The sequence below is a fragment of the Mixophyes fleayi genome, chromosome 4 (assembly GCF_038048845.1).
Source record: "Mixophyes fleayi isolate aMixFle1 chromosome 4, aMixFle1.hap1, whole genome shotgun sequence".
NCBI classification, from domain to species: Eukaryota; Metazoa; Chordata; class Amphibia; order Anura; family Limnodynastidae; genus Mixophyes; species Mixophyes fleayi.
Window position 1 is genome coordinate 136,437,414 of NC_134405.1, and position 72,089 is coordinate 136,509,502.

Consider the following 72,089-nt stretch of genomic DNA (forward strand, 5'->3'; position numbering starts at 1 on the left):
GGCCATCAGTATTTTTGCCAGAAACATGAAAAGTCATGTCTGGCGACTTAACATATAAAGAATATGCTGATTCCTATATTGTATTCCTACTTAAACTAAAACATAAAACTAAACACATAAAATTATATATAAATATGTACATATATATGTACACGTATAAAAATATGCGTAAACGCATACCTATACAATCATATATTGAAAAAGCCCCGAATCATACTGCAAAATAACAACACTTATAATACAAAATTCTTTTAAAATATATATATAGAGATGTGGTACACAAATTCACAGATCAGAATTCAAGAGGACATATAATTTTCAGTTAAGGCAGTTATGATCTAAGGCTTCGTTCAGGCCAGTAGGTGTCAGGGTAGAAAGTTTAAAAATCCACTCCGACTCACACAGGCACAATTTCATAAACCTGTCTCCTCTTCTCTCTGTCCTTCTCACAAGTTCCACCCCTATTAGAGTTAGACACTTCGGATCACCAGCATGGTGTTCTGCGAAGTGTCTAGACACACTGTGGTTTTGTACTTTGTTTAAGATATTCCTTCTATGTTCCCTAAATCTCGTCTTCAGGGATCTTGTAGTTCTCCCCACATATTGGAGTTTGCATTCACACTCCAGTACATAAACAACATAAATGCTTTCACAATTGATGAATCCCCTGATTGGAAAATCCATACCTGAATAATTAGATGTGATATTCTTTGTTCTATTTCTAATATGATCACAAGTTAAACAAACATTTTTACCACATCTAAAACAACCCTCTGGCTTACTTAATCAATTGTCATTTGGTGTTTCTTGTATGTTCCTAAGAGAGCTGGGTGCCAAAATTCTTTTGAGATCTAGATTTTTCCTAAAGATAACGACAGGCTTTTTTTCCATAGTATCACACAGGATGTTATCCATCTTTAATAAATTAAAGTTAGTCCTAATAATCTTAGAAATTTGCTTGGATTTTAAGTTGTACTTCGAAACAAATGTAGGGGTTTTGAAAAAGCCTGTGGTATTCTTTATTTCATTGTTATCCTTCCTGATCTTTGATCTAGTGGAATTTTGAAGGACAGAATTCCTGTCTAGAGATAAGGCATATTTTTTTAGTAGTTTCCAATAGAATTTCAGGATAATCTCTAGATCTAAAGGAATCTAGCATTCTATCTAGTTGGTTTCTAAATTCAAAGTCCTCAGAGCAATTCCTCCGTAAGCGTCCCACCTGACTTTTAGGAATATTGTTTACCCAAGGTCTATAGTGACCACTGTTATAATGTAGGAAGCTACAGACGTCTACTGGCTTATTATAATTAGATGTCACTATTTTTTCTCCATCAGTTGCCAAGGTTATATCCAGAAAGTTGATTTGGGTTCTGTTAAAGGTATGGGTAAATGTCAGATTATATGTGTTGTTATTTAAAAATTTCACAAAATCATCAGCCAAATTTTGACCACCCTTCCAGATGATTAGAAGGTCGTCTATGTAACGGCCGTATAGGTCCAGGTTCGCGGCGAAAGGGCCCTGCCATATATATATTGGTCCTCAAAGGTACCCATATACAAATTCGCAAAGCTCGGCGCAAACCTGTTCCCCATTGCAGTCCCCGTAACCTGTATATAAAAATGTTTTTCAAACAGAAAATAGTTATGCGATAGGATAAACGCTATCGCTTCCACAATAAACTTCTTTTTATCACGAGGTATTGAGCCATCGTTATCTAGATAAGTTTTTGTTGCCTCAATTCCATTTTGATGTGGGATGTTGGTATAGAGGGCTTGTACATCCAATGTTAAAAAGCCATATGTCTCATCCCATCTAATTGGTTCCACTAATTTCAGCATATGTATCGTATCTTTAATATGTGATTTTTGATTTGACACGTAACCCTGAAGGAAGTGGTCAACATACATGGATAAATTTGAGGTCAGGGACCCTACTCCCGATATAATGGGTCTCCCTGGTAAAGTTGGAGACTTATGAACTTTTGGTAAATGGTAAAATACCGGCACCACTGGATGTTCAAGATATAGAAACAGGTATTCATCCTTTGTTAATGTGCCCTGCCTAAGTTTTTCTTCTAACAGATTTTTTAATTCTACTTGAAAACTTAAAGTTGGATCTTTATCTAGTTTATGGTAGAACAGCATGTCAGAGAGTTGTCTCATAGCTTCACTAACATAGTGTTCCCTGTCCAACACCACCACACCGCCTCCTTTATCCACCTGTTTAATGACTATAGACGTGTCTTTTTGAAGTTCTTTTAAAGCTTGTTTTTCTGGTTCTGATAGGTTACCTAGTTCTGGATATCCTGTAAATTTCCTCTTATTTTTAATGTATTTCTGTTCCTTATTCCTAAATTTATATGAAGGACGACAAAGGGATCTGAAATCATTCAAGGTTTTATTGTAAAAGAGTGTAATTGCAGCACTTTTGTGTTGTATGGGAAAAAAACTAGATTTATTTTTAAATGATTGTCTAGGTGCCACATCTTGTTTTACTTCAGAATTATTAATATCGAATATCTGACTGTAATTATCCTCCAATACATGATTTTAATTAAAGAGATTCAAGGTCAGACAAACATTCTGTATCATTATCATCTAGAACAATAGGCAAAATTTCATCATCTATATTTTTTAATTTTTAACAAGCAAAAAATCTCGTTCTGCACAAATTCTGTGTATATTTATTGAGATCTACAAAAAGATCAAATAATTCAGGTTCTCGGCTCGGTGCAAAATTGAGCCCTTTGGAGAGTAATTTAAGTTGATCCTTATTAAGTTGTTTACTAGAAAGATTATATATACCACCTATATTTATGCTAATCTCTTTCTCCTCAGGTTTCCTTCTTCTTCCTCTCTTTCCTCTCTGTCTCTTTGTCTCTTTGGTGTCCTTGTTTGTAGACTCTCGTATCTGTTTTGATGTCGGAATGTTTGCAGATCGGGGCTTCTTAACAAAAAATGATCATCAGATCTATACTTATTACGTTCTTTTGATTTTGGACGGGCACCTAATTCCGCATAATCTTTATCCATCTGTAAGGGGGCTTGTGATTGTTTCTCATTATTGGTACCTGAGTGACCTTTCCAATCTCTTCTATAGGGAGATATATCTCTCCTCTGGCGGTAATTCCTTGTTTTTCTAAACAGGGTATTTTCTGGGAATTTATTGTTTCTAAAAAGCCTTTCTTTATGTACTGGTCTATCCATCTGGTAGTTTCTTAGACCCATAGGTTGTTTTTGTTTATTATAAGTTCTCACTCTATATGATTTATAATCAATGGTATCTCTATCGAATTTAGCTGATTTTTTTAAAATTAGTTTGTGTTCAAATTTTTCCACCATATTGTTCACTAGCGAATCCAGCTCTTTAAATCCACTTTGTGAAGTTGAGGGTTTGAATTCTTCCTTTATAATTTCAATCTCTTTCACTGTCTCCTTCACTTTTGAGTCTCTATAATCTATTAGTAATTTCATTAACGAGATAGAACACTCGTCCAGGGTCTTATTCCATTTCAAAAGTAATTCTGGATTATCATTAATAGAAAGAGTTTTAAACAGTCTCAGGCCTCTGGGTATTTTATTAGTATCTATATATCTCTGGAGGGACACACTGTCCCACCAGTTCCTCATCTCGTCTTTGAGAAGATCCTCCAGTTTATAAAACAATGTTCTCATATCTCTATTATCATCCAAATGTATGGAATGATGATCTTGTTTAAGAGATTTTAGATAATTATCCCTTCTGTTTAGTCTCTCGTTATAGCTAATAAACTCTGTCATTTTATGTTATTCTTACACTCCTTCCTTAGGCAGCCAATTAAAGGTGCAATAAACCGAAGTTTATAGAAAACTGAAATAATCCCGTAAAGGGTTAATGGCACACACTATGTAGGCGGAGGAATACCACAGATTAAGTGTTTATGAAATCTCTTTAGAGGTAGATTCTTATCTATAGAAATATATGTACAGAAAAGGGATAATACCAATCTCCGCTGCTGCACTGTTGTGGTTTATTGCACAACAACCACAAAAATACATGAATGTATATTAACCAGAACAGACAAGACAGATTGCGCTGCGGAGAATATATGTTGGTATAGCTCAATAATTCAACCTTGAGGATCGTCCCAAAGCAATAAGGAATATATTGATTGATATCACACAGGTATATGTTTAATCACAAACAATATAATATAATAAATAAGTCATAAGTAATACATGACACAATTTTAAAACCTATATAGCTGGCCAGCATATATTAAGGGATACCCTAAAGAATTAGTAAATTAAACACCTAAGTGAAAGTCCAATGTAGTGACCGTACTTCTCACAGATGATAAATATAGATCAAAAGCTCTTAGAGAAGGAGCTTGTGTATATTTGAAGTGAAAGAGAATCTCGTGATTATCATCAATTTACTTGTGACATTGAATATACACAAGCTCCTTCTCTAAGAGCTTTTGATCTATATTTATCATCTGTGAGAAGTACGGTCACTACATTGGACTTTCACTTAGGTGTTTTATTTACTAATTCTTTAGGGTATCCCTTAATATATGCTGGCCAGCTATATAGGTTTTAAAATTGTGTCATGTATTACTTATGGCTAGGGATGTGCACCGGCGACTTTTGAGGTCTCGTGTTTTGTGTTTTGGATCCGGATTTTCGTTATTTTTGGGGTTCGGATTTGTCTCGCAAAACACTTGACGAAAGGTCTCGGTTCGGATTTAAGGTTTTGGATTCGGATTTTTTTTGAAAAAAACATAAAAAGTTTAAAAATCAAGTTTTTGGGCTTATTTTCACTCCTAGGCTATTATTAACCTCAATAACATTCAATAACAAGCATTTCCACTAATTTACAGTGTATTCTGAACACCTCACAATATAGTTATTAGTCCAAAACGTTGCAACAAGGTATCTTTCTGGACTGCGTAGAGGAGTGGGTCACCACAATATATATTAAAAACCCTGAACTTTTATGATTCGCACCAATAAATGTACCTGGACTGCGTAGAGGAGTGGGTCACCACAATATATATTAAAAACCCTGAACTTTTATGATTCGCACCAATAAATGTACCTGGACTGCCTAGAGGAGTGGGTCACCACAATATATATAATAAGAAAACCATCAACTTGTATGATTCGCACCAATAAATGTACCTGGACTGCGTAGAGGAGTGGGTCACCACAATATATATTAAAAAGTAAAAACCTTGAACTTTTATGATTCGCACCAATAAATGTACCTGGACTGCCTAGAGGAGTGGGTCACCACAATATATATTAAAAAGTAAAAACCCTGAACTTTTATGAATCGCACCAATAAATGTACCTGGACTGCGTAGAGGAGTGGGTCACCACAATATATTAAAAACCCTGAACTTTTATGAATCGCACCAATAAATGTACCTGGACTGCGTAGAGGAGTGGGTCACCACAATATATATAATAAGAAAACCATCAACTTGTTTGATTCGCACCAATAAATGTACCTGGACTGCGTAGAGGAGTGGGTCACCACAATATATTAAAAACCCTGAACTTTTATGAATCGCACCAATAAATGTACCTGGACTGCGTAGAGGAGTGGGTCACCACAATATATTAAAAACCCTGAACTTTTATGAATCGCACCAATAAATGTACCTGGACTGCGTAGAGGAGTGGGTCACCACAATATATTAAAAACCCTGAACTTTTATGATTCGCACCAATAAATGTACCTGGACTGCGTAGAGGAGTGGGTCACCACAATATATTAAAAACCCTGAACTTTTATGAATCGCACCAATAAATGTACCTGGACTGCGTAGAGGAGTGGGTCACCACAATATATTAAAAACCCTGAACTTTTATGAATCGCACCAATAAATGTACCTGGACTGCGTAGAGGAGTGGGTCACCACAATATATATAATAAGAAAACCATCAACTTGTTTGATTCGCACCAATAAATGTACCTGGACTGCGTAGAGGAGTGGGTCACCACAATATATTAAAAACCCTGAACTTTTATGAATCGCACCAATAAATGTACCTGGACTGCCTAGAGGAGTGGGCACTGGGCACCACAATAAAATATATAAAAAACCTTCAACAGGTCTGCATTACACTACACATACGGCTGCTCCTCCATCCTCTCCATCATATACATGTTGGAGTTTTAGCGTGTGACAACCTCTTGTTTTTGATGTCAGTGCATTTTGAATATTTTTCAATTTGCCCCACACCACTGAATGTACTTTATCTATGATACGCATCTATCTATCTTGACTGCGTAGTGTGGTGGCCCCGGTACACAATTTGGTACCGAGGCCACAATATAATTAAAAAATTGGGCATCAACTGTCACCGTTGTTTAATATCTGATACACCTAAATATGGACTGCACAGTGGAGTGGCCCCGGTAGTAAATTTGGTGCCGGGGTCACAATAAAATAAATACACCCTCAACTGGTCTGAATTCCACCAAACAAGTATCTGGACTGCGTAGTGGGGTGGCCCCGGTACCCAATTTGATACCGGGGCCACAATACCTCCATCAACCCTCTAAATCCCACTCCACTGATGGCGGACACCGGGCGCACGTCTAACACCAACATTGCAGTTACAGCCGCAGTTATACGCTTTGCAATAGGGTGACTACTATCGTATTTTGTGGTCATGGCAAACGACTGTTGGACGGTTAATTGTTTTGTGAAAGACTTAGCGGTCTTACGACTTCCCCTCTGGGAAGATGACCGACTAACAGCAGCAACAGCAGCAGTGGCAGTAGTAGGCGTACCGCTGCAGGATTCCTCGGATGAATCCCGTATTGAGGAGGACTCAGTCTGGCTGCTGACTTGGGCTGCAGGACTGAATCTGATGGAGATTGTGGAGGAAGTTGACAAGGAGGGTGTTGCTGGTGTGTATCCAACTGGACCACGGGATTTAGGTGTCCCTGTACCGATGAGGGTCCTAGCCCCAGTTCCTGAACTAACCACTGAACTATGAAGGTTATTCAGGTGACGTATAAGGGAGGATGTTCCTAGGTGGGCAAGATCCTTACCCCTGCTTATTTGAGCTTTACATAAGCTACATATGGCCATACATTGGTTGTCTGGATTTGGATAAAAATAACTCCAGACCGAAGAGGTGCATTTTTTGGTCTTCTGACCAGGCATGACGATGGGCTTTTTCATCCCATGGACATCAGCTGTTTCCCCCCCTGGTGCCTCATTTACAATAACCACATCACCATCCTCATCATCAAGTTCCTCCACAGCGCCAGCTACATCATCAATAGCCTCCTCCCGAGCCACCTCTTCCCGTACAGTGATGGGAAGGTCAGACTTGACAACCACCAACATCCTTGGACTCGCCTTGTGGATTTGTGATAATTTCTCTTTAGAAGGCAGAGTTGTTTGCTGTTTTGTTGCTGACAGCATAACTCTCTTCAATTTTTTGTAGGGGGGGGGAGGAGGAGGAGGGCTAAGATCCGTGGGTGAAGCTGAACCACTAGTCATGAACACGGGCCAGGGCCTAAGCCGTTCCTTGCCACTCCGTGTCGTAAATGGCATATTGGCAACTTTACGTTTCTCCTCAGATGATTTTAAGTTTCTCTTTTTGCTACTTTTTCTTAACTTGGGCTTTTTGGATTTTACATGCCCGGTACTACGAGATTGGGCATCGGGCTTGGAAGACGACGTTGATGGCATTTCATCGTCTATGTCATGACTAGTGGCAGCAGCTTCAGCATTAGGAGGAAGTGGGTCTTGATCTTTCCCTACTTTATCCTCCAAATTTTTGGTCTCCATTATATGTAGCACAAGATACTGCAGAATGTGTGAACTTGGTAATATTGCAGTACCAATGGACTTATACTGCTGGATTGGTTTTGCAAATTTGGTTATAATTATTATATATATTTTTTTTTTTTTTAATTTTTTATTTTTTTTTACTTTTTTTTTATTTTTTAAAAACTTGGGAATAATGGGGAAATAACTATGCCCTTAGAAGCACAGAGCACAGGACACAGCACCACTGGACTGAACAGGACACGGCACAGGACCCAGCAGCACTACGGAACTCAGCAGGACAGAGCACAGGACACAGCACCACTGGACTGATACTGCAGAATGTGTAAACTTTGTAATATTGCAGTACCACTGGACTTTTACTGCTGAATGTGTGAACTTTGTAATATTGCAGTACCAATGGGCTTATACTGCAGGATTGGTTGTGCAAATTTTGTGGTAATTAAAAAAAATTAAAGTAGTTTTTGGTATTTTTTTAAAAAACTTTTTTTTATTTTTTTAAACACAGGGGAATATTGGGGAAATAACTATGCCCTTAGAAGCACAGAGCACAGGACACAGCACCACTGGACTGAACAGGACACAGCACAGGACCCAGCAGCACCACTGACCTCAGAAGGACAGAGCACAGCACACAGCACCACTGGACTGATACTGCAGAACACAGCACAGCACAGCACAGCACAGCACAGCACAGAACTAAACAGCACAGCACAGAACTAAACAGCACAGCACGAGATCTACCAGGACAGAGGACCAGATAACACACCCTCCCTCTACCCTGATCAATGCCCGAGTGAAGATGGCGGCGACTAGCGGGGAATTTATAGGATCCGAGTATCGCGAGATCCGACAACGGGATTATGAGTCAGAGCCTCAGTTTCAGATTTGAATTTGGCGCCAATACCTGGATCTGTCTCGGATCCGACTCGGATCCGCAACGTTCGGGTGGGCTCGGATTTCATAAATCTGAGTGCGCTCATCCCTACTTATGACTTATTTATTATATTATATTGTTTGTGATTAAACATATACCTGTGTGATATCAATCAATATATTCCTTATTGCTTTGGGACGATCCTCAAGGTTGAATTATTGAGCTATACCAACATATATTCTCCGCAGCGCAATCTGTCTTGTCTGTTCTGTTGTTCTCGCTGTTATCTTTTCTTACATTGATACACAAAAGCGGAACATTATCTCCAAAAATGCGCCTAGTCAATGTTACATGTTCCCCTGCTAAATTTATACACTAAAAATATGTTTCCACTACTACACCAATGCTAAGTTATGGTCTAAAGATAGTAATTTTATCATATTCTCATGGATGAAGTCAGTCTGTGAACATTTCAAAAGGAGGAACAAAAATCACAGAGATCCATAGTTCTGAAGATATATGCTTAGATCATATCATAATAAATATATATGTTGCAGCATATCCATTGTTGCAAAAAGAAGTTTCTTTATTGAATAAAGTCAGTGAATACAAATGTCAGTCAACAAAATAGAATGTGCTAAGAATATAACAGTATGATTAGCCAGAGCTTTTCAACAAGCATAAAAGACAAGAAAAGTTTACTCTTTTCTATAACACATCAACATTTTCGATAGTTTACTGCTTAAGGCTTTTACACCCTACAGTGTTTTCAGCCGAGCATCGGGCCAATCACCCGATAAACCACCGTTCAGCCTGGTATTGCATTTGTGTGTACATTTAGACAATGAACGATAGTCGTTCCAAAGCACCAATCATTGATTTGATTGCTCAGCAGAACTATAAATCTTGTTCAGTTATGGAACGACGTCCTTCCAATCCTGCAGTGTGTATGTACTCATGATCAGGATCTCAATAGAGTTTACAGTCATAATCTTTTCAGTTGACGGTTATTACAGTTGAAGAGCGTAGATCTTAAATCTTTTAAAACCTCTATAGTGTGTACGCATGCAGCTAGGGACTTTTTTTTTTTTTTTTTTTTGTCGTTGGTAAAATCATTATAGATAACACATTGTTTGGAAAATTACATAAGGTGTACCAAACTATAGTGCTTAAAATGCTGATATTTAAAGACTCATTAAAGGACCCCACCATGGCAGCCGGTGGTATGTACAGTATGGTTATCACAATGATTAAACAGGAAATGTGCCAGGGATTTCAATTTAATTAAATGATGGAAAAATGGTAAACTCACTGTTAGACTGTTTATATTATACACCTAAAATTTGTAATCATTCTTGAGTAACCTAAAAGGCAGTGGACAAACACACTGCAATAATTAGCAAACAAACACATCTAACACAGCCATACACTTTTTTTTTTTTTTTTACAGATGAGTCAAAATTAGATAACAGAATTAAATTCCAGCAACAAAAACATGGTGGAGATTTATCAAGCTGCAGGTTTGAAATAAGTGGAGATGTTGCCTTAAGCAACTAATCAGACTCTAGTCATCATTTATTTAGGGAATTCTACAAAATGACAGTTAGAATCTGATTGGTTGCTATAGGCAACATCTCCACTTTTTCAAACCCGCAGCTTGATAAATTTACCTCCAGGTGTGATTTTGGAGTCCATGCTGTTGGTGATCTAAAAAAATGTCATCTTAAAGAAGATGTTTTTTAATTTGAATCCTTCACTGTCAGCATTAAGACAGTGATACGTCTAGAAAAGCTGCACATTACTGCAAGATAAATAAGCCGTCCTCAAAAGAAATGTTCAACAGTTAATTCCTTTCTTGGTCCAGGTTGTACTTCCTACTGCACCTACACAGTAGTAATACCCACAAAGGCTGATAAATTGGAAGAATTGTTTATCTATGTTGGTGATATCTTGTGACCTTATGATGTCACCTCATATGATGCACACCTCAATTTAAGATCCTTAAAAGAAACACCAAACCTAAAATACAGGTTACCTTTAATAAAAAGAACTACCTATAACATAAGATGTATATTATTATTCTTTCCTTCCAATTTGTCTCTATTTTGGTTTTGATATATATTACTGTTCAAATAATTGATTCTATTACATATCCATAAATTTATAATGGCACCACTCTGATGATTATTATGTATTTAGTGCTTTGTGGAGTTTGTAGCTGTGTGTATGCTAAAAGTGTAGATGTCTTTTAAGATTCAGCCCTGGAAATTTTTGTCCCTGGAAACATCCCCATTTTTCATTATTTACCAATTGCACATTACCATACCTCCCAAAATGTCATTTTGTCCTATGGAGACAGGCAGTGCTTCTCCAAAAGGGGGAGAAGGGGTATCTCCTCCTGCGGGCTGTGCCTAGTGCTTTAGGAGTGCTAGGACTCCCTTAACTTCACTGCCCACCAATAATATAACCCCAGGAATGCCAAACACAAGTGGCTTAGGTGAAAGTGGAACCCAGTCTATTGCCCCTTGCATTTGGGACAACAGGACAGTCCCTTCAAATCAGGACTGTGCTGCCAGAAGCGGACAGTTGGACTCTCTTATTCTGTATATATTGGATTCAATTTGTACTATTTATTTTATTCCCACTGCAATAACTTTATATTTATTAAATAAGAGCATTTAAAAACGAAAACTAAAAAAACCCCCAAACATAACCAATTTCAGTGTCAATGTTATGATAGAGATTGTACTGCATAAAGGTCCAAAGTGTTTCTGGAAATAATTGTTAAATGTTGTAAAGTATACAATTAGAGCAAAACAAAAGGGATGGGGCGCCACATAGTATAATACTGTATTTTTAGAAGCACTAATACAGTGACTGTTCCACAAGCCCAGAAATTACAATCTCTGCATGAATATACTGGAGTATCAGTGTAGAATAACAGAGTAATCAACAATCAGTGAGGAAGATGGAAATACAAAGAGCGATCTCCATTCTAAAAAAGCACCAACACCTTAAATGTGCAATATGCGTACCAGATATAAAAGCTTTATAGCTTGTCTGTTTATACACTTTAAAATGCCAACACCTTAAGCATATTATATATGCGTACCAGAGAAAATATCTTTAAAGCTTATCTGTATCATTTGCAGCAAACAGCTTCCATCAAGCAGGACATCTGTGTTGGTCTAAATTGAGGTTTTCCTTCTATTGTTGAATTATTGCTGCATACAATGTATTGTTCAGTTATCGCCTATGTTGTCCCATTAAGAAAGGGACCATAGAAAAGAAACACACTCTTACAAAGAATTCATTTGCAAGTGTGACTTAATTCAGATATTCAAAAAAATACAAACGGAGTTCCGTATGCTGTTATTTTATCGTGCAGTACTTTAAAGATATTTTCTCTGGTACGCATATATAATACGCTTAAGGTGTTGGCGTTTTAAAGTGTATAAACAGACAAGCTATAAAGCTTTTATATCTGGTACGCATATTGCACATTTAAGGTGTTGGTGCTTTTTTAGAGTGGTGATCGCTCTTTGTATTTCCATCTTCCTCACTGATTGTTGATTACTCTGTTATTCTACACTGATACTCCAGTATATTCACGTGGAGATTGTAATTTCTGGGCTTGTGGAACAGTCACTGTATTAGTGCTTCTAAAAATACAGTATTATACTATGTGGCGCCCCATCCCTTTTGTTTTGCTCTAGATTTTTCCAGCTCACCATCTGGATCTTGGGAATTGGCAGCCGCCTGTACTAAGGCAGATCGTTATTCTACAGAGACTTTATTGGGACATTTCTATCTATCCAGAGTTACGCGCTGTTTTATGTATTTGTTGTTAAGTATACAATTAGTCCATATCTGTGAGGAGTTTGTATGTTCTCTCTGTGTTTGCATGGGTTTCCTCCGGGTTTTCCGGTTTCCTCCCACACTCCAAAAACATACTAGTAGGTTAATTGGCTGCTAATAAATCATACTTACCAACTTGATAATCTTGGATTCCGGGAGCCTGCGGAGGAGGTGGGCGTGATTGGGGGCGGGGCTCCAAAATGTGCGTCATTTTGGACCCACCCCATGACGTAATGATGCAAATGCGTCATTTGACAGTGGGGGGCGGAGGCAAATGCTTCGATTCACCAGGAATCGCGGCGTTTGGGACCTAATTCTGCCCACTTCACTAGGAAGTGGGGTTCCTAGTGAAGTGGGCAGATTCGGGAGATTGCCACACTCTCCCGGGAGTCTGTGAGACTCTCGCAAAATGCGGGAGTCTCCCGGACATTCCAGGAGAGTTGGCAAGTATGTAATAAATTGACCCCAGTATATCTGTCTGTCTGTATGTTAGGGAATTTATACTGTAAGCCCCAATGATGTGCGTTTTAATATGAAATGACTGATAATACTATTGTGTATGAGGAATACATAAAATGTGCATCATTAGAACATATCTTAAGTGTGTCTCATTTATTCTATTTAATCATAAGAGCATGAGTTAATGTGGATACATTTTCAGGATAACCATCTATGGATTGTGGGAATCCTGCGATTTAATTTTTTTTTTATTCTTGTGGCCTAACCAATACAAATCCAACAGTATCTAATAAAAATTGTATAAATTCTAACTAAATTAGAGAGTTGTACACCCTCACATTTTATGTTCGTGATAAGGAGACTTTTCAATGTTACCTGGGCGAAAACAAAGTCTTAAAATGTTAGAATACAGTGAAATACTTCTATTTAATATCCCTGTCTGCAGAGTAAGATCACTAAAGCATACATGTGTCCTGTCTGCATTCTGTGTGCAGCACCTTATATTTACCACTGATGATGAAGGATTCAGGTCACATTGTACAGTGTATTGCAGATACACGGAACTGACGATCACTGAATATGTACACGGGGAAGCTTGTTTAGAGGGACAAGGGCGATCAGGGGGACAGGTTTACTAGTTGCACGAAAGGTTCCAGGGGGTTGTGCAGAAGCTGTAAAGACAGTTCCATAGTCTGAAACCAGATGTAAGCAAATGCGTATTATATGCGGTGTGCCGACAGGAAGGTGCACATTTGTCAGTAACTTCGAGCTATTAAACTGTGATTTTTGTCTAGGGCGTGTTTACAAGATGGAGCTCTGTTCATAGAAGTCCAGCTGATTAAATTCGTTTATCCAAAACAGATTTAAAAACCCGATAAACTAATCAAAGCAATCATGTAAACAGTTACTATTGGCTGAACTCATAATATACAAAAAGCGTTTGTGTTTTATTATCTTTATTTTCTGTATTTACAGTGCTGTATAGAAAATAGATTTTGTAAGCGTAGTAATAATTATGGAAATAGTAAGGAATTTAGCTTGTGTAGAATGTTTTAAAAAGTATAAGAATATATTTATAGTTTGATGTTTAATCCTCTCTGAATGTATGGCACTGCATCAAAACCTTTCTAATTCTAACTAAATTTAGTTCTGTTTACCTATACATTGTTCATAACATCTAAAGATGTGTTCCTTTATATTTAGAGATTTTATGCATCAAACACCTGCTGATTGCAGTATGGTTCATATTAGGTCACTGAACTTCTGTGTGTTTCTAGATTACAATGGCAGAATGTGAAGCACAAACTGTAGAACCCCCATCGTTTATAAAAGAAGATGCTGTTCAGAGACCAGATACAACACAACAAAAGCAGACACCGCCACTGTGCCGATTTTTCTCTCAAGGCCGCTATTGCCAGTTTGGACGGCGATGTCGATTTCTACACCAACGTTTAGACAACAATGCTATTGAGAAAAAAGTTAAGCCAGCATTATTGTGCGGTATTGCTGAGCAAAGCGGTGTTCCTAAAATGCCTATTCCTCATGGCAACTCTGGGTTGAATCCTGCCGTATATAAACATCGCACTGAAACACCATACAGGCAGTATCGAAACAGAAAACTGTGTCGTTACTTTGCCTCTGGATACTGTTCCATGGAGGCAAACTGCAGGTTTTTGCACCCAGAGAAGCTTCCAACAGTATCTGATGACCATGCTGGAAATAAGAAACCATCTGTAAAAAATAAGGTGGAGAGGCAGATAACAGTTCCAGAAGAGGTCAGAGCTGCAAATCTAACTCCAGAAAAGGCTGCACAGCTTAGAGCCACAGAAATTTCCCAGCTGCTGAAGAGGTTTCCCAAGGATAAAGTGATCATCCAAGAGAGAGAGGATGGAAAGGTTACATATTACAGGATATCGGTGGAGCCTACCGATCCAGACTGGGTTAGTTATGGGGCATGTTTCAAAAAAGTAGCACATTGGGGTCTAGCTCACACCTATTCACTTTCATCCTTTATGAAACACATGAAAAGTCCATTAAAAACAGAACAAATAATAGTCAATAATGTAGTTTACACTATTTTAAAATCTTACTATGCTCTCTATGCTCTATTTTTCATGTTTCATCAATACCAGGTATTGTACTAGTAAAGTGCAGTTAATGAAAATACTTAGAAAACTCCGTATCTAAAAAGGGCATTCATTTTTATACTTTCTATCTGTGAATAAGACCTACAAGAAATATATTTGACAAATAATTTTAAGTGGATGGGTCATCACAAATTTATATTAAAAACTCATTGTCAGGGATAAGCCCCTCTGGCTGCTCCCTGATTAGATATCTTATCATATATTCCAACCATCATACAATATATCACCTCTATTTTGTCAGGAAACCGCTCCTGAACCCCATTATCTATCACAAACCACCCTCTGTGCACTTGTGACTTGGAAGCTTACTGTAAGTGAACAAACAGGACTCCAACCCAAATCTCACAATCACCTCTCTCTAAGGCTGCAGATTTTGCTGGTCCCTTCTCCCAACACAGACGCACGCTTCACACCTCTCATCAACTGCCACCAGCTACGTATAGGGCCCGTAGCAACCCTATGACTTAATCACCCAATTGTGCACACTCTGCGCTCTGGTAGCTAAACAGTTAACCCGTCATACACTGGTTTCTAAAGAGTTAACCCAGCCAACAATCTGTCTCTTCTAAACAGGCAATGGATTTGTTTAGAACAATAAGGACAGAACTATTGAATTTTAGATTTAATATACAATGCTTACAGAGAATAAAAAACAAACAGTTATAAAAACAAATGGAATGAAAGTACAGAGCATCACTTACATATAATAATCTGTATGCCTGGGGCAGGCAGAAAAGATGGACAGTCCTTCAATTAAATTGATCCCCAAGAAGCTGACCCTTGTCCCTTCAAAACACAGGTTTTTAAGCAAAATGAAATGGGATGGTCTTCACAGGTGCAGTGTTTAATGCTAATAGGGTGTTGTGGCCGTGCCACTTTTTCAATCACCATTTGCATGTTGCCTGATTTACTAATCAATTCTACTATGTGATATAACTTTTTTGTAGAGCTTCACATCAATCAAATTGTATCATTAATAAATCCCCTGTGACTCTGTCCATATTTTGATATCAAACACGCCTAAATACAGTGTATTCGCAGAGCTTACACTCATTTCCTTAATTTCTCTGTGGGGCAGAATTCTTAATTCAACATATGAGCTGCCCTTCATCATGCTATTGAGGAATATATGGTTGATCACTACTTTTATTGATTTTAAGTGGCATATTTTAAAACTGAATGATTTTTGTCTATATTACATATAGCCTATGTCAGCACATGGCCTCTTTGAGCCAGACCTCATGCTGAGCGGTACCTAAACGTCTATTCAGGTGTCACAACCAGGCTATATCTCACCACAGGAGCTCTTTAAAGCTGCCCCAGGTGACACTCCTATCTTCTCACGCTGGGATGTACAATGCTATCCAATACATTTACATCAGACTTTCTGTCTTCACATTTTACACTTTAACTAAACTTATCAATGGATTCATTTGATATAACATATTTATACTGCAGTTATGATTTTATCCCTTAAATAACTGTAAGCTCTCTATGTTCATGACACTCATCAATAAATGCACATGGAACCTGACTGTAAGTGATCCAGGAGATCAGTTCCTCTAAGAAGATCAATAGAACGTGCAAGTAGTTTTTCCCACACAGTGTTACCGTTGTTTCTACCATAATGCCACTATATGCTGAGTGCTGGCTAGATCTGTTACTGTTATTCTTGATTTCTCTGCAACTTAACAGTATCTATAAAATCTCTATACTAATCAGCAATATATGGAATGGTAATCAGAGCAATGACCAGGATGCAGGGATTTTTAGTTGTCGGAGAGGGAATGGAGGGGTGGTGGGAGAAGAATGGTTAAGGAGGGGGGGATAGAGGGTAAACGGCATGGAAACACCAAGGGAGCACAAATTAATCCAAGCCAGGAGATAATACAGCATTTGTAAAGGAAACCACATACATGTATTTATGCTCCTTTTGAGAAATTAGTTCATTATGATAATGATAATGCACCTGATAGGGAACACTTCAGATATCTCCCATGTAAGGTGTTTTTTTTTAATACCTCTCCACCTAGTTGCCTCATCCCTACCTCCCACATAAACCTTGGTCTGAGAAACTTTATAAACGTATATACTATGTCCATTTTCCCCTACTTTAGTCTAATAGAACCCAGTCTAGCTAGCATACTTCAAGTTATAGGTACCTATAACAACCTAAGCCATTTGAAAATGTTTACCTTGTTGGCATACACAGCTACCAACACCCTCATTCCAGAGCTGTATATGAGCACCACCACCACTTTATGCCTGATATCACGGAAGCCAAACTATCATCAAGGCAATGTAAGTTCTCCGGCATCATGTGAATGCCGCGTCATAGAGGTGACAAACAAAACCATTATAAAGTGAACCTGTCTCAGTGGTAAAACATTCAATGTTCTTTTTGTAGCCAAGCAATGAGTTATTAGGACATCATGGGACCAGATTGCATATTAGTTGTCTGAATCGTGCGCATGTTCAGAGGAGATTTGAGCCAGTGTATTACCATGTGATAGGAATTGGTAGCTCTATTGTAAAATGACAATTTCTGCTCTAACATTCTGTACAGTTGGATGTTGGTGACAGCTGCTTGTGAGCACATTGATCATGCTTGCCAATTGCAAGAAGTGCATGCTCATGAATAGTTAGCAATATTCAATTACTGCTTACAAATTTACACCTATGTGCCTTCATTTTCCATCTTAAAATGTGGCTAGAGAGGAAACTGTATATCTGGCCCACATAGTAAATGTAAATCATGTTTAGGTAACAGGTCCAGTTGATCTGAGTGTGCCAAATTAGAGTTTGAAGGCCTGTTGATGGATAGGCCAGTCAGAATAGAATAGTTATTCTTTTGTCGTGTGTTAGTTCACAGAGGCAAGTTTACTTTGTATTGTCTCATTATGGTGAGACATTTCAGTACTTCACTATCAGGGAGACAGGGATACTGTGAACAACAATACCATAACATACAGTGAAACAGGAGGTGAGAGAAAACCTTACAAGCTAAAGGTGATCATTTTCTTACCCTTATTACTTATTTGATCATTATTTTTCTTTATATAGACAGCACCTTTGCACTGATACCTCACAACGTTGTGGCCTTGAGTTCCGACCAGAACCCTGTCTGTGCAGTTCATATGTTCTCCCCAAGTTTGCATGGGCTTCTTCCAGGTGCAAAACCATACTAGTAGGTTAATTGGTTGCCAACAAAAATAGACCATAGTGTGTGTGTACTTCTGTGGTAGAGAATTTAAGTTGCAAGCACCAATGTAAATGATCATAAATATTCTCTGTATAGTGCTGTTTAATATGATGGCGCTATATGACTATAAGATTGTCGTGAACATAGAGAACTTAGTTATTTATAAGGCTTAACCCATCACATAATTGTGGGGAATAAGGCCTAAATTGTAACTGCAGTGTAAATATGGTATATTAATTGAATCCATTGATAAGTTGAACTGCTAAAGTGTAAAATGTGAAGACAGAAAGTCTGTTGTATGTGTATTTGATGGCTGTGCACATTCCAGTGTGAGAAGATAGGAGTGTCACCTGTGACAGCTTCAAAGAGCCCCTGCTGTGAGATATATCTTGGCCTGTGATGGAGTTTTGACACCTGAATAGACTTTTAGGAACCGCTCATCATGGTGTCTGGCTCAAAGAGCCCATGCGCTGACTTGGCTATATGTGATATAGACAAAAATAGTTCAGTTTTAAAATATGCCACTTAAAATCAATAAAAGTAGTGATCAACCACATATTCCCCAATAGCATGATGAAGGGCAGCTTATATGTCAAATTAAGAATTCTGCCCCACAGAGAAGTTATGGAATCGAGTGTAAGCTCTACGAATACACTGTATTTAGGCGTGTTTGTTATCAAAAGATGGACAAATTCATAGGGGATTTATTAATAATAAAATTGGGTCTGTGTGACACTCCACAGAAAAGTTAGGTCACATCATCACCATCACCATTTATTTATATAGCACCACTGATTCCGCAGCGCTGTACAGAGAACTCGCTCACATCAGTCCCTGTCCCATTGGAGCTTACAGTCTAAATTCCCTAACAATGCCCAGATAGTACACTGACTCTTGGGGCTGATCATTTTTTTATTTCTGGATATATTGTTGCCAAAGGATTACTGTAAGCAAATTCTGGCTTTTTACCATACCAAGATATGATAATTAACAGTTTGTTTAACCATAGCCAAATAAACAGCATGATGTAGAGTCAATTTCTTGGTCCTGTTTTGGGGGATTTTAGTTATGATCTCTCATGTCATTAGTACATTTTAATAAATATACAAATAGCAAGACAATTTTTGTAGTATTAGTTTTATGTACATATCTTTCTATAAACACAGAGATAGGTATGAAATCACTTTCACTAGGCAATTTCACTGATGCAGCTGAATAAATAGCATAATATACTGACACTAAATATGAGTATATGGACTTTTCTATATCTTCTCTCTGAGTTATATGTTTTCATCATAAGCCCATGCTCATGAGAATACCCTGAAACCTTATTTGTCATCTGTATCCTTCATCCCAGTCACTAATCGCCAGGATCATAAACTCATCTTTTTATTTCTCTCTCTTTCAGCCTTTTGACCTAAAAGAGATGGAGATCTTGCTGGAGTTCCCAGAGGATTATCCTTTGCAGGTATTTGTTTTACAGTGCGTGATCTCTATTTACATGCAGTTGACCCTTTAACCTGTTCAGAATTTTCATAAAGATAGCATGTTCCTGACTTACCACTTATCACTTTATTCCCCAGTGGAACAGGCTCCTTTAGTCTTTTAATTCACTTAGTACTGGCAAACTGCTATGTCCTTATAGGGCGAGAGAACTGAACATATCGCATATTTTACTTATTATGCATTGTGAGGGGTATAAATCCCTACAAGTTGATATGTATGTTTTTTTCTGAGCATTATGAATTCTCTTATCTTGGAAAGCAGTCATTCTCATCTATCTTCCCCCTTTCATCTTCCTCATGCGGAGTACTGGGATCATTCTAACAACTTAGTTCAGTGCAATTAATTCCACCGCCCTTTCCTCCCTGCTTTTTTACAAGATTACGTTCAGGAGATTAAAGCTGTCCCCACACTGTCTCCCAAAGAGGATTTAATAAGATCTTTGTTGGCTTTGAGATGACGTTCAATGTATTTTCATCATCTCATGCGTCTCGACAACCCTCTTTGTTGAATTATAAAAACTCAGTGATTGACAGCAGTTAGCTTTCTTACATCTTCTTGTAGCCCCTCTTTGCACACCAGCTTATGAAATTCTATTCCTTTCCTACTCAATGGCTTTACGTAATTTTAAATATGTTATACCTGTAAGATAATTAAGCACAGCATATTGTACAGAAGTAAACATACTTCGTGTCAGTAAAGACCTGTAGAACCAAAATAGAGCTACCTCTGTGAAACAAGGGTTTGCCTTCTGTTTCATCCTTTACATACTCGGAACGTATGCTTTTTAGTCAGGCATTATTTACTTTCCGAGTTACCATGTATACATGTTTTGACCAATGCTGGCTGAAAAGGAAAACAATAATATTAAATTAATAGCTGCTAGAAGGAAAAATCTTCAATTCTAATGTTTTTATATATCTGTAAAGCCCATTTGGAATAACTTATGATGTCCTGAATGTGAAATGAGTTACATGGCTGCATTACCAAACGGAGTTAAATTAGTGTTCTGTTAAATTAAACTTAAGTCTATTTTTTTTTTTTTTAAAGGCTAATTTCACCCAAAATGAAAAACATTTTTGGTGGACTAAATCTACCATAAGTTAAACACAAAATCTTAATTATCTGCCCTCATGCTGTTCCCTGATTTGGCGGACTTTGCATTGTCTGTAAGTTTCCAGAGCTAGAAATCTTCTTTTCTGCTTTTTCATGGTAGTGGCAGGGGAGAAGTTTTGTCGATTTTTTTTCTCCTGAGCTGGACCGTTACAGGCATTAGAGATTAGAAAACCCTAAATGAGTGGAGCACAAACAAGTAAGGCATTGTGTTTTATCTTATTGTACTTTCTCATTCATCCAATTGGGGGTACACTGAGACAATGGGTATAGAGCAGTGCTTCTCAACTCCAGTCCTCAAGTACCCCCAACAGCTCCAGTTTTGTGCAGGAGAACAGGTGGGAAAGTTACTCAGCCAAATAGATTGACTCAAGTGTTTGTGAGTAAAGAAATCCTCAAAACTTGATTTGTTAGGGGTACTTGAGTACCCCTAGAGGTTTTGGAAACATTGGTATAGAGGCTAAAATTAGGAGTGCCCACAGGCAGGGTGCTTTTTCATTTTTGAGCTGCTATTGCAGCATATTTTATTTTGTCACATTTAAATTTCTTGCCTTTGATGTGGCTCTTTCCAATTTGCCAACACTGCAGCTCCTTTCAATTTCCTGCTGTGGAGGTCATCTATAGCAGACAGCCTTACCGCTTTATCCACATATGGGAGCTGGCATGAGGAGGCTACGAAATCTGGTACCTCATCCCGCTGCCACTCTGCAACTGACTTCCTTCAGAGGGACCCCCACCACTTCTTAGGCAGTGTCTAGGTACTTTATGCAGACTGGAGGAGCAGCATTGTGGTAAGTGACTCCCCCTTTCTGGCACTGGAAGGGGGAGATTACCAACCGCAGTCATCATCAGGAGCATAGGGCCTTTGGGTAGTGTAGTGCCTGGCAGCTCCTTTTGAGGCAGAGGTTTAATCTAGAACCCTCAAACTAGGCATCGCTCAGCAGTAAAAGAACAGTCTGTGGCAGTAGCTGAAGGTGCTGGGCCCAGGGGAGAGGTGCAACACTTGGCAGAATGGCACCTCCTCCTGAGGAACTGCTTTCTCACCTGGATCCCAGCTACAGGGAAGTATCTAGAGTTGGAGAAGGGTTTCTTGGCTGAGCGGGTTTGTGCGTTTCCATGTATCTGTGGCCTACAGAGTTCACTTTCTCTATTGTGTACTCTGTACCTGCTCCTCTCTCCTCATTATCTGTACAGCTCTGAGAAGGCGAGTAATTTCAGGAGGAAGACTCTTTCAGCAATATTTTTTATGCTTGCATGAAATGTTAGTCTAAATTCCCCAACGGACAGTCAGACATGGAAACCTTGTACGTGTCATGCAAGGGTGACGGCCATTTGTCGCCTACACTTGTGGTTTTCTCCACTGATCTGAAAGCACCAGCGAGGAGTCAGCCGAGCCTGGCAATACGATGTTTAGGAGGAGGAAACAATTGGTACTTTTCCTTTGTCCCCACTATTGGATTCTTTGTTCTGGGTTGCAAGGACTAAACCAGATCAGAAGTTTCAGGTTAACTGCAGATTGCTGACACTTTATTTTCTGCCCAAGGGGGATAAGGATAAATGGAATATTCCACCTAATGTAGAGGCGCACAACTGTAAGGACCTGTGTACGGCAGTACAGGACCTCAAATACAGAGCGATCGTCGGGGCAACAACTGCAATCAAAGGAGAGAGACGAAGACCAGAGGACCGGACCTCTCTCCGGGAAATTGCCCAAACTAAGGTTAGTCTCTTAAGCAGCCTCAAAGGTGATACCATCTATTTGGCAACGGACATGCCACACACCTTTTAGGAACGAACTCCGCTATTAAACCTGTCATATCGGACTTTTACTGCAATATCCCACTAACCAGACTATTAGGAAAAACTGCCTAAAACGGTGGCAACACATTCTTCCCGGGTGGAAGACGCTTGTTCTTTAGAAGTGGACACTAAAGGAAATAACCCTGTTTTGTTTTAGACTGTTACCTTGTTTTTGTTGAAATTAATAACAACTATACCTGTGGACTTATCTAGCCAGAAAAAAGGTATCTACTGATATGTTATCAACAACCTTGTTAAGCTTGCAATTGTATGCCTAAACATACGGTTATAAGGGGACCCTGTAACCATATTTGTTTTTACTTGTTTATACCCAGTGCACTGGAGTTAATCTGTACAATAAACGTGCGATACATACAAGTTACACTGACATATCTGTATTCATCCTATATTTAGGGTATTGCGCCTGGGAGTACATTGATTGCTGATTATTGAGAGTGGCATACATCAACCATCAGGGGGCACATGAATCCTCCTTTCAATGTAAGGAATCACCGTGATAATGTGCCTGACAGAACAAAATGTAGCAGCAATATCAGCAGTGTTTATTGCAGGGATTGGAAAACTAGGGACGATTATTTCAGGATATACTCCTTGCACCCAGGAGAGTGGCCCAACTATCAGGACAGTTTTTAGCAGATTGAGGAAAGATGAAGTCAGCTGGTCATTGACAGGCTATGGTCTTGGCTGAACCACTAGGTGGAATGGTTTGGTGAAGGACGAGGGATCAGTAGGCGTTCTTTCCTCAAAAGTTCTGTGAGATTTTGAGTTAATTTTATCTGTTCCCAGCTGTGGCAGTGTTTTAGTGGACATGGTTCAGAGACATTCTAAAGTTGCCAGGGAGCATGTTGTGGCGTCTTCCTCTAAGGAAGGGTATGCTAACCAGGGCGCTATTTACCTTCAGTGATTAGTTCAACTGGCTTTATCGGTGTGACAGTTGAAGCTATCATTCCAAAGAAGTAGGGGTTCTCTGGGTAGGGGTTCTCTGGGTGTTTGAAACCATGCTCATGGCCAGAAAACCTGTTGCAAATAGAAATTTTCACAGGGTCAATGTTAGGAAATCACAGGAGTAACGAGGTATGTTGCAGCGACAAACAATATGGAGTTCATTCAAGAAATCACCAGTATACAGGAAAAAACACAAGCTCTGAAGTACTGCTGGTATGATTAGCCAAAAAGTTATGCAAGTTTACATAGTCTTAGGCAGTGCAAGGTAGTAGATAATATATATTGTAACACGCCTGTACAAATATTCACAGAGTCCAGTAATCAAAGCAAAGCCCTACCAGAGAGTAGAGGATAGTTATCGCAGTCCGTGGCTGGGGATTCTGAGTTGATGCGGACCAGCAGACAGAAGTCAGGAAGTAGAAAACTTGTATGAAGCAACCAGGTATCGGGAGTCCAAAATGAGCAAAGCCAGAACCTGGAAAACTGTATGGTGCAGTCCAGAAGTCAGGATACACATGAAATACTGAAGCAGGAACTGGTACAAGGTCAGGAAAAGACAGGATAAGATGCAGGAACCAAGAAACATGCATGTAAAACTCTTATCACTGGCAATGAGTGCATGACAAGAGAGGGTTTAAATAGTGAAGTCTTCCAATCGGCTCACAAGGGAAGGCACACCTGCACTGCTGCTCAGAGATAATTGAAAGCAGAAATAGTTCTTCAGAGAGGCAGACACCTGTGCAGCTGACGTGCATAACAGATCTGAGTGCACACAGGATGCAAGACCAATTAACCCTAACAGTCTGGAAGACCTATGTTTCTTGGAGTGTGAATGAGAAGTTCCCAGCAACTTCTTTCCAGCTGGCCTGCCTACTATTTTTTTATGCTTTTTAATACTGAGTTCACTCAGGGTTCAGATCTCTGCACCCTATGTTTCCTTTTAGAACAGGCTAGCACTCTTACCAGAGGTGCAGAACTTCTGGCAGAGGGTGACACTTTTGGGACCGCTATTCAGTTCTTCTTTATCCCCTTGGGGCTTTAATTCAGTCTTGAAGACTTTTAGCAGGCTTCCATTGAACCACTAGAGTGTGCAGATCTCAAGTTCTCGCACGGAGGACAGTTTCCTTTTAGCCAATTCCACAGCCTGGCTGGTGTCTGATCTGGGGGCTGTGTTTTTCAGATTTCCCTTACTCTTTTTTTTCATGAGAATAGGACTGATCTTTGTATGAGTCTATATTTTCAGCCTGAGATGGTTTCTAAGTTCCTCTTGAATCAGCATTGTTATTCTGGCATTGGGTCAAAATTTGATTTCAGAGTAAGAGGGATCTCTTCTCTATGTGGTCAGGGCATTAAAGATATATGTCAGCAAAACACTTGAGTGTAGGAAGACTCATCATCTTATGGTCCTGGATGATGGCTCTAAGGGAGTATATTTACTAAATTGCAGGTTTGAAAAAGTGGAGATGTTGCCTATAGCATCCAGTCAGTCAGATTCTAGCTGTCATTTTGTAAAATGCACTAAATAAAATGAAAGCTAGAATCTGATTGTTTGCTATAGGCAACATCTCCACTTTTTTAAACCCGCAGTTTAGTAAATATACCTAAGAGTTTGGCCCGCAGCACAACATACTGTAGCTCTGTAATTCGTCACACATATATTGGTGAGCGAAACTTGTTCTTTACAATGTGAAGGGGCATTCTACCAGATCAGGTAGCGCTTCGTGGCACAGTGTGGGGCTTCAGCTGAGCAACTGGGTTGGGTGTCCGCATGGTCTTTGGATCATACATTTACAGAGCAATCAGGTTTAATCTTTTTGTATCTAAGGAAGCCAATTCTGGTCAAAAGATGCTGTGCTCAGCGACTGTGAGTGTACCCACCGGCGGGGCAGCTTTGGGACATCCCCATGGTCTTGGTGTTCCCCAATTGGATGAACGAGAAAAAGGGATTTTTATACTTTTCTCTGAATCCATTCAGGATGTGCGCCCAACAATGTACTCCAGTTAAATGTTTTAAGGAGGGTTGTTGTGTCTTTCTTTTAGTTTTTCTCTCTCTCTCCCTCATGTACAGTACTGGGGGGATTATAGAGGAGGAAGGAGCAAAAGCTATGAGAATTATTTTTAAAGTGCCACTAACTGAATTGGAGTCTTTACAGCCATGGACTCAGTGTCACACAATGGATACGGAAAAAAAGATTTAGCATAAGAATTAAAATCCTATTTTATTCAACTGAAAACTAAAATTTTAGTCTTGGCGGAATTCACCTCTAAAGGTGAATTTGTATTCTTTTTCTATTTTTGTTCTTAACTTTATTGCAAAAAAATGAAATAGAGAATTTCTAGCAATTACTATAAGAAAATGCACAATTATTTATTTGAATTTCAGATTTTTACAATACAGATTCCAGAGGATCAAGATTTACCCTCCATTATGGGCAGGTAAGATGACAAATATGCAGTAAACACACCTGAAAACAAAGCCACTGTTGCTAGTGTTGATTGTGAATGTTAAGCACTATGAGAGAATAAAGAATTGCATACTAAATGACTGCATAGACACTTTTAGTATGCTTTCCAAAGTCCTGCAGCGTGAACACTTCTACCTACTGTCTGTGTTGTTTTTCCTGCTGAGCCCCGGACAGTACTTTATTATACATCATGTAAACTTATATCTTTTTGGATTTATTATTCTTATATTATGTTACAGGCAAGTTTGTGAAGCCTCTAAGGCGTGGTTAGAAGCAAAGTATGCAACCAATCAGCTGATTGGGAAGGTGGAGCTTTTATTCCGCCCATTTCTACACTGGTTAGATCGTAACATGGAGCGACTGTTTACAGAAGGAGCTCGTTTGGTAATAGAATGCTTTTTCTTTCTTCAGAAAGTAAAACAAAAATACTATTAATTGGCTTATTTTTTGCATTCTAGCTGTAACTACAATTTTTTTATTTTGTTTTTATATGTGATCCAGTTAAAGAGAGACATTGATGCAGAGAAGGCTGGGCTAGAGTTTGTACCGTACCAGCAACTGCAAGCAGCAGTCACTACTAAATCAAGTGATGAAGAAAATGTTATAAGTAAGAAGTTACAAGAGACAGACCTCCAGGAATGCCCAACTGAAGATTTGGAGGATGATAACTCTGATAGCTGGACTAGCTGTGATGATGACGATCTGGAATCTGGAGTAGTGGTTGGAGCCACCGATGGGATGACAAGCGTGGAGGGAGGAGGCGGAGCAGGCCCAAGAAAGGGAACAGAAATTCGGTTCTTGGGCTTAAAACTGGGAGAAGGAGTGGGGACTTTGACAGCACATCGCATAGTAGTGTCCCTACAGTGCAACAGGTGAGGAAGAACCTCCACAGAGTGGAATTTCAATTGAAAAATAGATATCTGCTTACAGCCTAGATTTTATATATATATATATATATATATATATATATATATATATATATATTTATTTTTACAGAGAAAACATAATATACTATATAAATGTTATATAAAAAAAAATATAAAATCCTATTAAACCCTGCAAAATAGACATGTATATTTTGTTTTTACTTGTGTGTGCTTGCTATGTCTTGTTAGGTGTAAAGTTACAGCAGACCTGTCACTGACTGGAAAGCAGCCATGCAAAGCACAATGCGAGAAATGTAACAGTCACATCTCCGGGACCTTCCTCCCTAGTATTCTGCACCAGTACTCAACTGTGCTGGGGTACGTGGACATACAGGGTGCCATTGCCAAGGACCTCATATTACTGGAGTGTACTTTCATGATTGGCTGCTTAAGTTGCTCTCAAGAAGAATCAGTGCAGGTACCAGCAACTATTGGGGATATGGGTCTGTATTTCTTTTTTTTTACATATTCTTTATAGTTGCAAAAAATAATCAACAGCAATTAGCAGTAATAGTTCTCATGGAACATACATAACGAGGCGGCAATCTAAGAAAGTTTTCAGTGTGTATAAGGGCATAAACAATCTTTTGGGAAAAGACAGACAGACATGGAAGAGAAAGGGAGTCTGTGGAGGAAGGGGGCTAGATAGGTGCCCATAAAAATTGAAGGGTCACATCTCACATCGTCAACAAAGCTAGAGCTCTAGGAAGTGGTTAATAGGGCCATAGGGGAACAGTACCATTTAAGAAGGGCACTGAAGAGAGAGCATTACAATGTCCTCTCAGAAGTTACGCTATCAGCGTGGCGCATAGGAGGAGAGATCTTGTACGAAATTCGTCTGTTTCTCTAAATTTCAGCCAACTCGCAATAAACTCAGAGGTCCGATCAGAGGCCGAGAGGGATAATTCTTTTAAAGACATATAAAAATCAATGCCACTCAGACACAGTGGGAGGAGAGGGAGACTTCCAACAGGCTGGAATCAAAGACTTGGCTGCGCTATTCAGGTGTTTAAGGAGCGACTTTTTATATGAGGAAATGGGGATACTTGAAAGGGACAAGAGCCAGAAACCAGGGCCAGTCGACACCTCTGTCCTCGTTCTCTTTTCAGAAAGGCAAAAACTTTTTTCCAATAAGGGGAAATCTAAGGACATGACTACCGTATGTGGAGCTGGGATCCAACGTAAGAGTTCCATCTCCAACAAAGAGGAGATATTCTTGGCGAAAATTTATTTAACAATTCGGGATATCTGCCATCTCGTTAAAATTTTGTATTGAGTTTCAAGTATATTTGTAACTTATGAGGGTGCGTGAGTAGCCATGATAACTTTCGCCCACTGAATTGTCCCAGTGAGATCCAAAAGGTCACTCTCCCAGGCCTCCATGAAACGGGGTTTGTGGGTAAATTTATCTTTGATGAGTATTTTGTAAATATTAGATATAGTATGTTTGGGTGTGTTTTTAAGAGTACAGAGAGTTTCTAAGGGTGTGAGTGGACTGTTGACCCTAGATAGGGTACTCTGTTTGTGAAGAAGGGAGCGGAGTTGTATGCATCTCCAGTGTTCGCTTGCTGGAATTGAGACCTCCGTTTGGATTTCACGGAACTCTCGGATGTTACGATCCTTGATTAGATTACCCAGTCTTTGCTGTTTGGGCATCAAAAGGTATTCAAACTGTTTTAAGCTGGAGTCCAGGTGGAAAGTCAGCGTTGCTCAAAAATGAGGTCAGGGGTGAGATAATTGTGGAGATTTGACTTGCCCTAATCCTTTTCCAGCAATCTAGAGTGGGGCCAATGGTGAGGTGGGTGAGTTTAGGTATGGGTCTGTATTTCATAGTCTGTATGTTTTACACAAGGTATCCAGCTTCACAAATATTATGTGCATGGGTTAATAACAGGATACACTTTTATAAGATCTCTTTTTGAGTGTGTGGAGCTACAACTAAAACAATGATAACATGGCAGAGATGGAGGCCAGATACCAATCCCGGAGGACCAACTTTCACCTAGTTAAAGAGTAGCTAAAGAAACATATAAGTTGTAGAGGATGAATATCTAGCTTGCTTTACTCAAATGTCAAAATAGCATGCAGTGAGCAAAATCTAAATAAGTAGAGCTGTCATATTTCTGCAAAAATTTGACACATTGCTAAATTACTGGCTTTAGTAGCAGTAGAGTAGCTTTTTTTTTTTCTTTTCTTTTTTTTTTTCATTTTGCATCATTTGCTTGTTCATACGTTACATAACAGCAGTTTTCTTCATCTGGAGAACAGCCCCTTGCACAGTGAGCTCAGACTATGGAACTGACTGTATAAAGTAGCTTTCAATTCAAATGTGTCAACATTTTCCAGTAGTCTAGGTTGTGTTTTGGAATGTATGCAATTTTATAGAGGTTCTCTATTTTAAATTTAGTTCATCCCCTTTCAGTTAACTTCCAGGCTTTCTTAATCACATAAGAAATAAATATCAGACATTATTCTGTGTTTCTCCCTCATCCTATGAGGAGGACACTGCTACATTGTGGTTGAGGTGAGTGCGTTGGAGCTGGGCACTTAATGATTAACTTCTGAAGACTGTAGCTCCTCCCTTCTCCCATTTCAGTTTAAGTGCCAAAGGAGTTGGTGAAATTTTGTTCTATGGGTTTCAGAATTTTAATGTTTACTTAACTTTTGTTTTATTTTTACAGGGTAATTAAGTAGATACTGTGATCGTGGTACTCTGACATCTCACCTCTCTTCTCCCACATATTAGGATTGCACTGGAGATGGGGTCAGAAACACAATAGTTCTGTGCCGATGAGATCCCCATATATCTACCATTGAGAAGCGCAGGCTTTTTCTGTGTGGGTTACTGAGGCCATGGAAAAATGCCAATCAGCTTCTAGAGGGCTTGCAGACTATTCGGCTTAGGTTAGAGTTGCTCCCGTTGGCATAGCATATTAAAGAAGCATCAGAATACTTTGTTGATGCAGCTTTGGATGCAACTTCAACCAGCTCTAAGATCTTTGCTTTTCCTGTCACTGCTAGGCGAGCACTTTGGCTCCGGTCCTGGGACACAGATGTTGAGTACAAGAAGTCTTTGGAAGCCTTTCCGTTTGTAGGTGTATTTCCTATTAGACCAGAGCTTGACAAAGTTCAGACTAAAGGGGGAAAGTGCCCTTTGCCGGTCAACACATCTAAGCCTAAGGGACCAAGGTTTTTTTTATTGTCTCCTTTCATTTAAGGGACTTTTATTCAAGGGGCCAGTCTTTTGCTGCGCGAGGGGGATAGCAGAGGGGAAGACCGCCCAGGGCAAAAACCTTCTGAAAAACAAAGTACAATATGGGTTCTCTTCCCACCAAGGTCATGCTGCTGTGGTAGTCTATCTTTTGTTGTTCCAGGACCTTCAGGGCCCTCCACCCAAAAGATTTTTTTCCACTGACCTCTCCAAGGAAACTGCAAAATGGCTGGCTCACAGGAAGGCCATTGCTGCTCTCCTTCAGGAGTGATCATCCCTGTCCCAGAGAGGACTCAGGGGTTTTAATCAAACTTCTTTATTGACCAAAATCCAGACAAGTAATTTCAACCCATTTTGAATGATTAGAAATCCTACCTGGTTCCAAATCAAGGGATGGTGTTTCTGGGCCTAGTCTTCAGTAATCAAGATGCAAAGGGGTTTCCTTCCAGAAGAAAGGATCTGGACTCTCCATGTGTTGGTGAGAAGAGTTTTGGAACTAAGAAGTCCATCAGTTATTCTCTACATGAAGTTGATAAGGAAGATAGTCTTCGCATTCGAAGCAGTTAAGTACACCTGGTTCCACTCTTGGATGTTTTAGCTAGACCTCTTGAGAAAGTGGTTGAGGTCAAGTCTTTAGCTTTTCAGCAAATCACGATGTGCCTGGAGACATGTCTATCACTCAGGTGCTGGATAAGAGTGGACGAAAACAATCTCCCAATCAGCATTCTGGAGCTCAGAGTAGTGATGAGTGCTCTGACGGGCCTAGTATGTACTAAAGGGCAGGCCTGTCTGTTTTCAGTCAGACAACACCACTACGATTGCGTACATAAACTATCAAGGTGAAACCAAAGAATTCCCTAGTGATGAGGGAGACTTTCCGAATCTTGACATGGGCAGAACACTATTTGCCAGCGATTTTCACATTATACATTCCGGGTGTGAAAACTGGGAGGCAGATTTTCTAAGCAGGCACTCCATTGTCCCAGGAGTGTGGTCTCTTCATGCAAAAGTATTTGGTCTACTGGTGCAGAGATTGAGCTCGCCGGAGGTTGATATAATGGCCTTTCAGCACAGCAACAAGGCGCCCAAGTTTTGCTCCAGTGATGATGCCTTGGAACTTCAGGCTTGTCTGTCTCTTCCGCCAGTTCAGTTCATTTGCGTCTTCAAGAAGGCCAAGAGGGAGAGGGTTCTGTTGATTCTCACGGTTCCAGATTGCCCATGAAGAGCCTGGTATGCTGACCTTCTAAACAAGGTGGCAGGTTCAGGATAGCGACTTCCTCTGCAGGAAGATCTTCTATCTCAAGGTCTGTATAGACCCTCTTCTCAAGTGTAGCGTTCACACAGAGTGAGAAGCCCCCTAGGGAATCTGCTTACAAGATCACTGAAGTTGTATGGCACATCAAACAAGAGAGCTGGATCCTTTTGAAGGCTTTCTTGTTCTCCAAATGCTACTTCATTCACAGCAACCATATACAAAAGAAATGGAACATGTCTAGTATAATTCCGTTTTAATGTTAAAATGCATAAAACACAAATACAATGAAAGGACATAAGTCCTATTCACTCATACCTGAAAGTCTCTGTAACAGCACTAAATCAAAGGGTATAGATGGTAGTCCCAGGTGAATAAACCTCCTGCTGCTGTAGGCAAACTGGTGCAAGAGAGCAAACACAAATCACCGCTGATCCAACGTGTTTCGATTCCCGACTGGAATCTTTATCAAAGTGGTTTTCCTGAAAGTATCTAGGCTGCATGATTCTTCACATCAGCGCCAACCTCTGTCAGTTCTATTTCTAACTTAGAAAATTACATTTCTTCTAGCCCTTTCTTCCGCTAGATGGTTTTCAGAATTGGGGACACTGTCCTGCATGTCTCCCTTCTTGATTTTTCATGATGGCAGTCTTTCACATGACTCCCAGGTAGTGTCAGGTTTCAAGACTATAGCTAGATGGATCAGGTCCACTATTCAGCATACTTAGTTCTGGTCATCCTGTTCCATAAAGTGTATCTGCTCACTCCACTAGATCAGACCGTGTTTCTTGGGCGGTGTGTCGCAGGGCTTTGGGTGAACAGTTATGTGGGTTAGCCACGTGGTACTCTGTCCATATATTTAAAAAAATGTTGCCATTTTCATGTTTTCCAAAGTTTCTAGCTTTGGAGAGAAAGTGTTGCTTTCAGCCGCTTCTTGAGCATTCCCTCCCCTAGGAGCAGCATTGGAATATCCCCAAGGTAGCAGTGTCCCCAGATAGGAGGATTTTCATACTTAAGATAAATTCATTTCTCGAAATCCATTTGGGAGACAGTGTGTCTACACTCAGGGCCTGGTTCATTAAAGAGCATAAATGTCAATACTTTGCATGTTTTGCGCAAAAAAAAAAGTCTGTGCATGCCCAGAACCGGACCATGTGCCAGAGAATGCAGAAATGTCCAATTCATCTTCGAGCACAAAGGACCCTTACTACAATTTCAGGAGTGGAATGAGCAAATGCACGTAATCAATGTACAGTAAGGGCATGCCAAGCTCGAGCGCACGCAGCAACGTCCGATTCATGCTATGGGCATCTCAAAGGTACATGATTTTCAGATGTAACACTTATACCAGCTACAGGTCTGGTCAGGGCCGGATTAAGGGAATGGAGGCCCCTGGGCTAAGGGGGCCTCCATTTCCCCGTGATCCGAGCCGCCCTTCCCCCTGGGCACTTACCTCCTTCTCCTGGCATTGCAGTCCCTCCCCGGTGCGCTGTACGCTCTTTACTGAGGAGGTCTCGTGAGAGTGAGATCTCCTCAGTAAGGAGACTACAGCGCGCCGGGGAAGTACTGCAGTGAAAGTGCTCAGCAGCATTGATCGAGCCGGGGGCGCCCCCGCCCCCGACCGATCAATAATGCTGTTGAGCACTTGTAAGGGCCCACTGGATGCCCGAGGCCCCTGGGCTGTAGCCCAGTTAGCCCTAGGGTTAATCCGACCCTGGGTCTGGTGTAAGTGGCGAGTACTAGTGATGACAGCTGTGTATGCGTGCTAGAATATGAGTGCATTTAGAAGCAACAGTAAAAATGTATTTTATGTAGAGTAGAACATTAAGAACATCCTAATAAGTATATTTAAAAAATGTTTTGTCATTACTTATATTTTATATTTAATATTAGTACCAGGTGACATTAATATTTTTATTTTTCTGTGCGTTCATTTGTGATTTGATATTTCACATATATATTTGACGCATCCTGCAATGTCTTGCCTGTTAGAATAGAGCAGACCTAGACCCGTATTCATCAACAGACGTATCTTCAGTTCCCCTCCTTGTTAAATACGGACGTGCGTATACCAGATGTGCATATGTTTCTTTGTTTGTATTTTAAAACGAACATTGTTTTGCGTTTGTTAATGAATCAGGCCCTTAGTGTTCAGTTCTGTGTGTTGTTTGGACGGTGTGTTTCGTTAATATTCTTGTGTTTACTCTATCCTTTGTGGTTTAGCAATGTATGAACTGAGAATGGGTGGTGGTGGGAGAGGGGAGGAATTTCAGAAGTTAACCATTAAGTGCCTAGCTCCTGCGCCGTCATCCCAACCCCAAGGTAGCAGTGCCCCGCCAATATATTCAAAGAAATGTTTTTACAATATGTATAAAGGTCCTCTCTTTTTTGACATTTCTGATAATTGATACTGGCCCTTTCCTTTGAAAAGCCTGGAACACACTGCACCAGCTAATTTGTGAAAATTGTACAATAATACAAAATTCCAACTATTTTAGCTAAGTTGCCCTAAATTCCATGTAGCAGTTTTGGCTTGACAGAAATCCATAGACATGTAGAAATCAACCCTGGTGAGCCACTCCTTTTGGTTAGGGGTGGCTAAGGATCTCCAGTGTACTTGGACAACCACTTTTGCAGCATTAATTAGGTTTCTAAGTTTGGATATGTTATACTGGGATATCGGGATATCTATAAGGTTAAAAAGCCAAGTATAGTCCATCTGGTATAGGCCTGCCTATTGTCTCCATTGTGAGCTCTTTGACTTTGAGCCAGAAGGAGGCTAATCTTGGGCAACTCCACCAAATGTGCAAATGTGACCTGTGTCTGATCCACACCTCCAGCAGGAACCCTAGACACCAGGATGCATTTTGCACAGTTGGGAGGGACATCTGTACAACCTGGAGAGGATCTTAAACTGTGTTTCAACCACAGGGTGGCTAAAAGGGAAAGCCATGGTGAATTGAAATATTTTCAGTTTCTGACCTCCCTATCTCACAATTCCATTATTTTGCATAACTTTGGTAATGAACCATCCAAATTTGCAATTAACATTTTGTAGATAGTGGAGATTGTGCGTCTGGGCTCCTGAGATGTGTAACAAGGATCCTCAAAGATGGTCAGTTTCTTCCCTGCCCCCGCAAGAATGGTCTTTTCTACAATGTAGTGTCTAGCTTGCAAATCTAGCCAGTGTTCGGAAAAGGGGAGATTCAGTCTCTCCTGTAAGTCAGGAAAGATGCATATCCTTCCATTGTCATTCAGCTGACCACACCTGACCACTTTCCCATCTAACCATAGTTGGGAAAACCCCCTGGCTGTAGCCCTGGCAGGAAGTCTGGATTGTGGGTCAGGGCAGTGAGAGAAGACAATTGGGAAGATATGTATTTTAGTGTCCTTAACCTGGTCCAGCATTGGTGGGTAGTGCCAATCGTGGGATATGCAGGGCAGCTTGGTGAGCCATGGAAGGAGAATAGGGAGGGACCCTCATGACCCTCTTTTGGAAGTTTGATAAAGGGAGGGGATTCTTTGTGTGCAGACAGGACCCAGTCCCATGCAAAGCTGGAGCAGTCAATTCCCAAATGAGTGGATAAAATCAATGATTTTTGTGGGGTTATTCCAAGCTTTACGTTCATTTATTCTGATTTATCCTGATTTATATTCATAAATAAAACATAGCCCTCATTAAGAGTTAGGAGTTAAGCTAGGTACTCACTAAAGGTTTATCACCCAATTATCATATTGATCAGATGATAAACTTCTGCTAGGTTCAATATTACATTACTGTGTACGCTCCCACAATTCTGTTTTATCGAACCAAACCACATTGTATTGTTTTGTTTGATTTTATAAACAGACTGAAAATCTCTATAAATGGTGGAAAGATGTCAGCCAAATTCTGAAGTGTGTATGCACTCACGACTAGCAGTGTAGGTAGATCTCTATAGAGTTTACAGAGTCACGATCTTTTCAGCTGTTTGTTATGTCAGATGAAGAGCACAAATCTGAAGGTAAATTGTGTAAAATCGTGTAAGTGTGTACATATGAATCAGTATGCTGATCAGGACTTAGTCGTTGATAAAATCATTAAATATTGGGAGAAACTTTCTGTAGTGTGTACCCAGCTTAACTCCAGCTGGAAAGTGCATTTGTGTACTTTGGCAAAACCATGTTGCACTCCAGGTGCTGACAGATAAGAGTTGGGAGAAGGGAATATACGAGCTCAATTTAAAATCAAAATGTGAAAATAAATCTGCACAGTATTTGTGTGCTGCATGCAGAAGCAGACAGTATTTTAAAAACAAATGAATTGCATTTGCACCCCTTGCAAAACAACATTGTTTGTCCAGGTGCAAATTTGCACCTAAATCTAAATGAGGCCCATAGTATTTTAACATTTTGATTCACTAAATAACACACTTCTAGTTAATCAGCATATTAAAACAATCTGACTTTTTATCAGCCCCTCAGCAATTGAATAGTGCAGCTCTAGTGTAGGGAGATGTACAAGTGGATATACGTCATATTATTAGATTTATTGGTGATTGGACAGCATGAGTGGAAGATTGTCTTATAGTTGGTGGTGTGATTTTCGGAAAAAAAACCAAATGACTGCAAGATGGAGTATGAAAAAAACCTTAGTAACCAGCAACATCAAATTTATCCTTGCCCCCTACAGCTCCATCCTCTCCCTCGCCAAACAATCGTTCTTTAAGTCCCTCATTTCTTCTCAGTCCTCAAATCCCCCCTGCCTCTTTGCTACATTTAACTCTCTTCTCTCCCCTCCCCCCTTCCCATCCCGCTATCCCTCTCTGCCACCGACTTTGCCTCCTTTTTCTCCTCCAAAATTGAGGCTGGATATCTTTCTTGGATCATTCTCCTGCTACTTCCATTGCTCTGCCTTCCTCTAACAACCAACTCTGGTGCTCCTTTCGCCCTACTTCGGATGAAAAAATCCACTCCCTCGTTCTTTCCTCTCCCACCTCTACCTGCCACCTGGATCCCATCCCCTCTCAACTCCTCTGCACACTCTCCCCTACTGCCTGCTACTACCTTGTTCATCTCTTCAATCTATAACTCTCCACTGGCATCATCTCCTCTTCCTTTAAACATGCCCTTATCTCTCCCATTCTCAAACAACCCAATCTTGACCCCACCTCACTTGCTAACTACCGCCCCATCTCTCTTCCCTTTGCCTCTAAACTACTCAAGAGGATAGTCTGTAACCGCGTCACTCAGCACCTCTCGGAAAATTCCCTCCTTGATCCTCTTCAATCTGCCTTCCACCCCCTCCATTCCACTGAAACCGCCCTGGCCAAAGTTACTAATGACCTCAACTTGGCTAATTCTAAGGGCCACTTCTCCCTACTCATCCTCCTGGTCCTCTCAGCAGCCTTCGACACCGTCGACTACCCCCACTTGTTGTAGATACTTCTTACTCTCTTCCTCTTTGGCTCTGTGCTTGCTTGGTTCACCTCTAATCTCACCAACTGCTCCTTCTCTGTATCCATTTGTGGTTCATCCTCTACCCCATCTGCCCTCTCTGTAGGAGTTCCTCAGGGTTCGGTTCTTGGTCCTCTACTCTTTTTACTCTACACTACTTCCCTGGGTGGTCTCATCACCTCTTTTGGACTCCAATATCACCTGTACGCTGATAACATTCAGCTGTACATCTCTTCTCCTGATCTTTCCTCCCTTCTGCTCTCTCGTGTATTTGACTGCCTTTCTGCCACATCCTCGTGGATGTCTTCACGTTTTCTCAACATTAACATTGCCAAAACTGGACTCATTGTCTTCCCTCCGTCTAGATCTTCTTCCCATCTTGATCTCTCTATCATAGTTAACAATACCACTATCTGATCTTATCTTATAACGCTGCTGCGAGACTCATCTTCCTCTCCCGCCACTCCTCTTCTGCCTCGCCCTACACTGGCTTCCTTTCCCCTACAGAATCCTATTCAAACTCCTCACCCTCACCTACAAGGCCCTCTCCCACTCCACTGCTCCTTACATCTCCAACCTCCTCTCTACTCACACCCCATCCCGTTCCCTGCGATCGGCCAATGACCGTCTCCTCTACTCCATTCTGATCACCTCATTCCACTCCAGAATCCAATATATCTCCTGGGCTGCCCCCCTCCACTGGAACAACCTCCCTCGCTCCATCTGACTGTATCTTAATTTGCGCACCTTTAAACGGGCACTTAAAATTCACTTCTTCCTCATAGCCCACCAGTCATCCACCTAACATGCTCTCCATGCCAGATTTCCTCACCTCTCTCTTCCCCTGTCCCGCCTCTCGCTTCTCTTGCAATTGACTCCCTATTGTGCCTCATGTTTGTTTCCCCTCCCTTTAAGATATAAGCTCTCACAAGCAGGGCCCTTGTCCCTCCTGTCTCTCTACCTATTCTGCTCCATCTTCAATGTGCTAGCTATGTTTGGAGCTTTGAAGTCCTAGTATTTTTGTTTATTGTTCTGTATGTTTCTACCCTGTAAGGTTCATTGTCTGTATTTTGTACGGCGCTGCAGAAACCTCGGGTGCCATACAAATAAAGATTATTAATAATAACTTGGAATAGCAATTTATGAGGCACACAGGATAGATTTAGAGTCGTGAAGAAGAGCAGGTATTGATATAAAGTTATACTCTACTTTGCCCCTTTTCTCCAGACATTTGATGGTTTTGTCTCTCCTATTGTAAGCTTGCTCTTTGACTATTAATAATCAGTCTTGTTTTATTATAATGCTTGTTGGCAATTGTATCATGCTGCCCAGTATGCTGGCGCTATGTAAATAACATTACTTATAATTTTATCTGTTTTATTGGTCTGCAGAAACTGTCTTTTGGCATCACCAAAGACCTACATTGTCTGCACTGCCACAGCAAGCTCAGCATGTTTATTGAAGCTGCCACATTTCAAAAGCTTGAAAGTTATCCGAGGAAAGTCAGCGGTATGTTACATTCTCTTACATAAGTCTTTGCTTTGCATAGCAGAATGCAAAGACTTGAGCAATTGTTCAAGATAAATGGTTTGGAAATAGAAGTCTAGGGGGTAAATGTATTAAACAGTGCTTTTTTGTAAAGGCAAACTTGCCTTTACAAGCCATTGCCGCTTTAAATTTTACCTGCAAAGTCGCTGATTTCCGGCGAGTTGAAAAAATCGGACTTTCATACATTTACCCCCATGTGTGATATTAGATAACATGTTTAGTAAACATATAGATGCCATTTTATTATAATCGTGTAAGGGACAGTTCAGGAATTTTGCAATCACAGAAGTGTTGTTACAGGTAATAAAGATCTGCATGGCAATAACAGGAAGAAGGCCGTGAAAGATCCTTCAATAAAACCTGGGAAACCTCTTATTGACCAAGGGACTTGTAGACATTATCGAAAGAGCTGTCGATGGCTAAGGTGAGCTGGAAATGCACAGAATCTTAGACTTGGTTGATAGCAATAAAACAATTGGTCCATATGGTCAGCTTATTTGTATGCCTATTACATTTTGATAACTCCTCTCTGAAATGATTCTAATTTATCAGTGTCTGTTTGAATCTAGGCTGTACAAATCTCGATACAATAAGGTGATGTTTTACCAGAAATGTATAATTATTACTTTTTATATATTGCCAACATCATACACAGCACTGTACAATCAGAATGTTTATCAATGGCCCTGCCCCAATGGAGCCACACCCATAATGTTGCAATATGATCTCATTGTGTTTACTATTAACAACTGCACAACCTCTTGGCTAATCATTACATGAAAAGAGAGAGACATATTTGCTTGTATATGGTGGACTTATTGATACCTAGCTAATATAAATCATAATGACCTTTATTCCATAACACAATCCTGCAACTTGAAACAAAAGCGTAAGATCATAAAAACAAAGGACAGATATGTGAAAAAAGATATATGAATATTTTGAGTTAAAGCATTTTTGATGCAGGGACCAGCTGTACCATTTACTTATTGAGCGTCGGGGTAATCTTGTATAGGTAAATGTCAGACACTACGTCCTTGTATATATTGGTATTTAATATAACAATTATTTCATGAATTAGCCTATATTTAATTGTATGGTCTTGAAAGTAATTCACTATTTAGGGCTATTTTCTGTACTATACACATAATGTGTTTTCCTCTTGGGTTTTCAGTATTGTCTGTAATGCACTGCATTATATTTAAATAAGGTGTTCCTTATTTATTATCAATCCAGGTAGTATAACCTCCTCACATAAGCAGGTGTCTAGTAGTCTTAAACTTTATCCAGTCTCTGCTCACATTGGGTTGGGGACATGTAGTAAAGTATATGGCAAAATAACAGATATTCCTTACATGTGTAGCTCACTAGCCTTTCCAGTTGTGTGGCCAGTGTTGCTCACAGGTTGAATAACCTTGCACAATATCACCAATTTGATTAAAACTGATCACTTGTTTTTCAATTCCAGCCTACTTATGATTTCCAGAATGCTGCTGCATATGTCAGATATGTCTAAATGGCAGTCCCTAAACCTAAAGAGTGGATAATCTTTTCTTGTACTGATCAAAATCTAGAATACCCTATGGTTGTAGTGAAACAAGGGTGGTACGTAATATCTCAGTCCCTTTAGCAGCTGGAGAAATGTATCCCACCTATTTAAATCACACTTTCTCACATTTATATTCCAGTTATCACAATTATATAACTCATTGCAAGGTTTTATTTATCTTACTATATGGGAATATTATCTGCTTTATAATTATGAAGTAATATTAGATTATAAATTTCTGAATGCTATGTATTATAGGATATTTATGATATGGTAATCCTCAGCCTAGTAGAATTGTTATTCATGTTATAAGTCAGTCATCATATATCTGTTCTGGTGTAAAGGAATAGGAGTACTGTGGGATTTCTATTGTCTTGGTAATACAACCCCTTGGATGCAGGCTTTTCCCACTGCTTTACTACATTGTTTATTCATCTTTGTTGCCTGAATCAGAACTCTGAGGTCCCTTTACTTTATTGTTGATATTACCATATATTTTGAATCTGAATATTTCAGGTAATCTTAAAATCACCTCATATTTTGCATCGGTTACATTTGCTATTTATCAGGACTGGAAACTGTGCTGCCCTATGTGATTTGATGCTGATGATACATATATATATATGATACAGATCTAGTTATGTTAATTTTCCTGTTTCATCTTGGCTAATGCAAGTATAACACATGATATTTATTTAGGTCTTTCTCAGTCCCCCTGCATAGACACTCTCTCGTTTGCACACAGTGAGTCCATAGCAATAAGTTTAGGCTTCCACTTTTATAGACATAGCAGCCGTTAGATGCTAAAGGGCTGACAATGCGGGAGAGATCGAACTGACGCAGACTCACCCTGCCCTCCCGCCAATCTAGCTGCTTGCACTGTGGTCATTTAACCAATACAACCCTTTCTAGCTGTTTCACATCCTTCACAATCCAGTTCATTTTACTCACCCTCACTTACAATGTCATAAACAACACCACTCCTTCATACATCTGAAAACTCCTCTCCTCATCACACTCTTAAGTCTGACCCTGACCTGTGCCTTGCCCACTCTGTGATAACTACATCTTATTCCTATGCTCATTCTATGTTCTATGCAGGAATTCCCTGCCACACCTGATCAGACTCTCCACAAGCCATCAAATCTTTAAACGCTCTCTGAAAGCCCAACTCTTTATTAGTCACCCGACTTCCACTTATACTACTGACACTGGTACGTCCTCACTATTGTCCCAATCTCCACTGCGAGATAAACTCACTCTTACTTCTTCAGCTCTAAGCTTCTTTGCCATTAGATTGTTAGCTTATCATAAGCAGGTCTCCCGTACCCTTTGTTTTATACTTTGTATGTCCCTGGTTTATGTATGCTATGTATTCTCCACTGTCCAGCACCGTGGAGAGTTGTGGCACCTTATGAATCAAAAATAATACATATTTGGTGGGAAATGAGAGTAGCCATACATGTCCAATAGTCTGTAACGGCACATTAACATTGTCACTGTTAAGCACATGATTTCCAATATGGTCCTTCTGCTTGTGTATGATTTGAGAGATCGTGGGTGCGTGATTCAAATGCTGTCTCTATCTGATTGTTTCCCTGCATTTCCTTGTTCCCACTACTGTTTCTCTCCCTATGCCAACAACTCTCTCACCCTCTTTGTTAATCAGTAACCATTTCATTTGCATCTGCACTTACCCACAACATGGTCCTAGTTTTACCCAGTTTCCACTATAACCAAAACATTTTAAAAAGCTTTTTTCTTACAACTAATGCTTCATCCCTGGCAATGACTGGGGCACTGTTGCTGGTATGTATCTATAGTTGTGTAGCATTGTCTGACTATCTTTTTCCATGTAACAGTTTAGCTATTCATCCCCGTCCCTTTCTAACATCTTAAATGGCAGATTTCCATGCTGTGGGAAAGCCTATCCATGTGATCTTTGTCACGATGAAGCTGAAGACCATGAGATGGAGTTGGCTACACGCATGTTATGTGGTTTTTGTGCTAAAGAGCAGGTGAAATTTTACTTTTATTCTCAGGAAAAATATTGATGTTGCATATGGCAGATGTGAGTTATATTTACTACAACCTCCAATTTACACCTGGAGAGTCACAGGTTTGCCAGACCTGCTGTATGCAATAAACACAATATCCAATATATACTACAGTATACTTTCAAATATATAATCTTTCCTCCTGGCTAATTTGCACAGTAAGGATGGTGTCACACAAGAGATTTGTGTGCTTACGTTTAACCTCAGGAAATTTGCATTTATGCTGTTGACTCCTCTCCATATAAGGCCGTGTAAATGCTGAGATCCTCTGACATAAACATGGATACGTTGCATGCAGCATCTGTACTGCTTATCAGTTTGTAAAGTAGCACCAAGTTCCTAGGTAGAAAATTTGCAAGTGGATTGTGCAAGCCTTCATTTTCATTCTCTCATGCAATTCTTTCTTCCCCCTCACATTACCCTCTATTTTTTGTCCCTGCTGTCTTGAAACATTTAATTTTCTCTTTTATCCAATCAATGCAGCCATATAATAATGGGAAACCTTGCATTTCATGTGGGAACATGATGAATAAGAACATCCAGTCTATTCACTGGGAGGGAGGTCAAGGCTGCAGAAACAAGATCAAGATGTCCAGGTATGCCCATGACTACAGCTGCAGAACACAATACATCTGTGACAACACTATTCTCACCCACATGTAATGTACTTCTCCCTAGTGAGGGCCAGGCTATGCTGACCATTTCAAATTGTCATATTATGCTTCAAAATCCCTTTCACTGTAGGGAAAGTAGAATCTATGTCCCTAGTGAAAGGGATTTTGAGTGACAGGTGAGCTGGTCATGTGACTGGCAGGGTTGGAAGGTGATTGGTTGGATTCCCTACATTGCAAAGAGACAGTGAGAGAGACTGAGGAGGAAATAAGGAGGACAATTGTACACAAGGTAACATTGCAAAGATAGTTTCATTGGTACTATACATATTTTTTTTTCAAATGTATTACACGTTTACTATCACTTGGTGAACCGCCTACCCCACCCCAAACAAAGTCTAGATCCGCCTCTGGTACTGCCACCCACTGTACTATATCAGAATTAACAGCAAATACTGCTACTTGCAGCCAGAACGAATGCTAGGTACTGGGGGAGTGAAGGCTTGATATCACTACATATCCGCTGTGCTATGCCATAGTTAAACCCTGCTCTGTCCATTACACCTGCTCAGGTAGAATGCTTATATATTCTCTTTATTGACTTGAAACTTGTAGGAAGGACAGACAAAAATACAGAAGCAACTCAAAGACTGTGTCACGGAAGAAAGTAAGCAAGAAGTAACTAACTCTCACAACAGTCCGGTAAGAAAACAAACACAAAAACGTCATTAACCAAGTATTGTTTCAGTGTGTTAACCCTTCATCACTATAAGAGGAAGGTGTAAAGATGTATTGTATTTCCGTTGAGAGTGTAATGAGTGGTATAAAAATTGGAATGTTATCTTTTTATCTTTGAGTCACCTTAATCACACCTAAATTTGTGTTCACACCAAACCAGTAAAAAACACAGAGTGATGCCAGCAGCAGTAGCTTAGACTGGTAGCTGCAATTTGAAGGGAGAGTACAGAGTGGAGTCCTCGTGAAAAATCTTCTTCTGTCACTAGGCAATGTCAGGCTGGGCTTGTGACACCTGCAGAGTGGGGATCCCTTGTCATAATGTCAACCACCACGGGGCACAGGCCCATAAATAAATAAATGTGGCCCTCCCCTTCTAGGAAAAAAGTGCAGGGTGTTGAAAGCACTAGGGCTCCTCCCAACACCCATGCCTGGGAGGTGTTGGAGTAATACATAGTTAATATAGAAATATCAGCATTTTCTCCTGTTGCATTACTAGTCCTACCATTGTAGAACTACAAGTGCCAACATACCGAAGCTTGTAAAAATCCATCTTATCAGTAATACAATGATACAGAACTACAAGTAACATCAAGGGCCCTCTGGGACTTATAGTGTACCAGGAATAAAATACTGCTAAATAAAGAAATTGACACCATTAGAAAATATTGTATTGAAAATGAACACTCCCACACACACACTATTTTAAAAAATAAATTAGTCATCTAAATCCAGGGGATCCTCTTCTTTCTTCCAGTTTTTAATCCAAAAAAACAAACCTATACCCAACGAGTACATGCTTCTTGCAGAGCCATGAAGCGAATGACAGGCCTAAGCCTGTATGTTTCTAATCAACACAAAGCGTTCCCCGTGCTGTACAGTCTAACGCTAGTTGACGTTATGCCAGGGTGACCCCACGCTGCAGGTTTCTCTGTTATAGTGTCACCAGCCCAGCCTGTCCTTTCTAAGTGCATGTAGCGCCTCTTTCTGAGGATCCCTCATAGTTCATATACCAGCCAAGACTATGAGAGCTGTTTTTGGAGATGGAGTCGGGGAGCACGGTATTTCAAACGTTTTTCTTGTTTTACAAAGAAAGATGCCATTCATCATCATCATCATCATCAAGTTGATGATGAACGGCATCTCAAACTTAAAGCGTATCTTAATGTGCTTTAAACTTATCTTCATGCGGACCATATATGTGTTTAATTTGAATCGTAAGATTCGCTTTTTTGCAACATAATTTACGCTTGTGCTTTTGATGCAAATGAGTGGATCTCTAAATTAGCTCCATTGTGTTTGGTTGTCTATGCAATCACTACAGTCTCCTACCTTGAAACATTGTTTAGTAAAGTAACATCATATCCACCTAGTGGCTGCATCCCCATATCAGGAGTCCATTCAAACCTCTGCAGTTTTTGTCCAGTTTTAATATATTTTGATATAGAGATGATAATTCAGCGCTTGAACTAATGTACGTGTTAGTGACTATAAGTACATGAGTGTGACTACATGAGTAGATAAACAGCAACATTTAATCTATTCACATATACATAACATAAAAACAATGGTTCCAACAGGAGGTGCTGAGGAAAGATAGTGTCCAAATCAAGTGAGGATAATATCCAAATCCAGTCAAAATATCCATTAGTACTTGTAAAGTCTAAACCGGCTTCGGATGAAGAGAGATGGTATAGTTTTTGTAAATAGTAAGGACCGTAGAATCAGGGCTGCCAAGAAGAATTCAGGGCCCGGGTACAACAAATTCATGGGGCCCCCCTCATAGTCAAATAAGCCCCAAAATTTTTTTGCGCCGCCTTACGGCGGCGCAAAAAAATTTAGATGTATGGTCATGCATTCAGGGGCGTAGCTAGCCAAACGGCGGTGCAAAAATTTTGGGAGGTGTGGTCATGCATTTTGGGGCGTGGCAAACGTGCCATTGGGGCGTGGCTAACATAAAAACCACTAGGCTCTCAATTCGCCGGAGCGTCACATATGTTCAAGCACTCCTGACTTTCAGGACATCTACCACCACAGTGTAGTATACAAACAATGCAGTGTGTACACAAACAGTTCAGTCTTGGCCTACACCTTACATTGGGCACAACATTCACCAAAAATTGGTATTGTCCCTACTAGAATCACAACATTTCACACACTGTGCTGCTCTCTCCTACCTGTTCTTCTCACTTTCTCCACCTGTGGCTGCTGGTTTCTTTAGTTGTGGCTTGTCCGGATCCAGAAATGTTGAAGGACCTATTTTGAAAAAAAAATGGCTACATTTAGAAAATTACAGCCAGCCCCGGCGTTAAATCAATAGCACCCACGATTAATAATTAGGCCTTCCTCCAGCCCCAACATTAAAATAATACTATTTACATTTAATAAATAAACCTATTTCACTTCCTGCAAACAGCCCCAGCAATACCTATTTCCCGCAACCATCACTGCCATTAAATAATTCATAGTCACATTTAATAAATAGACCTCATTCTCCCTAAACTCACCCCAAGATTCAATAGCCCCCAAACCACCCCATCTTAAATTAATAGTCCCTACTATTAAATTGCCTCACCATCACCCTACAAACAAAATAGCGCCCATTAATTAGCCGCCACCTACCTCACACACACTACATTGCAACAAGCCCCCTGTGCCATCACACACACAATACTGTGCCCCTTCATCACAACTACACTGTACCCCCTTATGCTCACACTGCGACCTCCATGCTGCTTTTCCCCCTTCTTTTTTACTTTGTGCCTCTCTCCCACTTTTTTTATTCCTCTGTTCCTCTCTCCCACTTTTTTCCTCCTCTGTTCCTCTCTCCCACTTTTTTTTCCTCCTCTGTTCCTCTCTCCCACTTTTTTTTCCTCCTCTGTTCCTCTCTCCCACTTTTTTTCCCTCCTCTGTTCCTCTCTCCCACTTTTTTTCCCTCCTCTGTTCCTCTCTCCCCAATTTTTTTTTATTCCTCTGTGGCTCTCTCCTTTTTTTCCTCCTCTGTTCCTCTCTCCCACTTTTTTTCCCTCCTCTGTTCCTCTCTCCCCAATTTTTTTTTATTCCCCTGTGGCTCTCTCCTTTTTTTCCTCCTCTGTTCCTCTCTCCCACTTTTTTTTCCTCCTCTGTTCCTCTCTCCCACTTTTTTTCCCTCCTCTGTTCCTCTCTCCCCAATTTTTTTTTATTCCCCTGTGGCTCTCTCCTTCTTTTCCTCCTCTGTTCCTCTCTCCCACTTTTTTTTCCTCCTCTGTTCCTCTCTCCCACTTTTTTTTCCTCCTCTGTTCCTCTCTCCCACTTTTTTTCCCTCCTCTGTTCCTCTCTCCCCAATTTTTTTTTTATTCCCCTGTGGCTCTCTCCTTTTTTTCCTCCTCTGTTCCTCTCTCCCACTTTTTTTTCCTCCTCTGTTCCTCTCTCCCACTTTTTTTCCCTCCTCTGTTCCTCTCTCCCCAATTTTTTTTTATTCCCCTGTGGCTCTCTCCTTTTTTTCCTACTCTGTTCCTCTCTCCCACTTTTTTTTCCTCCTCTGTTCCTCTCTCCCACTTTTTTTTCCTCCTCTGTTCCTCTCTCCCACTTTTTTTCCCTCCTCTGTTCCTCTCTCCCCAATTTTTTTTTATTCCCCTGTGGCTCTCTCCTCTGTTCCTCTCTCCCACTTTTTTTTCCTCCTCTGTTCCTCTCTCCCACTTTTTTTCCCTCCTCTGTTCCTCTCTCCCCAATTTTTTTTTATTCCCCTGTGGCTCTCTCCTTCTTTTCCTCCTCTGTTCCTCTCTCCCACTTTTTTTTCCTCCTCTGTTCCTCTCTCCCACTTTTTTTTCCTCCTCTGTTCCTCTCTCCCACTTTTTTTCCCTCCTCTGTTCCTCTCTCCCCAATTTTTTTTTTATTCCCCTGTGGCTCTCTCCTTTTTTTCCTCCTCTGTTCCTCTCTCCCACTTTTTTTTCCTCCTCTGTTCCTCTCTCCCACTTTTTTTCCCTCCTCTGTTCCTCTCTCCCCAATTTTTTTTTATTCCCCTGTGGCTCTCTCCTTTTTTTCCTCCTCTGTTCCTCTCTCCCACTTTTTTTTCCTCCTCTGTTCCTCTCTCCCACTTTTTTTTCCTCCTCTGTTCCTCTCTCCCACTTTTTTTCCCTCCTCTGTTCCTCTCTCCCCAATTTTTTTTTATTCCCCTGTGGCTCTCTCCTTTTTTTCCTCCTCTGTTCCTCTCTCCCACTTTTTTTTTTATTACTCTGTGGCTCTCTCCTTTTTTTCCTCCTCTGTTTCTCTGTCCCCTTTCTTTATAGTACTGTCCCTCCCTGTTTTCCTCCCCTTGCCTCTCCGTTTCTTTACTTACCTTTTGTCAACTTCTTTCTTTTCTTTTCTGCTCTTCTGTCTCCTCTTCTGTCTTCTTTCTTCCTGCTGGCTGCGGCGCTCCTCACTGACTGACAGGCGTGACTTGATGACGTCACGCCCGGCAGTCAGTGTGAATGGAGGAGAGGAGGGACACGGCGCCGCGCGATCACGTGAGTATTTTTTATTTTTATTTTTTTTTCTTCCAGCTCCCATGAACCCTTCCCCCCGCGGGAAAAAAAATAAAAAAAGTTTTAAAAAAAATAGCGCAACAGAGAAAAATAATAAAAAAATAAAAATAAATTTAATTAGCAGCGAGGGCCCGGCCCGGGCCCCCTGGCATGGCCGGGCCCGGGTAAACTGTACCCGCTCCCCCCCCCTCTCAGCGGCCCTGCGTAGAATATACTTGCAGTTTGTTGTTCCAAACATGGGTCACGTCTGTATGGCACGAATCGGAGCGATAGTAGCCGACTACACTATCTCAGTTCGCTTCTCGCATCTTGCTCCTACTAATACCCGGACCCCTGAAATTAACACACGGTCATCATATCATCCCCACCCAGGAGACCACGCAGATCGGCACGCTCAGACAGGCAAAAGGTCAGGGCAGGCAGCGAACATGAGTAATACAAAAACAGGGAGATCAAAGGGCACAGGAGTTCAAGCAGAGTCCAGAGTCAAGCCAGGGGTCAAAACAAAGGTCAAACAGAGGATAAGCAGTGTAACCAAAGAGCAATCCACAGCATGAACGCAATAACCAGTAGGGAGACTAAGCCCTCCCTGCCTTAAATTACCTAATAAACCCAAGGAGGCCAATAATTAATTTAAACCTATTTGCTCACCTGCCCGGCTGCCCCAGATGCTGGGATATGGCTCTACCTGTAATAGCGGGCAACGGTCAGGACGGAGCTCCTGGAAGTGACATCCCAGCTGTAGGCATGGCAGCTGGGTCATAGTGAGAGTGGGCGGCGTCCACAACACTGCAGTGAAACATTACTTTGTCTTCTCTCTCTGTTTCCTGCACAAATGGTTTGGTCTGACTCCCGCTTGTGTGTTAGAGGCTAGGCGGAAGTCACAATGAGCCATAAATTGGTCTCTCTGGCTCTGCATGAAGTACCAGCAGCCACTGATCACAAGTCCTGTATCTTTTGCTCTAGTCGAAAGGGAACTTTGTACTGGTATGTTTTAGACATACCCCTAACAATGTTGTACATCAAGCTCTGCATGACAACTTTCTTATACAAAATGATTCCTTTTTTATTTTTGAAACTTTTTATAGTCATGAATTCTGTTATCATGGAAAATACTACATAACTGAATAAAAATGACTGCACTACAAAGCACTATTACCCAACAAACCTCCAGTATTGTCTACCTTCCCATAACAATTGACCCCAACCATTAACAGACATCTCCACCTGACTGATCTTATTTAGTAGAAAGATATATTTTTTCTGAGGTCTTACCTGGTCTGTTAACTATATTTAGTTTTGTTTTGTTTTTATCTTCAGTGTCTTGTGAAGTCCTGCATTTGATGAAAGATGAGATCAGAGTACGGGAAGCGAGGAGTCCCCAGTACATACCAAAGAATGCAGAACACTTTAGTAATGACATGAAGTTCTCAATGTGGAATAGAATCATCCTCCAACAACTCCATTTCCTTTTACATCTTTTGCTTTTGCTAATTACAATACACATTATTAAAATATGTCCAACGAAGACTCTAAATACAATTGAGCTTCTAACCGCTTCATGCCAATAACAATAATGAAAGCTTACTGCCCATATTCAGTTACTCCCATTACCGTAATGTAATGAAGTGAGACAATGCTACAGTAATATTCTATTCATTGCTACAGTTTGATTTATTTTCGTGTTTGCTACCTTTCATCTTTCTCTGTAAAATTTGTTAATTTAAACTTAATGTAGATACTAAAGGATTGAACGAAATGTTTGGATTAGTAACATGCCACGGTAGCCCTGCAAGACCTCTAAAATTATGTCGATTTTTAAACACGTTTTATTGTCCTTTTGAGTAGAAAGAAGAGCACATAATATAAAACATATTAGATGAGTCTTGAGATGTTCCTACACAGCCACGGATGAATAGTAATTGATCAAGTCGTCATATACAAAAGTAACAGCTGCTTTTTCTTGTGACTAAATGAGAATTGGGATGATAAGCTGTCACCATTGTACAGTCCACTTCACTTTTGACATGGATCATGAAATAAAACTAAAACCCCTACTATTGTTGAAGCAGCATCAGCCCTTTCATAACCTTAGGCCTCATATACAAAAGCACTTTTAAAGTGTTTGTGATGCATCTCGTCTAAGAGATTAACTAACTCTAATTTTCTGAGCGTTCACAAACCGCTCCGCACCATGCAGTGAGGATGCTATAAAAGCACCTCTGTGTGTACCAGGTTCTTGTGCTTAAGTTAACAGGATGGATTTTAAGTTTATAAAAATAATAAACATATTTACTCTGCCCATAGAGGGTTGAGCCTGCACATGCACATTTCAGCCTGTGAAGGTAAAATTGTAAGGCTTTTTAAGAAACGGCTGATAATTACTATTATTTGACTGATGTATCCATGATAAAAAAAAATACATGCTGTGGACACAAGGTGGCAATGCAGCTTCATTGGAGCTAGATACTTTTGAAATACCAATAGGAAATAAAAAAAAACAATTATATTCAGATTAACAAAAATGTGAATGCTTTCAATTGTTTAATTATTCACGGAATAGCTTTAAATATTTTAGAATTCCTCAACACTGGGATCCCCTGAATTACCCATTTCCAAATGACCCAGCTGCAAAAAAATAAAAAGTGTTTTTACTATGAGGCCTTAATGCTAATATTTTACCCCATGGACTTGAGCCACTGGTGCCCCTGGGGTCCTACAACACACAGCCCCTGCCCATACCACCACTGAGTACCTGAGTCATATTTCTGTTATTAAGCCACTGGCTGCTTTTGTTCTAGTAAGACTGCAGACCTCACAAAGTAGAATGCTTTTGTACTGATTTGTGGGTCTGTCTGAGTTTTGAAATAGCTAGTTCCAGAGATGTGAAATGCTACACTGTGCTATAAATAGTAATTGAGTGCAGCATATTTTTGTTGCTTCTTATTGACTGATTTCTAACATTGGGATTCTGCGATTGGGAACTAAGTCCACTATATTAGTCAATTCATTAAAAACATTTGAAGCTGCCTTTAAACTTTGTCACTCAAAAGTATACATACATGTGACCACAATGTACATTGTCCAACCTATTACATGATCCCTATGGTGGAACATCCATTTTAGTATTACATACTTTACTCCTATAGTTTGTTTGTTTTTTGTAACTTTTTTTTGTCACTTGTCTTTCAATCAGGGGAGACATATCATTTAAAAACCTCAAGCAACTAGAAATGTGTGTGCGCAATAATTTGAATCAAAATATTTTATTAGTTTTTTGTACATACCAAGAGGAGATATACAGAAACAAATTAAATAAAAGATAAAGACAATACATAGCATAGCATAAGTCAGCCGTCAATCAAAGTTTGCAGGGAGATCACTGTGGGTAAGATAATATTTTTCTTCATACATAAGATGTACATATGGAGGCAGATCCAGATTATAAATAACCAAATGCCTAAATACATACATGAATACATGAGTAAATACAAGTATCACATGAGATCCCAAAACTTGTGTAAGCAAGATTGGTATCACATAGATCAAGCAAGACGAGGTTCACTTATTACATTAACTAAAATCAAGACCCACCACTCTCAATCTATGTCTTGATTCATACCAAACAGCCCAGATTTCATGGTATTTGTGTTCTGCCCGTCTTACAGTATAAGTGTATCTCTCATGATCCATGGTATCGTTTACCAAAGCCTTCCATTTATGAAAATCTGGTTTTACATTTGCAAGCCAGTTGCGTGCTATGATAACTTTTGCTAGAGTTATGGCTATAAAAACAAATTTGCAAAGAGTTACACTTAAGTTATCTTCAAGTGATATACCAAATAGGCATGACTTAGGCTCCATGGGGGGGATCCCCGGAACAACCTCACCAATACACTCCCATATTTTATTCCAGAAAGCGTATACCCCCTGACATTCCCATGTGTGCGCAATAATTTAATGCATGGGCATACATTCATATAAGGATGATAAATACATTTTATCACACAATGTCATATTACTCAAAAGACCAGGTAAAATGTTCTTATCCTATGCTGCGATAAATACAAACCATTGATCATAGGCAATCAAATAAAGTTTGTTACTATTTTTAGCTTATAAAAATGTTTACATATTAATTTGACAATGGAGCAAAATGAATTTAATGTTAAATACTGTCCTACACTAATAAACTTACTTGACACTTTTTTTGTTGTTTTATTTTTATTATTCTTAACCACTTTATTTTTTTAGAACTTTTATTAGGTTGAGTATGGTGACAACATAAAAAAAAAGAGAAAAAACAGTACGCGAAAGAGAAAGAAACAGAAGAGAAACAGTGCGCGCGAGCATGAAATTGAGAGAGCGCGAGAGAGGCCTTGTGAGAGCGAGAGAGAGACCCCGTGAAAGAGAGAGAGAGAAAGATGATTGAAAAGAAAAACAGAAACAAACAGAGAGAGCTGACTTGCTTGTGTAAGCTGAACGTATTCGAGAAGCTTCTGACTTTCTATGTTGGGCATCTTCCGTTACCTCCAAACTCCGCACTCATAATAGCAGCTTGGTGTTCTTTGTGTCTGTGCTATTGGCCAGCAGATGCAGACTCTAAGCATATACTAGAGTCTTTGCCTTTTGATAGGGTGACTCTGGTTCACACCTGGAACAAATCATTTGGGTTGCCATGGGTGGTAAGAGCTCTTTTCTGCCTGTTATCAACACTAAACCAAAGCAATCCAGGTTTACGTTCTTTCGTCCCTTCAGTAGGGCGAAGGTGGCTCCCACTATGGGGCAGTCTTCTTCCTCTGGGGGTGGTTTCAATAGGGCCTCTCAAGCCTGCAGAGACTATGATGGGGCCCCTCTGCTGCAGTTTCGCGATAAATGGCGGGCCTCAACTCTGAAAGCTTCGGTTCGTTGGTAGTCGCAAGGGGTTATCTCATTGACCCTGTAAAATTCCCACACCGCAGATTCTTCACCCCGGGTCTGCCCTACTGCAGACTCAGATGCAGGGAGCTCTGGGAGGCTATCCAGAAGCTCCTAAGAAGTCTCAACGAACGGGTTCTGGGCTTCAAGGTGTAGTTGTTATGGTCAGTAATTACAGGCATGAAATGAATTCCTTGCTATCCTGGCTCCACGTCCCAATTTGGGAGGGGCATTAATGTCTGCTAGGCTAGGCTTTGCAGTCCAGATGAACATTATCAGTTCCAGCACATTCAGCTGACTATGTAATTTCTGGAAGCACATGGTTGGATCTTCAACCTGCCCAAGTCTTCCTTGATTCCCGCGCAATGGATGTATTTTCTTGGCTCAGTGCATCAGAGGCTGTTCCTCCCGGAGGACAAAATTCTTTCAGTTCTGACCAAGACAGGGACCCTCCTGGCTAAGTGGGAAGTGTCCCTGCTCCGATGCGGAAACTGATTCGAACCATGGTACCTTTCGCTCACAGCCACTCCAGAGGGAGCTTCACCAAAAATAGTCCAAATCCACACTTCATTTAGACAGGCAGATCATCAGGTTGTGCACAGCAACACATCAGATCCTCCCTTGGTGTTTCACCAGGACGAATATTACCAAGGGTCAGTCCTTCCAATCGTGGTAGTGGACTTTGATGACCATGGATGCCAGTCTGTCCGTTTGATGTACAATTATAGGTCCTGTCCGGTTCCAGGGTCTCACCAGGAGGCAATATTGCCTATCAGTGTGCTGGAACTACAGGATCGGGGGGGGGGGATGCTGGTCAGCAAGCCACTTGCCGGCCAGAACCCCCTGGACAATACTACAGCAGTAACCTACCTGAAATATCAGGGGAGATCCCGCAGTGCCATGGCCATGAGGAAGATGGTATGAATCATATCCTGGGCGGAATGCCATTTTACAGCTAGTGATATCGGCCATATTATCCCGGGGGTGGAGAACTGGAAGACCAATTACCTCAGCTGCAAGATCCATTTGGGAGAATGGATTTGTTGGTGTGGCTACCGAAGTCCTGATTCTTCAGGCCAGGCTTTTCTCACACATAGTTGTGCAGACCATGATTAAGGCTAGGAAACCGTCTTCCGCAAATTACTACCATGTGTGGAAAGCCTATATTCATTGGTGTGAAGGTCTGAGTTTCACACTTCCCATTTTGCTCTTTATCACTTGCTATCCTTCATGCAGGAGGGTGTCAAGAAGGGTCTCCATCATGTTTCTTTGAAATTGCAGGTTTCAACACTCTCAATTTTTTTCCAGCGTAAGTTGGCAGTGCTGAATTTTGTGTACACATTCCTACAAGAGATTCTCTTTGCTCAACTCCCCTTTGTAAACCGTGTAGAGCTTTGGGACCTTAATTTGCTGCTATGGGCTCTTACTAGAGAGTCTTTTGAGCCATTGGATTCAGTTGATCTCTGTTATGTCACCTGGAAGGTGGTGTTCATACTTGCTACTATCTTCTCTTCTGCTCAGCGGATGTCTGATTTAGGGACGTTCTGCTGCACTCCCCCCAACCCCTCATTTTTGGTGTTTCATTCTGGCAGAGCATGCTTGCACTAAGCCCTCATTTGTACCGAAAGTGGTCTCACGTTTTCACCTAAACCAGGAGATTATCATTATGACGGTTTGTCATTGGTCTCAGGCTTCTGATGCGTCTTAGCAGCTTTTGGATGTGTTCCTGGCCCTCAGGTGCTATGTGGACCATACCTATTCATTTTGGCTTACATTCAAGCAGCTAGACCAGTGCAGATGGCCTTGAAGGCTCATTCGACCAGAGCTGTCGGTGCTTCTTGGGCAGCGTGACATGGAACTTCGGACAAACAGTTCTGCCTGGCTGCTACGCCTTTTACAAATTTAAGAAGTTGAAAGGCTTTGCGTCTCAGGAATGGTAGTTTTAGGTGCAAGATTTTATGCGCAACTATCCTTTCAACACTTTGAGATTTAAAGTGCCCTTGCTCCAAGTCTATCTACTATTACCCAAATAGAAATGGATTGTAAAGTGAGTAAAAAGTCCTCTTTTTCCGGGTCTTTTTTTTTTTTTTTCTTTAGAGCAATGTCTAACCAACTCTCATCAGGCCCATAGTCTCTAGCTTCAAATCTTATGCTAAAAATACCAAGTCACCCCTCTATATCCATTTCTTATATATATATATATATATATATATATATATATATATATATATACATACACACAAGTTAACCCGTGCATGATACTCATGCATTCTAGTCAAATCAAGCTACTTAAGGTGTTAAAAAGGTTCTTGTCATGCATTTGGGCCTAGCCCAGGCCTCCTCAGGGGAAGAGCGTTACTTCCTGACGCAAGCGCCCTTTTTTAACGTGGTTTTGTCCACATGTCACCACCTCATCATTCTTCTCCATCACCTCATCCTTCATTTTCATCGCCACATCTATCCAGATGTCTATCCAGACACAGGGATCTCTCTCAGCGGTCCTGAGTATCACACTCCTCTCACTCTGTCACCCCCGGCAACCACCAACCACTCCCAACTGTCACTTCTCCTTCAAGAAATATATATATATTTTTTTTAAATCTTTATAAACACTTTTAACAATTAACAAATTAAATTAACAAATTAAAAACATCTTAGTATACCAAATTTCAGCCCTTTCTGAATTTTTTTTCCACACACACTAAGAATTTAGTAGGTCAGTGTATAACTCCGCCCAGCAGGTGGCGCTGCAGCTTGGTTTTATTTTTTCCACACACACACAGACTAACACACGCCACTAGACATTTATATTATAGATATATATATCCAATCCATCTGGAATGTCCACATTTTGGTCTCCTACCTCATATGTTTAAACAAAATGCAGAAGTCTTAGGAAATGGTTTAAGAAGCATTGAGATGTGGCAGATTGATTATTATATATTTTCAAACTCGTGTTACTAAGACTTCTACATTTTATTTATAAATAGACCAGTTTTAGTTTGTTTTTGTGTGTGCTGCGGGATTATGATTGCTTTTTTTCTGTATAACCCCTTCCTTTTAAGTACTTGTTGACATATTTATGCAACCCCCTATCATCATCATTTATTTATATAGTGCCACTAATTCCGTAGCCCTGTACAGGGAAACTCACTCACATCAGTCCCTGCCCCATTGGGGCTTACAATCTAAATTCCCTAACACACAGACACAGACAACCCCCTATCACCTTGTTTGGTCTTTCCTTGCATGGGAAAGTGAAGCACCTCCTCTCCTGTACTCTTTCCCTGCCCTGGCTAGCTCGTGGGTGTGGGCGTAAATGATCAGTGGGTTCTCGTACATGCGGGAACAGCAATGTTTCTAAAGTGTGCACACAGGTGATGTAACTTGGTGGTGCAGTGCAATAAAAGTCACTAAAAGAACTCTTTATTTTATTTTGCACGCCTCTTCCCTCCTGCACAATACTTAAGTTGCAAACGGTACAACAGATATGTGCAGTTTCTGCCTTCTGCAGCACAGTTCTTAAAGGGTCAATAGGAGTATGGCTATAGTATACCTCTCCATACTCCTCCTGCACAAATCTTAAACATGTCTCAATTGCAAAGATAACAGTCAACATCTCCTTAGTCATACTGCACATTCTTAAACGTCTAGCATGGTTACAGTCACAAATTAAAGCCATTCAGTTATGTAGTTTTAGCAAGTCGTAGTACATATCAGGCTCTCCTGGGCACTGTGATTCCATTTCCACTCACATTGCCCCCTCACTTTAGGCTGCATCTCCTACTCTTAACACATGCAGACTGCTTGTTCGCCAGTACTCATCATGATCTGGTTGCCTCTGTAGTAATCCCCTCTTACTCTAGGGTATTTTGTTTCCTTAGGCTCGCTCTGGCTAATCTTCAATGCTGGGACTCTTGACTCCAGACTGCTACTGGCAGCATCCTTCCTTCTTTCCCACAAATGGACCTTCCTCAATGTGGGAACTCCTTCCCCTCTCTTACTTTTGACACACTGCCACATACAGCGGTCCAGCTTTACTTTGGGTCTTCCCCTTAATGTGGGAACTCTTGGATATGCCCCTCCTCAACAGCTTAATCTGGCCCACGTAACAATCATTTATGGACCAGTCCCCACGAAATGTCAGGAGATCCTGGGACCTCCACCCCGGGTCCCCAGCTCTCACACTTCATAGCCCTCACTGTACAGAAGACTGGACTCTATATAGGTTCCAGTACCCATGTTACCCGCTGAGTTCAGCACCAGGCGCATTCAAGCCAATGCCGCTTGGCCACTCCTTAGGAGGGCGCAGCTCTCCTCCCTCGAGGCCTGCTCCTTGGCAACTTCCTTACCCTCCCTGTGACCACCATCTGCCTGTCTGTGTGTGTACGTGTGTTATGGAATTTAGACTGTAAGCTCCATTGGGGCAGGGACTGATGTCAGTGAGTTCTGTGTACAGCGCTACGGAATTAGTGGTGCTATATAAATTAATGATGATGATCTGCCACCCGTAAGGGGTGTTACATATAAGTTGATTTAGTGACTTTCATTTTATGTATTATTGTTTGGGAGGTCTGTATGAGATCAGTTGCTGACATGGAATACAGGTCATTATTCTGCCTGCTTTTTGGAGGCTTAAGGATACCTCCAGGTAGGTTGGTTCTCAATTTAAAAACACATGAATATTTAAGTATTGTCACTGTTTAGGGATAGTACCAGGGCCTTAACTAGGATGGTGTCTGACGTCAGTGCAACCAACAGTGGTGCCGGAGAGCTGACCAGTCGGAAGGAGGACCTGTCATCCTTCTGCCGCCATTGGATGTCTGCAGAGTCTTTTTGAGGTAAGTCTGGCAATATTGATGTAGTTTTTCATGAAATCGTTTTTTTCTTGCAGGTCTTCTCGCTGTCGGATTTGTAGTCATCGTGCAGCCATACACAACCCCGACCAGGGCGCAAGATTTGCCAGTTACATACCACCAAAGAATGATGCAGTGCATGCCACAGGCAGCACCACAGGGCTATATTTGCTCATTGACAGAAAGCTGGCGCAATGAGAAAGGAGTCTGCTCCCTACTAACTGCAGCTGTCAGACTAGAGGAGACAAGAAGAGCCAGCATAGAAGCAACAAGAAGGAGGTGCAAGAAGATGCTGAAAGTAGAAGCAGAGAAAAGAGAAGCTCAGGTGCCATAATGTAATCAAAATACTGCAGTGGCTGGTGAGAACAGGGGGACTGGAGAGGAGGGATAGAGGGAAATTCAGGGGCTGGAGAGATGGGGAGATTTTCTTTCGAATACATAAATATATGATATAAACTATAAAAAAAAAGTACTATAAAGAATAAATCAGTAAAATATTCAATAACAATTATTATTATTATTATTATTATTATCATTTATTTGTTAGGCGCCACAAGGTTTCCGCAGCGCCGTACATAATACAAACAGGAGACCATACAGGGTGACATAGTACAGAGCAATAAACACAAAGTACCAATACTTCAGAACTCCGGGCAGACATAGAATTAGAACAATAATTATCTCTATTAAATGTGGGAAAAATTGTAAGCCATCATTTGATTGTGGAGCTGGTGGAGGAAATGGCAGCACCAGGTAGTCAAAGCAGCAAAAACAGGATAGTGCAGCACCGTGTTGGAGAAAGACATTGTCTTGTAAAAGTCTAGGTACATCCCCTCCAGCGATGTGTAACCACTGAGAGGCTGCCTTTCCCCCACCCCAAGGTATATTGGGAGGAGGGGGCAGTGTTTTCTTTCGCTCAGGGCACTAAGGGTCTAGTTATGGCTCTGGTTAGTACAATCCTGTTAGCAGAAGTTCTTCGAAGTGGTGGATATCTTATCATATATCAAATGTTTGTAAATAATAATTTTATTTCTAAATAAATCTTCTGAAATAGCTTCTGCTGTACATTCTGCTTCTCTAATATTTTGTTAAGTTTACACACAATAAGGAATTTGATACAGTGTCCTGGACCCTGGAGTTTGGCTTTATGCGCCTCCTTAGGTATTTTTTTGAAAATCTCTGACTACTTTCACATAAATGGTCACAGAGTGGAGAAAGTTGGTATGACTAAAGTCTCACATGAGGTATGTAATATGTCTCAACTGTTTTTTAAGTGTTCTATAGATCCTCTGTTCTGAAACTTTCAAAACTGGCCTGCATTCAAGGGTGTACAGATCGGTGACCATAATATATGACAATCTTTGCAGACACACTATTAATGTACATATCCAATCTAGAATTCTTAGAATGAAGACTTTTGACTTTTCCATGAAACTCGACAAATCTACAATTTTTTCTTTATGTAATGCCCCCTCTGACATTGGTATCCATACCTCCTCGTACATGAATGTGTGGCCCCAGCATTAGGACCCACAGGAAATGCACCAGGAATGATTGCTAAAGAACATAAGGCTGGTATGAGCTGATCAGAACCTGTGTGCAAAGAAAGTGACAGCCAGGGACCTGGCACAGAGAAGAGGAGGTTCTGGGATCCCCAGCAATAGGTGAGCAGGTTTGTGGCTTGCTGTCACGAGGGCCAAAGTACATCATGTCAGAGAGAATATAAGTGAAATGGGATGAATTTGATGGAGAAATTACCTCAGAATGTGGCTGTATGATATAGAGGAGAGCTGTCAGGGGGAGCATACAACAATAACTTCAAAATATAACAATATGACCAGGAGACATCCTGCTGGGAGCAGAGAAACAGCATGCATTGAAGTGTCATCCCCGCAGAGGAGGGGTGAGCAGGGCTGAGGGAACACTAGGAAGTATTGGTCAGAACCCAAACAACTGAGTGATGTTACCCCCAGAAAGGAGGGGTGAGTAGAGCTGAGAATATTACCAAGGACAGTGCCTGAGCCAAGGGTGTGAGGTTCCCCCAACAGAGGAGGGGAGGGGTTGATCCTGCAGCATACTGGGAGTGCCTGTCAGCATCCAAGTGAGGGATTTTATTCCTGCCGAAGAGGGGTGAGTGAACACTGCAGAGAGATGAATGTGACCAGAAAAAAAGACTGTTTTAAATGTGGCTGTCACTCTCTTAAGAACTGTGCAGCAGGAGCTAGAACTATTTTCTGTCCATGTAACCATGATGGATACAGAAGTTGTATATATTTACTTTATTATTATTTCCACCATTTAAGAATGTGATGGAGTAAAGAAGCGTAAATAAAAGATTTTCTATTTTGCAATATAGAGATGGTCTGGCACCCAACTTACTGCAACAACTATTGCAGTGCACCATCATGCAACAACACCTGTGTCCTGACATTGCGGTAAAACTCGACAATGTGGGGACCGTTTGGTCACTTATGCCCACACCCAAGAGTTAACCAGGGCAGAGAAGAAAGTATACACCAAGGATAAAACTACCCGCATAAATTGGGCCAAACACTGTTATCATTTCCTTTGACATACAGTTGTCTACAGACCCATCTAATCTATTCAATCTCAAAATAACCCAGGCACTTCATTGTATAATGACATAACTCAAAAATTGGCATCATCTCCAGTTGTCTTACTTAGACCAAACTGTATAATTTTATTTCCCACACTAATGTATTTTGTCCAAGTTATACTATTATTAATCACAAATAGAAATATTATTAATTCAGCATTTCATAACCATCTTAAAACGCAAGAGACCAAGTATAGGTCTGGTGAAGTTCCAATAACAAAGCCTAATGGGGGAATCAATCTCTCTAACATATTGTCTTCCATCCCACCGTCGCCGAGTAGGTTCTACTACGGTGGCACATTCTTCTGGTCCCCGGCCATATACCATGTTACTATGCATGAGCTCGTCCACTATGTAATACCTCTGGCTCCTGCTCACTGATTTGATGCATCTTCTGCCTTGTTTCCCCTGCATTTAAGGCACCTGTAACTGATAATAGGTGTCGGATCTACATGTCTAAACAAGCATTCGCTTTTCTGTCTGTTTAAACCCTGTCCTATTGTTCCTTGGTATCTTTCCTGAGCACTCCTAGTATCAACATCTTTCAGCGTATTCCTGGTATCTGTCATCTTCATTGTGTTTCTGGTAATGTAATATTCCATCTTATTCCCCCTATATGCGCCAATCCAATGTTAATCGAGGTATCATCATTCTCCTCAGTATTCCTGATATCTATCTCCAGTATGTTCCTGGTAATATCATCTTTCAGTGTATGGTTGATATATGCACCAGTCCAGTGAAATTTGTTGTATTGGCATCTCCCAGAGAATTCTTGGTTATCATCTTCTTCCTGAATATTACTGGTATCAGTCACATTCCTAGTGATTTATGGCCTGATTCATTAAGGATCTTCAATGAAGAGGTATCTTTTTTCAGTCTCCTGGACAAAACCATGTTACAATGCAAGAGGTGCAAACTAGTTTTCTGTTTTGCACATAAGTTAAATACTGTCTGTTTTTTCATGTAGCACACACATACTTGATAGCTTATTTGTACACACAGGTGACCGTCTCCTGCACCTAGTGCCAGTGCGGAGACGACGCCTTGAAGGGGTTTGTTTTGAAAGCCTACACCATATCTGATTCTGTGCCTTTGCTCTTCACACTAGGTAACGCCAAATTAGGTTGACTGTCCAGAATCTACTATCAGCACTGGCATATATGTCATTATAACCACGCTTCCATTCTTTGCTACTGGACGGATTGCTTACATGGACATGATACCTATGCATATACATCATTGGAAAACAATTTTCTCATAGATATTATGATTTTCTTTTTCCATTTACATGACCATGACATCCCACCACACTTTCTAGATAATGCACCATTGATATTCACATGAAAAGTATGGCATACACAAATGAAATCACTATCATTCTGTACATCTACCATTATTGAAAAGTAAACTCCAAGCAAACCACCCCTTTGCAGGGGGAATATAGCGTGATACAAATCAACTGACAGTCTGTTTGACCGCACATCTAGAAAACCATATATGCCCACCAAGCCTTCAACTGTGGCCCCCAGCAACTTCCAGCTTTGTTGTCACATGTGTTTGGTATAGCTTGTAGCACTTGTTTAAAAAGGTTACTGATGTGTTATTACATATTCTTTCATTAAATGTATCATTTTAACTTATTACTGAGATTGAGGGTGATGTGTGGCCCTTTGGAAGGTTAGATGTGGTGTGTGAGGTTGCTATCACTGGCTTAGATTAATAAAGATGTTGATGATATCTGCAGCAGCTAGGAAGTGTACCCTTATAAATTGGATACATGATACTGCCCCCACTTTACGTTTTTTAAAGAGTTCATATGGACTGACTGGAAGTCTCGCTTCATAAAGAATGACAAACCTAAATATGTTATAAAAGTTTGGGAAAGTTTTATTCTGATTCTTCCAGCTTCCATCAAAAACAAAATAAAAAACTGCTGTGTTATTATCAAAGCTGAAGGTTTGTGGGAGCCCATGGGCAACTAACGTGTGGGGTCCCCTGACAATAAAATAAAGTTACTATGGGGGAGGGGGAGGGAGCCTAGGCAGGTAAACTGCTAGACCAAAAGTTTGATGCGGCAGCATAAACACATCTGGCAATGAAAGAAACAAAGAGTTAACCAGCAGGCGCGGGCTGGGATGCTGCAGGCAGGGGGGCACACAGGCGGCCGCATCTCATTACAGGGGATGCGGCCACGTCAATGATGACGCGGCCGCATCCCCCTGTCCCCTGCTTGTGCGCTGACGCGGCCGCATCTGATGACATCAGATGCGGCCGCAGAAAAAAATCAGAAGAAATTGCATCGGGGGGCGGCCGGCCGGCCTACCCCCCGGCCCTAAAAGCGCAAAATCTGAGCGGCCCGGGGGGCCGATGCCGCCCTGCCTCCCGGCCCAGCCTGCCTATGTTAACCAGTGACATCTTCTTGAAAGAAAGAGACTCACTTTAAAATCTAGCAGAATATACTCACTCCACACAGTAATGTTACTAATGTTCCCCCTTCATCAGTCTCCCCATGACATGCTGACCAATCCAAATTCTCTCTCTCTCTCTCTCATAACAGTTGTAGTTATTGAGCTAATATTTAAGTAACAATTTAAGTCAAATTGTAAATATATGATGACACTATTATGTTTGTAAAGTTGTACTGATTTAACCTGTGGGTGGGCCAACTATTTTTATAGCTTCATTTAGGTTTTGTTATGCTGCATTTCCACAGTAATCTCGGTGTTAAGAATTAGACATACCTCTCATCAGACTTAGTACTTTATTACTGCTCTAATGATTTGTACACAAGGCTGCCTTGTTTTCCCTTTTGATCTGGAAAAGCTAATTAAACAAAGATAATTGACAGAGAGCTAATTGTATCCAACAACCCTCACACAAACTTGGTAAGAACCATCTGGACTGAAAGAACATGTATAATTTTATTTTTGCAATAAATCTTCATTGGTATTTCTAGTTTGAAGGGTAAATCAGCAATTGGTAGAACAAAAAAAATATGTAAATAGGATAAAAAAGAAAAAATATACATAAAATAATACACATTGAACATGCAAGAAAACATTTCTTATTTATTAATAGTGTTTATTTTCACTACTTGGGCACTCCACCGGCCCCAATCTATTTTCCTGGTGAACTATGAGTCTGACTCACAGCTGAGCAGATAAGACATTGGCACTCAGTGCTAGTGCCTATTGCATATCAGAGTAACAACTCTTACTCATCGTTGATGGACAAAGGGAAAGAAGGTGTGTAATACACACATTTTTATTTGCATTCAAGTATGACTTCAAGCAACATAATTCCTAGCTACACCACTGGAGTAAGCGAAGTATGACCTGAGAACTGCCTAACACTTAAAATTGTTTGGAAAGTAAATACATTTTAAGAAATGATGTATGTTTTTACGACCTAATTTAATTTATTTGTAATGGTCAGATTCCTTAATATACTAATAGCCCCAGCTAGGGGAACCCCAGACCCTTACATGTGTCATTAGTTGCTATATTTGGGTTTATTATAAATGCTTCCTAGGGGTTGGTCCAAACGTTACAGGTAGAGCTGAGAAGGTCTACTAACCAAGGGCGCAAGAAAGATTTTTATTTATTTTGTCTTCCACAACCTCACCTTAGCAGCAGAGTTTGGCTGTTCCTCACCCAGTTTTAAGCCTCCTGCACAACTGTTTCTGTTCATCATCTGTTATTTATATGGCGCCACTAATGCCGCAGTGCTGTACAGAGAACTCACTCACATCAGTCCCTGCCCCTTTGGAGCTTACAGTAGAGAGAGACAGACAGACACACGTTTCAACCTACATATGAAAATGATGATCATTATCACCTGTTTGGTATGATTGGTTAATCATACACCTGACTGTAATCCTAGTTTATCAAGTGTACCTAAAAGAATTGATGCTGTTTTGAAGGCAAAGGGTGGACCAAATATTGATTCGATTTAGATTTCTCTTCTGGTCATTCACTTTGCATTTTGTTAATTGACAGAAATAAACTTGTAACACTTTTACTCTTCCATTTTTGAAAGCATTCTTACTTTGCAGCATTTTTCCCACACCTGCCTAAAACTTTTGCACAGTACTGGGTATATATGTGTGTATGTATATATATATATCTCATTACCTCTGTCCTAATAGGCATGACAACTAATGAGATATGCAGATGCTCAAACAGGTTTTGAGTAGATGTAGCTCTGACTATTGCCAGCCTGTGATTCAGATGGCTGAGTAAGAGAAGATGCTTTGCTGCATGAGTCAGGATACAGCGTGCAATCTTAACTGACTTGCAAATACCCTCTTCTATTTGCCAGTGTCAGTGAGAATGGGAAAAGAGACACTACATCTAAGTTTAGGTCACTCAGTAGCTGTCTGATATAAAACCATGTTTTATACATATTTTTATATATGTTTATGTATTTAAGTAAGTCTATATATGTACAGTAGTTTTCATGTATTTATTAACATAGCAAATGTAAAGACAATAAAGGTTATTTATGAATTGCAAAGAATGTTGGCTTGCATTTACTTAACATACATTTGAGCTTAACTGACTGTCTCACACAGTGTCGGACTGGGGCATGAAGGGCCCTCAGGAAGAATACAACGGTAGGGGCCCACCAGAGGGGGTGTGGCCAGTCACTAGAGAGGCGAGACCAAACCAGGGTGTGGTAAGCCCACGAAGGACAGCTAACCACATAGTGTAGTAAATAAAGAATACACGGTCTTGACCTGCACCTTAGATTGGGCAGAACACTCACCAAGAATTGTGATTGTCCCACTAGAATCACAGCATTTCATAGACTGTCCTGCTCTCTCCTACCTGTTCTTCTCACTTTCACCACATGTGCTGCAGGTTTCTTTAGTTGCGGCTTGTCTGGGTCCTGGAATGTTGGGAGGCCCAATTTGGAAAAAAAATGGGTACATTTAGAAAATTATGTTAAATCAATAGCACCCACAATTAATAATTAGGCCTTCCTCCAGCCCCAACATTAAAGTAATAGTATTCCCATTTAATAAGCCTATTTCACTCCCTCCAAACAGCCCCAGCAATAAATTAATAGCATTTACATATAATAAATATACCTATTTCCAGCAACCGTCACTACCACTAAATAATTCATATTCACATTTGATAAATAGACCTCATGCTCCTCAACTCTCCTAGCAGGTCTGGACTAGTGCTCACCCAGAGGGTCGCGACCTGTGGGGCAGGGGCCGCAAAGACCATACCTCCTTGTGGGGGTTCCTGGCAAAGACAACCTGTCCTGTTAGACTCTGCACCTTTGGACAGAGTAGTACCAAACTAGTAAGACCTCGGGATCCAAAATTTGCCCTTGTACTTTGTGACAGTGCCCTTGCTGCAGACTACCATAACTGCAAGTTATTGTTCTGTATATTTACTCTAGGTACCAAAATGGCTAATAATAGCACACGTCTGCCAGTAAGACCTCGGGAACTACAAAAGTAATCAATGTAATAAAAACAGTCCCAATATCCCCTCACTCTGCAAAGGTGGGACATTGTTAAATAGGCAAACTGTATTTGCTGCCTTGTACTATGAGTGAGGTTTATAAGTATAGACAAACACGACACTTCATAAAGAGTAGAAAAAAGCTAATTTTAGGTGTGTGGAAAGAAAACAACATTAATTTGCACTGTGTTAAACAGATCCCATAATCTTATTGCCACTATTGTAGCACCAAATACTGTCTGGCTCTATTAACTTTCATAGTGCCATATTTGTCAGGGAAAATGGTCTACCCAAACCTGACAGCTTTTGGATTTACACACGACCCCTTTCCCCATACCACATCATACCACTGTTTCATCCTAGCACGTCTGCATATTACACTGCAGTAACTGCATTGCTACTCCACCAAAAGCAAGTTGTACTTTGTATACCTTTATTATTTACAGTGGCACAAACTAAGAATATAAAAAGTTAAGATTTTGACATTTGAAAACAAGAGTAATGCATTATTTCATTTCTGCAGCTTAGAAAAGCATATTATCCAGTTCAACTTAGAAACTAATCTGCAAGTAAAACAATTGCCTATTTTTGTTACATAATGAGATTGTTCCCCTGGAGCCCGAAAATCTTCTAAAAAAATATCTTTGAGGATTAGCAGTCAGATAAATTGGGCAGTAAGAGCGTCTAAACTCATAGAACAGAATGAACTCTTCAAACTCTAGCTACCAGCATTTGTTTCTTCAGCCGTTTTGGGATCACATTCTTACCGAGTTTGGAGATCTAGTGAGTGGTCCTTTTTTCCCAGTCTTGCTGGCATTCACTAGCTATCTGTGCTTCAGCTTCCCATTTGCTGTTATAGATATACTGGGAGAGCGATGCCAGTTTTTTTACCAATACAAAATACAGAAGACCAAGCGTCCAACAGTACGGATTATGACTCTCTGTATCTGGAAGTCTGTGTCCAACTATGTGATCTATGTATTTCCTACTGTACTTCTGAATTGGATGTGGATGCCACATGTCTTATTGCCGGTGAAAGCTCCTTCCGTGTGCACTCTTCTTGGAGAGGTCTTAGGATGTCTGCTTCTGTTTGACTTCCAGTATTATATATGGCATATACTGCACCATAAAAACCACTGGTTATACAAGAAAGTCCATGCTGTCCACCACAAGTACATAGCCCCATTTTCATGGTCTAGTCAGTACCTCGGGGGCTATGAGCTTATAACTGTTGGGTTTTGGAGTAGCATTAATCCAATTCGATTAGGGTGTCACCCATTGACATCATGGACTTGCAATGTACTTAGCATTTGGATGTCAGTAGATGATCACATTGGCTATAATTTCCCTTGGTCTCTTAACCATATCCTACCATTTGACTTATATGGAGGGGCTCTGGCCCATGATCTGCATCATCAAAGGCCAGACAAAAACTTTGCCCCATTTTTTCGACACTGGGACCTAATTTTTGGAACGGCTTGTCCTACAGCAGAAAATGCATAGAATTGAAGTCTAAAGTCTAAAAGCTGCTGTTGAAACTGCAAAACTTTGAAATGAGGGAAAACCGAACATTGTATTTTACATGAAACTACAGACCAACCAGAACCCCCCGACATTCCTAAAGACCTCTGAAGTCTCTGGTCTTCTGTAACTCTGTATGCAGCACAATACAGACACTTTATATTAGTATGTATTTTTATTGTGCTTCTTAAGCAGTTTGCTCTGCTAGTTCCATTCACACCAATATATGACATCAACTGTGCATATGTGCATTTACCTGTCACACAGCATAGGCATATTGTTTTTTTTATTAATGTCTAGAATTGTTAATATGAATAGTCGAATAAAAAATATGGATAGAAAAAATATAATGGGCTCAATTCATTAAGAGATATAAATGTCGATACATGCAGTATTTTGCGTAAAATTGCACTGCGCATGCTCAGAAAAGGACTATACGCAAGTGCATCCAATTTATATTCAAACGCAAAAAACACTTCCGACAGCCTATGACTTCATGTGTGGAAGGGGGAAGGGAAGGGGCGTATGTATGTTGGCAATGTACAATAAGGGCATGCCAAGGTTGTGCTCACGCACATCCGTCCGATTCAAGATTTGAGCATTTCTAAGGTATGTGATTTTCAGCCGTATCACTTGCAAGTCCGGTGTAACTGCCGAGGGATAGTGAAGATGGTCGCTTATGCATGATAGAATGTGTGTTTGTAATCAAGAGCAACTGTAAAAATGCATTTTATGTACATTAGACATTAATAACATCCTGATATATGTATTTCATATTAAAAAATTAAAAAAACAACAACTTTATTTCCCCATTATTGATTATATTATTAACAGGTGTTTTATAATGTAATTTTTTTTCTGTGCGTTCTAATAGGACTTTATACCCTTTTACATGAAACTACAGACCAACAGGACCATTTTCAAGCTCCTCACCACCACGTACAAAGCCCTCTCCCAGTCTACTGCCCCCTATATCTCCAACCTTCTCACCATTCCCACCCCTGCCCGCTCCCTGCGCTCGGCCAATGACCATCGCCTCTCCTCCACTCTGATCACCTCTTCCCACTCCAGAATCCAAGACTTCTCCCGAGCTGCTCCCCTCCACTGGAACGACCTCCCTCGCTCCATCCGTCTCTCACCCAGTCTGTGCTCCTTCAAACGGGCACTCAAAACTCACCTGTTCCTCAAAGCCTACCAACAATCCACTTAACCCTTACCTTGTTGCACCTTCGCAAACATCTTTCTCTCGTTCTCCCCTCTCTCCACCAGCCCCGCCTTTCTCTCCCTTACTTTAATGGTTTCCTCCTGTGCCTGTTTGTCCACCCTCCCTTAGGATGTGAGCTCATATGAGCAGGGCCCCTCTCCCCTCCTGTCTCCATACCTGTTCTTCTACTCCATCTTCGCTCATATGTCTGCCCGGAGTTCTGAAGTATTGGTACTTTGTGTTTATTGCTCTGTACTATGTCACCCTGTATGGTCTCCTGTTTGTATTATGTACGGCGCTGCGGAAACCTTGTGGCGCCTAACAAATAAATGATAATAATAATAATAATATATGTGCATAGGCTTTGTACGTTTCCTGCAGTGTGTTATGTCTGTCTGCATATGCAGGTGCCGTATAGGCAGTGCATACTTAGACCTGTATTCAACTTGCGTTCACTTTGCGTTCCTTAAAGAATTAGGCCTTAGGTGTTGTTTTTTTTTCAATAAGAAAAGAAAGTAATTTTTACTGTTTTGCTAACTCCACAAAGATAAGAACCAAGATCTTACCGCACAGATCTGCAGAACTAATTCTATTTTTACATTAAAGTTACATGTTTAAAAATGTCACGTCTCACAATTGGTATCGGTACAAATAAAAAGGAATCATTTCAATGTTCTAATCCTACTATTGTAAATAGGGATTTCTGTATTTCTTTTCTGTATTTCTTTGAATGAATATCACCTTCTATCAAGACATATTAAACCATTTTATCTGAATAACAAAAAAAAAGCAAAACAATACAGAATTTCATTTACAAGACATTTGATTAGGTTTACTTATAATTAATTAAAAATAGGTACAATATTTCATTAAAAGGTAAAAGAACAGATCAAAGTTCATATATGAGGAAGTATAGACTATTTGTCGGCAGAATGACGTCTGGTGTGCTAGTATACTGCTCTCTTTGGTAAAGAAATAATTCAGTGGTAATTTAACACTCCTGCAGTATAGTATTTCTTCACTTGAGAGTAATAGGGTTAATTTGACATATTAATGGCCTATTTCTTGGTATAATTCCTTCAAATGCAGTTCTAGTAATTATTTTGCAAGCATGTATATTAAGCCACACATCACATATGTTTTTCTAGCTGTAACTAAAAGCTGTTAATTGTTAATTGTGGCCCCTTTAAAGCAGTCACATTATCCTCCTGGAGCCAGGCTGTGTTGTCAGGGAGCTGGAAAGGGTCTGAATTGTTGGGCTTGTGAAAGCTGCTGAATGGGAGGGGGAGTCAGCTCAGCGCCATCCAAATGAATAATAAAAAGGAAGAGCCAATGCAGCATTTTTCCTGAAGATTATAGCTAAGCAGGTGCTGATGATGGAGGTCTTCTCCTGTCTGTACCATGTTTTGGACATATACCTTCACAGCAGACCACTTCTGCAGCCATTATGGGACTACTTGCGGCTCCATTATTCTGATACTCTTAGATCTCCACTTTTTCCTGTAGTCCTTACTGTATCATGCTACATAATGTTCTGCATTCCTTATCTTGTCTTTAACATCATGGGTAGAAGGTGGTCGTATATTCACAAGTACAAGATCCAACAGGATAGAAATCCAACTGGACCAATGATTCTCCATTGCCTCGGAGTGACTCTGTACAACCATCTGTTTTTCATTTTCCCAGCTGCTGTTGCCCAGTGGTATTGGAGACCTCCATGTCCTTTGCCAGAAGAGTCTCCAAACATTTTGGATGTAGTTATTGGGGTAATGGGAAGCCTACTGCTTTTTGATTTTCAATACTTTATCTGGCATATGATCCACCATAGAAACCGGTGGCTATACAAGACTTTCCATGCCATTCATCATGAATATATGGCTCCTTTTTCCTTAGCCACCCAGTGTCTTGGGGGCTGGGAACTGGTGACTGTTGGATTCTGGACCACATTAAATCCTATAATCTTCAGGTGCCACCTTTTTACAACCTGGATATTTATGGTATTCCATGTATATGTTTCCGTTGAAGACCACTGTGGTTATGACTTTCCCTGGTCCACATCCCATCTGATGCCATTTGGCATCTATGGGGGACCAATAAAACACGACGTGCATCACCAGAAACCCATGAGCAACTATGCTCCCCACTTCACACACTGGGACAAAATCTTTGGCACCCATGCAGACTTCAATTCTGTCAAGGGCATACTGGAGGTTGATACACTGAATAAAACATGCTGTGCTAGTAAACAGGAGGACAGTCTTTATGATGAAAGCGTATTTCCAACAGACAGAATGGCAGAAGAAAGGAACATTTAAATAATATATAATATAGAAAATGTTATACGTCTCTATTTGATACTTATGTGTTGATACAAATGAAAATGGAGAACCTAAATAATTTATATGATCTAAAGAAGGAAGACCCAGTGTTCCTGGATAATCACAGATGGTGAAAGAAGTTTGTGATATGTCAGAGAATGTTCAGCTGGCAAGGGGATTCTGTGCTCTTAAAAGGAAACAAATGTACTGTAAACCACTAATTTTTAGCTACTGAACTACATCCAGCAGTTTCTTACATTTGTTTGTTACTGTTAGACGCTACATATGTCTGTTCAGTGCTTCTGTTAAGCTAGGAGGGGGTTGTGAAGCTGTTTACATACAATGTCAAATATAGTTTACAGAATTCTGTTTATGTATGCAGATATGTATATATATTGTGTGCAATTAAAGTAGGGAAACTGTTTACATACAATGTTAAATATAGTATACTGAATTCAATATATGTTTGCAGATATGTATATATAAAGTATACAATTATTGTTCATATAGATTACAGAATGGATAATGTCAACATTAGATCAGTGGTAGTAACTAAAGTTGCCAAACATCACTAAATTCACTGACAATAAGTAAAGGAAATAAGTCAAACAATGCATCTGTGAGCAGGGCCATATTAACAACATTATGGGACCCCGGGCAAAGCAGTGCACCGGGGCCCCTAGATATAGATATATATATAGATGTATATAGATATAGATATGTAGAGATAGAGATAGATAGATAGATAGATAGATGTACTTGCTCAGTGACCCTTGTAGGTTTTTTTTGCAGGTTTTTTTCTTTTGCAGGATTATTTATTCTCATTATTGGGGCCCCCTTGCCCGGGGGCAAGCTGCCCATAGTGCCCAATGGAAAAGATGGCCCTGTCTGTGAGTAAGAAAAAGGCTATAATCATTAACAGAATGACTTCCCATTGTTCGTAACATAGCATTTCATGCTTACTAAACAGTTTAAAACAGGAAAATAGTATACTATACACATTCAAAGCAGATTTCACAGCAACAGTCAAATAAAAGCACCAAATCCTATATTAGCAATACTTGGTAATAAAAATATAAAGGTGACATTGGGCGAATATTTTCTCCATCTGTCTTACATGTAGAAATCTATACTACATATATGTTTAACTGCATGAC

At 40.3% G+C, this 72,089-nt stretch overlaps 3 protein-coding genes across 3 annotated transcripts; all 3 read left to right on the forward strand.

Annotated features, from left to right (window-relative positions):
- The first annotated feature begins 13,579 nt into the window (after positions 1 to 13,579).
- LOC142152118 (uncharacterized) lies at positions 13,580 to 52,226 on the forward strand. Its single transcript, XM_075208417.1, has 13 exons — positions 13,580 to 13,697; positions 14,271 to 14,933; positions 19,751 to 19,810; positions 26,108 to 26,160; positions 26,429 to 26,573; positions 26,691 to 27,061; positions 27,305 to 27,533; positions 38,406 to 38,523; positions 38,863 to 38,986; positions 42,018 to 42,129; positions 42,652 to 42,764; positions 43,395 to 43,481; positions 49,340 to 52,226. The coding sequence occupies exons 2-12, from the start codon at positions 14,277 to 14,279 to the stop codon at positions 43,459 to 43,461; spliced, it is 2,049 nt and encodes a 682-aa protein (XP_075064518.1). The 5' UTR covers positions 13,580 to 13,697; positions 14,271 to 14,276; the 3' UTR covers positions 43,462 to 43,481; positions 49,340 to 52,226.
- Positions 52,227 to 66,737: 14,511 nt separating this feature from the next.
- On the forward strand, positions 66,738 to 67,992 carry LOC142149971 (cholesterol 25-hydroxylase-like protein 1, member 1). Its single transcript, XM_075205247.1, has one exon. It carries the CDS (start codon positions 66,823 to 66,825, stop codon positions 67,390 to 67,392), a length of 570 nt encoding a protein of 189 aa, XP_075061348.1. The 5' UTR covers positions 66,738 to 66,822; the 3' UTR covers positions 67,393 to 67,992.
- Positions 67,993 to 69,973: 1,981 nt separating this feature from the next.
- On the forward strand, positions 69,974 to 71,264 carry LOC142149972 (cholesterol 25-hydroxylase-like protein 1, member 2). The gene has a single exon (XM_075205248.1). It carries the CDS (start codon positions 69,988 to 69,990, stop codon positions 70,927 to 70,929), a length of 942 nt encoding a protein of 313 aa, XP_075061349.1. The 5' UTR covers positions 69,974 to 69,987; the 3' UTR covers positions 70,930 to 71,264.
- Positions 71,265 to 72,089: the final 825 nt, after the last annotated feature.

Coding starts and splice junctions, on each gene's coding strand:
- LOC142152118 (XM_075208417.1), top strand. CDS start 14,277: ATGGCAGAATGTGAAGCACAAACTGTAGAACCCCCATCGTTTATAAAA. Junction 19,811..26,107: donor CAGAGGATTATCCTTTGCAG/GTATTTGTTTTA, acceptor TTTGAATTTCAG/ATTTTTACAATACAGATTCC. Junction 38,987..42,017: donor AAGAGCTGTCGATGGCTAAG/GTGAGCTGGAAA, acceptor CTTAAATGGCAG/ATTTCCATGCTGTGGGAAAG.
- LOC142149972 (XM_075205248.1), top strand. CDS start 69,988: ATGATGGAGGTCTTCTCCTGTCTGTACCATGTTTTGGACATATACCTT.
- LOC142149971 (XM_075205247.1), top strand. CDS start 66,823: ATGACTCTCTGTATCTGGAAGTCTGTGTCCAACTATGTGATCTATGTA.